The sequence below is a fragment of the Loxodonta africana genome, chromosome 3 (assembly GCF_030014295.1).
Source record: "Loxodonta africana isolate mLoxAfr1 chromosome 3, mLoxAfr1.hap2, whole genome shotgun sequence".
NCBI classification, from domain to species: Eukaryota; Metazoa; Chordata; class Mammalia; order Proboscidea; family Elephantidae; genus Loxodonta; species Loxodonta africana.
Window position 1 is genome coordinate 100,678,347 of NC_087344.1, and position 72,089 is coordinate 100,750,435.

Genomic DNA, 72,089 nt, shown 5'->3' on the forward strand with positions numbered 1-72,089 from the left:
GCTTTTAATAGTAAGCACCTTATTAAAATTCTTCCAGCCTCTACCCATTACTCAATTCCAAAACTACTTCCATATTTAAGGCATTTGTTAGAGCAGCACCCCCACTTCTCAGTACCAAATTCTGTCTTAGTTACCTAGTACTGCTGTAACAGAAATACCACAAGTGGGTGGCTTTTACAAACAGAAATTTATTTTCTCACAGTTTAGGATGCTAGAAGTCTGAATTCAGGATGCCAGCTCTAGAGGAAGGCTTTCTCTCTCTGTGGGCTCTGGAAGAAAATCCTTGTCTCTTTAAGCTTCTGTTCCTAGGTGATCTTCATGTGGCTTGTCATCTCTTTTCCCCCATCTCTGCTTACTGCCTTGTTTGTTTAATCTCTTTTATATCTAAAAAAAGATTGACTCAAGACACACCCTACACTAATCCTGCCTCATTTACATAACAAAGACAACCCATTCCCAAATGGAGTTATAACCACAGGCATAGAGGCTAGGATTTACAACACGTGTTCTCTGGGACACAATTCAATTCATACCATGTAGGTTAGGCTAAGTTATAAAAAAAAAAAAAAAAAAATAGTGAGAGAAAAATCCCCAAATCGCGATTACTCAATATAAAAAAATAAGCTTTGCTTATGTCTCAGTCCATTGTCAATTGGAATCCTCCTTCATCTTCCAGTGACACCATCTGTGATAGAAGGCCTTCAAGGCCTTTGCAAAAGTGGAAGAAAGAGCCAGGAGCTTGTGCAGGATATTTTTAAAGGCCAGGCTCAGAAGTGGCTTAGATCACTTTTGCCGACATTCCATTGGCCAGAACTCAGTTTTATGGCCCAATCTAATTGCACAGGAGGCTGGGAAATGTAGTTGTCTTGTGTGCCCAGGAAGTGTTAGAGTGAGCATATAGTATTGCTCTGCTACATTGAACCTCCTGGCCTTAGATTGAACCATACAATGGAGATAATAATTGTCTCTCCATCTCAAAGTTACTGTGAATATTGAATGAGGTGATGTTGGTAAAATCAAAATGTCCTGGACTAAAATGGCTGCTGCAGCTCATACCACCTCACCACAACCAACAGGAAGAACAGACTCTTTAAGAGCACAAGGCAGAGGTTTGCACCTCTCATTCCTACTCGTATCTTCCTGGCCAGAACCTAGTTATATGGCTATACTTAGATGCAGAGGAGGCTAAAGTTAGTAATTATGTGCTCACTTAAAACTTTTCTTAACTTAAAAAAACAGGAGAACGAAATTTGGAGACAACTAGTAATTTTCGCTCATGTGGCTGGAGGGGAAATATTGGGTGTCCGCAAGGTATCCCCCATCTTGCAGTTGTTTCCTGGATTCGGGAAATGTAATAACAATCCTCACAGAGGGCTAAGCAAAGGCTCCAGAACTGTTCATATGCTCCCCAACCAAAATGAGTCTACCATCTTTGGACTCTGGCTTTTTTCACCAATGACTAATGCTTGACTGGGTTAGCAGTGTTTTGTTGTCATTGTTTGTCCTGTCCAGTGAAGAGCAGTGTGTGTGTTTGCAAACTCAGGTAGCTCCATAGACTAAAAATCCTTCAAAACTGAGAGCTGAGCCAATAAAGCTTCTCTCGAGGATGTGGTATTGGGACTAAAAAACTTACCCATTTAATAGTGGGAGAGGATGCTAAAGGGTCATTAAGTAGCAAAAGGTAAGGAGGACAGCTATGGGAAATTGAAAGCATATGTAAGCAGAAGTGCTGAGGCACCGAACACTATAAATAAGCAATGGAACCCAGTTAGTAGAGGGAGAAAATCCCAACTTGTAGAAAGTAACAAAGATGTCTTGATAAAGGACCTGTAGGCCTCAAGTTTCCTTCAGATCAGCTTGGATGGGTTTGTATTTCTTTTAAATACAGAAGCCTAACTAAGACACAATATTAACTGTGTAGGTTGCCAGAGATATACTATGCCTGTGTCATAGTTATTGACTTCAAGGAGTGACTTGTGTGTTCTGAAGCAGAGGGGTACAGAAAATGACAGGAATGGGGAGAGTATGAGAAACAGCTTATTATAAAACCATGGGATAATTATGATACCCTATGCTGCTTATGGAAACCCTGGCGGTGTAGTAGTCAAGTGCTACGGCTGTTAACCACAAGGTTGGCAGTTGGAATCTGCCAGGCGCTCCTTGGAAACTCTATGGGGCAGTTCTACTCTGTCCTATAGGGTCGCTATGAGTCAGTATCGACTCGACAGCAGTGGGTTTATGCTGCTTATGTTTAAACTGATATGTAACACAGAAATACATTATCTTGTTTATGACAGTGTTATTTTGGCTTTTGTTTCAACAACAAGTACGATAAGTATTATGACATAGACTACAAAGGACTAAGATGTACAGAAACAAGTAGGAGTTAACCAAGTTGAGAGAGAGACAGAGCGTGTGTGCGTGTGTGTGTGTGTGTGTGTGTGGTGCTTAAGGGAAGCATTCCAGGGAACAGGAATAGCATATATATAGGTCCTTGGCATAATATACCACTCACTCCACTTACTCATTTAGCAAGTGTATGTTGTGTGCCTACTATTCTGCCAGTTTTGATGGAAGATTCCCAAATGGAGAGTGCAAACTCAGCTCCTGCTGTCTACTGCTGCTACCTTGAAAAGCATATTTTGGTCCAGAAGGAACAAGACCTCACAAACACTCTCACGTATTTGCTGCAATTTTCAGTGTGAAAGACAGCCTTTATGCCACTGAGCGATTTTCATCCATCCGTTTATTAAGCAAGCTATTGAGCCCACACCCAGGAGATCAGTGCTATCCTCTTAACTCAAAGGCAGAGCTCTACCTTACTGGAGAAGAGGTCTTGAAAATTTAAATACCTGCCATACTCACAGCCCCATTTTGAGGAAATCATTCTAAGCAGATTACTTTTCATGACATTTTTGTGACAGCCATGGTGCTAAACTGTATCCTCCCCACACTGGTCAGATCAGGGATCAGAGCATGAGCTCACAGCCTCCAAGTTAAGATGGCATAAAACTGCCCAATTGTTTTCTATTTACAGTTTTGATAACTTTAATAGTAATATGCTACAGTATTAGTTTCTATCAAAATTACCCAATCATAGTATGATAAAAGATAGATCCTTATTTCTTTTAGAAAAGGGTCAAAGGCTTTTACTACTAGCCAAAAAAAAAAAGTTCATACACAGCAAGGCACAGCAAGGCCTCCATGCTGTTCTAGATGGATACGAATTTATAAAACAAAATATTTTTTAAAAGCTAACTTGTCCTGCACGTAAAGTAATAGTAAATGTGAAGTCATTGTCAAATTAAACATGTCTATTTTTTTTTTTTTTTATAAGCCAGACCTTAACACAAACGTGGCAAGTGAGGCATTCTCTGTGGAAAGGGAAGCTGACAGTTTTTGAGGCATCTAATATTCCAATTTCCAGTTGAGGTTGGTTTCTCTTCTGTGCTGAGCTATAATCCCTGTAGTTATCTCTAAACTTTTAGTAAAAGTCTGTTTCTTATGGCTGCCTTTTCTCAGTGATACTTTGGGGAATGAAGGAGAAAAGTCCTTTTGGTAAATGGGACAGAACGGGGAGAGGGAGGAGGGCAGCCACAAGAGGCAAAAGAGTGAGCTGGTTGATCAAGAAGCCAGCATTTATAGCAAGTGGCTATGAGAGGTGATAAGGAGCTATGTCAGGAATCCTCCGAAACCTTTGGGAGGGAGGGGGCTGGGCTGTCCTCTATAGACCTGGTCATTAAATTAAAAAATAGCCTGTAGAAGGCCAAAGCACATGGACTCATTGGGTCAACTTCCCAGGCTTCCAGTCAGATCCTGCTGACATCAAACCAACATGTTTTCATACAGTGGTGAAGAGGAGATACTGGTGACTTGGCTTAGTAATAACACTTGACTTCTTTAAGAAACCAAATAAGCAAAAAGAAATACGTTACCTCTACTCTCCTTCTCATCGTTTTGTCCCCAAATGTACACGTTGTTGGTTGGTTGTAGGCTGTTGCTTAACTTTGTTTTCTGTAAAAAAAAAAAAGAAAAATTTCATCTTGAAAAGCAGCCGTAAAGCTTTTTTGTAATTACCAGCAAACTTATCAGTTTTATAGACAACCCAACCCATAGCTGATAACATATCATCCAGCACTGTTTCGTGACTTTTTTCTGTAAGAAACTAGCACAATTTGGAGTGATATTTTAATTTATTATTATGAAAGGGACAGTAACTGGTTTTTAATGGTTACAGAATGGTGACTTGCAACTCTGTCCCAGCTGCTGTCACCACCATGGCGTGAGCAGATTTACAGCGTCTTTTCTCGGGCACACATCAGTGCTCCTGCCTGCTGCCTGCCTCTCTCCCAGTGGACAGGCCACCACCTGCTGCTGGCACAGGGCCGGCCCTTCGGGGAACAAATGTTCTCTTGCTGTTGGGTGATACGATAGGACAGAAGCAGGATTTCAAGGGAATCAGGGAAAGGCACCCTCGGGCCAGCTGCCCCTACATCTCCACCCATCTGCCTTTTCTGCTGAGCAGAGATCTCCCTAATCAGGGTTGTAGGAGAATGGGCATCTTGGTCAGACAGTGGTCTAGATTGTTCTGCCTTCTTTTCCCTGTCAGTCTGTCTTAAGGCTATAATGGTCATTTATTTATTCAAGCCGCATGCATTTATTGAGTGTCTGTTATGTGCCAGGCAATTTGCTAAGTGCTAGGAATATAGACTTGAATACTTCAATGACTGTCCTTGAGAAAGTCACAGGATAGTGGGGTAGACAAGACACACAAGCCAATAAATTATGATACAATGTCAAGAATGTTATAATAGAGCTGAAACAAAATGCACAGAGAAGGAGCATTAAAGTAACACTTAGGCATGAAACATGTGGGCTTTGGAGACTGTTAGCCTCACTGAAATCACGGCTTTGCCTCTTGCAACCTGTTTGACTTTGAGCAAATTATTTAAGTTATCTAAGTCTCAGTTATTCAGGAGTAAAGTCTTATGTGAGATAATGCAGTGAAGCCTTTTAATACGGTATACAGTAAGCACTCAATAAGTTTTGGCCATTATTACCCAGTGCAAATTGTGTCCAAATGCGTCTCCCAGGGATGTAGGGTTCTAGCAGATGTACTCAGATGGGGGTTTTGGATGCTCAGAAAGGATAAGAGGATGGGGTCAACTAACAGATATCAAAACTTACAAACAAGACTGCAAACAGTGGCATCCAAGGACAAAGCGGAAGTATAGGACCAAGTTAAAAAATCCACCTGGACTATTACCCAGGAAAAGCTGAGCAGAGAGGAAGGCACAAAATCCAGGGCAATGCAACAGAAACCGGAGGTATCAGACAAACCCATTCAGGAAGGAGTATATAATGCAGAGGTGACAATCTGGACCACTCGAGACTTGAGAACATTGGAAAACTCTTCTAGGAGAAAGTGGCACTTGATCTAGTCTTGAAAAATGGATAGAAGTTTTCCAGAAAGAAGTTAGAGAAGGACATTCCTTAAAGGGGAAATAGCATAGGCAATAGTATGGACATAGTGTCATGCAAGGTGAAGAGCAAGAAGAAAGTTGTAGTGACAGAGACACCGAGTGTATGGACTGAAGTGGAAGGAGATGAGGCTAGAAACAGGGCAGCAGTCGAGGCACAGAGGGCCTTTCATTCCAGACTGAGGAACTGGTCTTTGTCCTGTAGCCTGACGATGGCTGTATACCAGACTCACACCCACTGAGCTCTTACGAGACACCAATGCTCAGGCCACGCCATCAGAGATTCTGAGTTTATTGGTCTTGGGTAAGGTCCGGCTGTGGGTATTTTTTCAAATCTCCCCCAGGTGATTCTAATGTGCAGCCAGGGTTGAGAACCACTGAGGTAGGCAATTAGAAGTCAATGGATATTCTCCCTGTGTGCCCAGAATGCTGTGAAGCTAAGAAAAGATATTCGTTTCATTGCAACTAACATTATGAACATTGAGTCTGTGCCAGGCCCTGTACTAGGCCCTATAAATATTGATGAATCAGACAGGGCCCACTGCTCCCTGTTTACCTCTTTAGAGTTTATCAATCACACTCACCTTCACTGTCTTATCCTGCCTGGGACCTGGGAGGGCACGTGGCTGCAGTCTTTCAGGGGAAGTGGCACGCATAATCAACTCAGTCATTTCAGGGCCTACTCTGAGGTCTGGTACTGGCTGCAGTGGAGAAAATGAATTGAACAATCTCTTATAGCACAAAATCAATAGCATCAGATCGGGCAGCCACACCAGCAGCTGAGGCTGGCAGGGGGAGGGGAGAGGTAAGGGAGAGGGGGCTTGTGGGAGAAAACAAGGACACTGAAACATAGAGGAGAGAAGAAATAGAGGTATCATGGAGGGAGAACAGAAAGGAGGGCTAAGGTGACTCGGTTAGGGGAATGAAGTAGGTCCCTGGGAGAGTTTGAACAAAACCACTGTATCCCTCTCTTTTCAAGCTCCTTTCACTGCTCAGAGCCCTGAGTGTTGAAGTAAGTAAGGTGAGTAGATGTGAGGGAGAAACTAATACTTAGCAAGTTCTTGTCACTGTGCTAGGTGTTTCGCATATGTTAATATAATTGAATCCTCACTAATAACTAATTTTACAGATGGGAAAATAGAAATCTAAAAGGTCACTAGGCTACCCAGCTCATGTGTGATGAAGTCATCGATCCGCTTTAGGCCTAGAAGAAAATGTATGGGAGAGTTGTTTTGTAAAAGGTGAAGCTTTTCTATTACTTGAGAAATAATTATTTTTCCATCCTTGGCCCATGTGTAATACTTGGACAAGGCTCAGAGTAGAGAGGGACATCACAGATCACCTGCTATGGATATTAATGAGTCCTGAATCAGGGACCTTGCTTCCAGACAAGACCTTCAATCCACATGGAAACACATCATCCAGGTTATATGAGGCTGATGAAAGAGAAAAGGAAAAGTCTACCATGCAACCAGAAAAAAGACTTTTAGCAGGTACAATATCCTCCCAAGTGAGTCCCATGGGAGGGACTGTGGTCTTCTCACTAGGGCTGGGAAATGAACTCTCTACAACCTACCAGAGTGAGGAACAACCAGGGGCCCCTGCAAGAAAGCCTTTCTGGAAACCAGTGGAGTCCAGCTCTTGTTCACCCCGCACTGTTGAACTGCAGGATTAGTTCTCTTTTGATTGCTTTAGACATAAACCCAACTCGGCCTGCCTCAGGCAAAGGGGGAATTTATTGGAAGAGCACTGGGTTTGTTGTTGTTAGGTGTCATGCAGTCAGTTCCAACTCATAATGACCCTATGTACAATAGAACAAAACACTACCCGGTTCTGTGCCATTCTCACAATCATTGCTATGCTTGAGCCCAGTGTTGCAGCCACTGTGTCAATCCATCTCATAGAGGGTCTTCCTCTTTTTCAATGACCCTCTACTTTACCGAGCATGATGTCCTTCTCCAGGGACTGATTCCTCCTGATAACATGTCCAAAGTATGTGAGACGTAGTCTTGCCATTCTTGCTCCTAAGGAGCATTCTAGCTGTACTTCTCCCAAGACAGATTTGTTCTTTCTTTTGGCAGTCCATGTTGTATTCAATATTCTTCACCAACACCATAATTCAAAGACATAAATTCTTCTTCAGTCTTCATTATATATTGTCCAACTTTCCTATGCATATCAGGTGATTGAAAACACCAGGGCTCACCTACCTTAATCCTCAAGGTGACATCTTTGCTTTTTAATACATTAAAGAGGCCTTTTGCTGCAGATTTGCTCAATGCAATGCGTCCTTTGATTTCTCGATTGCTGCTTCCATGGCTGTTGATTGTGGACCCAAGTAATATAAAAGCCTTGACAACTTCAATCTTTTCTCCATTAATCATGATGTTGCTTATTGGTCCAGTTGTGAGGATTTTTGTTTTCTTTATGTTGAGGTGTAATCCATACTGAAGGCTGTGGTCTTTGATCGTCATCAGCAAGTGCTTCAAGCCCTCTTCACTTTCAGTAAGCAAGGTTGTGTCATCTGCATAATGCAGGTTGTTAATGAATCTTCCTCCAATCCTGATGCCTGGTCTTTCTTCACATAGTCCAGCTTCTTGAATTATTTGCTCAGAATACAGATTGAATAAATATGGTGAAAGGATACAACCCTGACACAAAACTTTCCTGACTTTAAACCACACAGCATCCCCTTGTTCTGTTCAAACAACTGCCTCTTGATTTATGTACAGGTTCCTCATGAGCACAATTAAGTGTTCTGGAATTCCCATTCTTCACAATGTTTTCCATAATTTGTTATGACCCACATAGTCAAATGACTTTTCATAGTCAACAAAACACAGGTAAACATCTTTCTGTTATTCTCTACTTTCAGCCAGGATCCATCTAACATCGGCAATGATATCCCTGGCTCCACATCCTCTTCTGAATCTGGCTTGAATTTCTGGCAGTTCCCTGTCAATATACTGCTACAGCCACTTTTGAATGATCTTCAGCAAAATTTTACTTGTGTGTGATATTAATGATATTGTTTGATAATTTCCACATTCGGTTGGATCACCTTTCTTTGGAATAGGAATAAATATGGATCTCTTCCAGAAGGCTGGCCAAGTAGATGTCTCCCAAATTTCTTGGCATAGGTGAGTAAGCACTTCCAGCGCTGCATCCATTTGTGGTAAACATTTCAATTGGTATTCTATCAGTTCCTGGAGACTTGTTTTTCACTAATGCCTTCAATGCAGCTTGGACCACTTCCTTCAGTACCATTGGTTCTTGACCATATGCTACCTCCTGAAATGGTTGAATATCAACCAATTCTTTTTGGTAAAGTGGCTCTGTGTATTCCTTCCATCTTCTTTTGTTGCTTCCTGTGTCACTTAATATCTTCCCCATAGAATCCTTTAGAATTGCAACTTGAGGCTTGAATTTTTTCTTCAGTTCTTTCAGCTTGAGAAATGCCAAGCATGTTCTTTCCTATTGGCTTTCTATCTCCAGCTCTTTGCACATGTCATTATAATACTTTACTTTGTTTTCTCGCACCACTCTTTGAAATCTTCCATTCAGCTCTTTTACTTCATCAATTTTTCCATTTGCTTCAGCTACTCAACTTTCAAGATCAAGTTTTAGGGCTCTCTTCTGACATCCACTTTGGCCTTTTCTTTCTTTCCTGTCTTTTTAATTACCTCTTGCTTTCTCCATGTATGATGTCTTTGATGTCATTCCACAACTCTTCTGGTCTTCGATTATTAGTGTTCAATGCATCAAATTTATTTGATAGTCTATTTTGCAGTCAGCCCCTGGTCTTGTTCTGACTGGTGGTATTTAGCTTTTCATTGTCTCTTTCCCATGTATTCCATCTGGCAAGGTCCACGTGTATAACATGTATAGTCACTGTTTATGTTGTTGAAAAAAAATACATTTGCAATGAAAAAGTTATTGGTCTTGCAAAATTCTATCATGGGATATCTACAATCATTTCTATTACCAAGGCAACAATTTCTGACTACCAACTCTTCTTTGTTTCCAACTTCCACATTTCAATCACCATTAATTATCAATGAATCCTGATTGTATGTTCGATCAATTTCAGACTACAGAAGTTAGTAAAAATCTTCAATTTCTTCATCTTTGACCTTAGTGTTTGGTGTGTAAATTTGAACGACAGTCATATTAACTAGTCTTTCCTGTAGGCATGTGTATATTATCCTATCACTGACAGCATCGTACTTCAGGATAGATGTTGAAATGTTATTTTTTTTACAATGAATGCAACACCATACTGGGCTATCTCACATAATAAAAGAAGTGTTGTACAACCAAACTGCAGAAACAGGGGGTTGTAGCTGGGCTATGGAGTAATTTGGATCCTGGGAGGCAAACTATAAGGACTTGTCCCATCTTTTCTTTTAACTTCTCATTGCAGGTTGCTTTCTCTATCACTGCAGACTGTCTTCCATTGCAAGGTGGAAAACACGGCCAGCAGAAGTTTCTGAAACTTACAGTGCAGAGATTCCATCCATCCCTAGAGGACTAAGTCTATTTGCTCAATTACAGCTTGAAAAATCTTAGAGAAGGATTCTATGAAGAACTCTATTTGATTTAGCTTGGGGTGGCACCTACCCCTAGACTAATCAGTTGTGCCTAGAGGAGCAGGATTATGTTTTTTTTTTTAAAAAAATGGCAGCCCCAATTTTATTCACATGAATAGGGGGAGCTGGTAGATACTACCAAAGGAAGGGAGGGGAATTACATTCTTAGACATCCATCTCATCAACACAAAGAAGATCCTTCAACAATGGCAGAGAGGTTCAGATGGTGGGAAGGCTCTCAATGCTATTATCCACATACCAAAAACAATTTGTTGAACACATTTTGGTCGAAGGTGCTATGGAAGAATATTGATCAAAAGGAGGAAAATATGGAACAGAATTTCAAATTCTTATGGAATCCAGGCTTTCTGCAGCCATTGCGGCTGGATGAATCCCCAAAATTATTGCCCTGAGGTAATCTTTAAACCTTAAGCGGAAAATATCTCCAAAAGTATTCTTTAAACCAAACAATAGTGTATCTCAGCTAGTAAAGAACATCTGCCCTGAACATTATACTCTTTTAAGGAACTGTCTGTATTTGATCAAATTGACAACAGCAACTCAAATGGTTACATGAGAAACTTAGAAAGCAGTGAGTTCATGTTAATGGGGGAGGAAAATTCATAAAAGAGGAAGAGAATGGTTGCACAACTTGAAGAATGAAATTAATATAACTGAATTGTACATGTAGAAATTATTGAATTGGTGTGTATTCTGCCTTATGTATTTTCAACAACAAAAAATAAATTATTTTAAAAAACACAGAAAGATAAGCTGAATTATATATAGAAGAACAGGACATCAGGATTGGAGGAAGATGCATTAACAACCTGCGTTATGCAGATGACAGAACCTTGCTTGCTGAAAATGAAAAGGATTTGAAGCACTTACTGATGGAGATCAAAGATTACAGCCTTCATTATGGATTACACCCCAACGTAAAGAAAACAAAAATCCTCATAACTGGACCAATAAGCAACATCATGATAAATAGGGAAAAGATTGAAGCTGTCAAGGATTTCATTTTACTTGGATCCACAACCAACACCTATGGAAGTAGAAGTCAAGAAATCAAAAGACGTATTACATTGGGCAAATCGACACAAGAGATCTCTTTAAAAGTGTTAAAAAGCAAAGATGTCACCTTGAGGACTAAGGTGCACCTGACCCAAACCATGGTGTTTTTAATTGCCCCATATGCATGCAAAAGCTGGACAATGAATAAGGAAGACAGAAGAATTGACACCTTTGAATTGCAGTGTTGGTGAAGAATATTGAGTATACCATGGACTGCCAAAAGAACGAACGAATCTGTCTTGGGAGAAGTGCAACCAGAGTGCTCCTTAGAAGCAATGATGGCAAGACTATGTCTCACATATTTTGGACATGTTATCAGAAGGGTCAGTGAAAAACAGCGAGACACTCAACGAGATGGATTGGCACAGTGGCTGTAAGAATGGGCTCAAGTATACCGATGATTGTGAGGATGGCACAGGACTCTGGGCAGTGTTTTGTTCTGTTGTACATAGGGTCGCAATGAGTCAGAACAGACTCGACAACACCTAACAATAACAACAGTCCTCAACGTGCTCACAATACCAATGCAGCAGGTCATTAAACCTATTTCCTTACTGGGAACACAGGGAATATTTCCCATCCCTTTTGTGGTAAACGATGGTCATGCTACTGACTTCTGGCCAAATGGAATGTGGGTGTGAGTTATTTCCTGACCTGCTCCCATAAAAGTGGTCCTCATGCAATCCTCCATGTGCTTCTCCCCTTCCAGTTGAATGCAATCGAGATGACCCCCAAGTAACCTGGGAGGCCATGTGTTTAACATTGCAGAACCACAGGCGGAGGAAGCCTGGTTTCCCAGATCACTGCTTAGAAGAGACCCACATGCACCAGCACTGGACTCTCATGTTAGCAAGAAAAATTCTAGTGTTAAGCATTGTGATTTAGAGGTTTATCTATTACAGCTGCTAGGTTTGCCTTTACTAATGTACATAGCAAATGTTGCATTAACAACTTTGAGCCCTAGCTCTGTGGAAAATTGCTGGATGACTTGGAGAAAATCACTTTACCTCTCTGAGTCTCCATTCCCCATCAAGTATATCTACTTGGCAGAATTTTTTGATAATGAATAGAGATAATGTATGTGGACAAACTTGAATGCTAAATTGCTCTACAATTTAAGGATTAGACATTAGAAAATTATCTCTGTATTGCCATTTCTCAAATATGCCAAAATGTTATAATTTTAGTGGCTTGAAAGCTTTCAAGTTTCTCACTGAAAATCTTCTACTTAATAAAGGAAGCAATATAGGTTATAAGAATATAATTTTTCACATAGATCTCAGCATTTTCAATTCCATTTTTTAAAATAAGTAGCACTTTAACATTTTTATTTTCTGAATTAGTCAGCATTAAAAAAACAAACAAAAAAAAAGCTGGTTCACCACTGATATCAAGCTTCATTTACATCCTGAAGAAATCAAGGCTGAATTGGGAGTGAGGGATGCTTGCACTTAGTAACTGGCAGATCTGAGTCTTGGACCTGGAACCTCTGACTTCATGTCCCATGTTCTCCCAGGTAGCATGTCTCCCCATCCTCTTTGTCAATTCACCTCTAATTGGGTGTTCGTAACTGCTACTGCCGCTATGTATGCTCACATGAAGCTATGGCTAAGGCTCGAACTCAAATGATCCTTCCCTCCATCTTCACCAGAATATTTTGAATAAAAATCCTGTATCCTGTTAGATCACATATTTTCAGATTATTCTCCTCCAAGTCCCTCAGGAGCCATCTGGATTGATTTGAGGGGGTGGGGGTTGGGGATGAGACGGGACGGCAAACCCCTCTACTGTCGTTTTAACCAGAGCCGCATATCTCTATCTGTTTTACATACTGACCTGAATAAGGTGTCTTTTGAACAGAATTTCCTAATATTTTAGAAAAGAAAAAGGTTGAAACCACTGAACCATAAAACTGAATTTTGGGGTCATATTATGGTGCCACAGAAAGGAAGCAAGAAATGTGTTTTCTAACACCAGATCTGATTCCTAACTTTAATGAGTTTAGGGAAATCATTTCCCTTTTAGGTCTCCGTCTTCTCATCTGTGAAATGGAAAGTCTAACAATATGACAACTTAGACTCCTCTCTATTTCACTTTAGAAGGTCCATAGGGACTGCTAAGAGAAAGAGATTCCAGGTAAGGCAGCTCAGGGAGTGTATTCAGCATTGGAGGTGGAGGCAGGAGAGGAGGGAGAGAATTGACTGTGAGGGGAGGAGTACTAAAAAGACTCATTCAGCTCCTACTACACCAAGCACTGTGCAAGCAGTGAGACGATACATTGGACAAAACAGACATGGTTCCGGATCCCAGAACTTGGTCCGAGATCTTACAATGATGATGTTAATCACAAATCAATGCCAAAAGCTGTCAAAGTGAAAAGTCAGAGCACCAGCCAGGAGAAGCACAAAAGATTTTTGCTTGTTCCTCCCCATTCCCCCTACCCCACCAAATTCAATCATTGTCTTCTTCACAGAGTCCTAACACCCTGTCTCACTCAGCCAATTCTCCTGAATCAGTGGCAGGAACTAGGAAGAACCTAGTCCTCCCTTTAATCATTCATTCACTCATTCATTTGTAACAAGCACTTACTGAGAACCTCCTGCTCACAACATATTATACCAGGCACTGAGGATCCAGAGATGAATTAAATTTGATACCAACCTTCAGGATGCGCATGGTTTTAGTGTAGAGTCTTAGAAAATACTTTCACTGCATTTGCAAGAGCTGTTAACAGAAGGCAAGGGCAGAGAAGTAATGGGTGGTCCTCCACTCCTCTGGAGGTTCCAGATTCTTCTTCCCCCACCTCACCTGTGCCTTTTGGATGCACCACCTTGTACTAAATCAACAAGATCAAGCACAGACATCAGCAGCAAGAAAATAATGAGGGCACCAGAAGGTCACTGCAAATAGCAGGCAGTTACGTTGCTTTGTGATTTAAAGTACTAAATGGTACGTTTATTTCCATTAACTGCAACGGGATGGTGTTCATGTGGGTGATAACGGTGGGGTTTTCACGACATCACTTTGGTCTATCTGATTATAAAACCTACTAGGTTTCCTGAGGATTGAACGTTGCTGAAATATTGAGGAATAAAGGATTTTTTTTACTTATCTTTCCTATTCCTTCCACCTGATCTTTTTACTTATAGAGAAGGTTCTTATTCTTTAGTCATTCAGTTAAGAAATGTTTATTGAGTCCTACTATGTGTTGCACTCTGTATTTGCAAGACATATAATTGAAAAAGAAATCGTCCCTGATCTCAAAGACCTCGCAGTCTTATTGGAGAAACAATCAAGATGATTCAACTCAACATGATTAGTGCTGCACTAGATGTGAGGCCTGTGTACAGGGGAAGCACAAGGCAGGAACACACCACCCAGACCTCAGGAGGCTCAATAAAGGCTTTCTAGAGGAGAAACCCAACCTGAGTCTGGAGTGAAGCATCATGGCTAGTCAAGTAGAGGGTGCTTAGACAGAGGGGGAGTCTGTCCTCCTGAAAATACTGCCCAATAAATGGCCAAAAGCTGATATGCTAATAATGCCCAGGAACTTGGAATGATACATGGCCTTTAGACTCAGATTTTGCTCTCATTCATGATTGGTAACTTCACCTAGTTTGAAACATTGTTGCAAACTTGAAGTCAGAAAATAAAGTAGGCAATGCACTTCATACACAATCTGGCACCAGTAAGTTCTCATAAATAGTTGTGGTCAGTGGGATGAGTATGCGTATGTGAATGTGTGGATAAGAGAGGAGTTTTGCAGGGATGAACATTTAATTTATCTAACATAATGAGCTAGAAATACTAGATCTACTTCCGGCCTCATGCCACTTGCGCTGTAGGAGCCTGACCTGTTTGGACTCTATCAGAGTGGTCCCTCCTTAATGTTCAGTGGGCCAAACAATGGAAAGCACTGTAGAAGATCAGAGAGGAGGAAGAGTTAGCTCAAGTTTCCTGCTTTTCAGTGTCATCTTAGGCTGGCAGCATCCTTAGCAGATCATGAATCCTGCCAGGTGACCCTCTTCACACTGTTTTCCATGCCTCTAGATTCTGTTAGTTCTTGGGCGGCACAAACAATTAAACACTCAACTACTAGTCAAAAGGTTGGCAGTTTGAAGCCAACTTGAGGCGTCTCAGAAAACAGACTTGGTGGTATGCTTCTGAAAGGTCACAGTCTTGAAAACCCTGTGAAGCAGTTCTATTCTGCACACATGATGTCACCATGAGCCAGAGTTAACTCAACAGCAACTAACAACAATAGCAGATTCTGTTAAGGTCCCTGGGTGGCCGAAATGGTTTGCACTTGGCCACTAATCTAAAGATTGGTGGTTCTAACCCATGCAGTAGTGTGATCTGCTTCCTTAAAGATTACAGCCAAGAAAAGTCTATGGAGAAGTTCTACTCTGTGACACATGGGGTCGCCATTAGTCGGCATTGGCTCAATGGCAATGGGTAGGTTCTGTTAACTGTTCCCTTCCTGTACCCCTCAGACACAGGGTAAAAAATAACCAGCTGTTACTAGCCTCAGAGCACTGCTCTATCCTTTTTGTTTCCTTACAACCTACCCACACCTTTATTCATGGATCCTTTATCCAATTTTTCTCTAATTGCCCAGTTTGAGTGAGCCATCTATTTCCTTTGGGATTCTGACAGATACAAATTCTATAAGTCCTGCAAACAGACTCCAAATAAATGTGTAGAAAATGAATTTAATAAAGGAGGAAAAAGTGAGTGAATATATTTGCCCTGGTCTAGCATTACACACTGTTAGAGATAGACTGAGAAGCTAAACCAGCTGAGCGCTACACAGGCAAGATGGGGGACTCTCCTTCCTGTCTCTCTTCCCACTAAACAGGGCAGTTAAACTGTCCAAATTTCATTCATATTTTTGTCTATATTCCCAACATCTAGTTCAGAAACTCTGATACAGAATACATGCCATGCCCAATATATGTGTGTTGAACGGGTTTACACACCATGAATGGAAAAGTTGAGGGAGATTTAAAAAAAAAAAAAAAAGCTTAAATGATATATCTATGTTCGTCACCCTGTCTGTACTCACACACACACACGCCACAATCATGACCTTTTTTTTCTTTGTAACATTTCAAGAAACCTTCAGTCCCCACTTCGATCTTGATCAAAATAACATACTTCTGGAGGTCTACAAGAAAAAATTCTTCTTCAATTTGTAGGATCAGGGCCCAAAACTGTAATACTGAAGATTGGATGGAAACTCTTCCCTGGAATCAAGGATCTCAAAGCCAGAAGGAAGCTTGGGTGTCATCTGGCTCAGCCCTGCATGGTGCTGTCTCCTCTGCTTGAACACTTCCGAGGATGGGGATATCCCCACCTCCTTAGGGCTGCCTGCCCATACATGGCTGTTCAGCTCTTAATGATAGCCAATTCAAAATCTGTCTCCCTATAACTTTATCTCTCTGTGAGAGGAAACAAACATTCTCCTAACAGATACTGTAGGTTCTTCCGGGGTCCCAAGATAATTACTTCTTACAGTTTTTCTGATTTTAAATGTGGGTAGAGTAGGATCCCACAACTTCTCTGTCAATTTGTCACGCTGAGGTGCCCGTGTCACTACGATGCTGGAAGTTAAGCCAAGAGTATTTCAAATACTAGCAGGGTCAGCCATGAGGGACAGGCTTTAGTGGAGCTTCCAGACTAAGACTAACTAAGAAGAAAGCCTGGCAATCTACTTCCAAAAATTAGTCAATGAAACCCTTTGGATCAAAGAATATTGTCCAAGACTTTGACTTGCTTACTTTGGATGCATCATCAGGAGGAACTGATCACCAGAGAAGGACATGATGTTTGGTAAAGTGGGGGACCAACTAAGATGAAGGAAGCTGTCAATGTGATGGATTGACACAATGGCCACAACAATGATCTCAAACATACCAACGATCATGAAGATGGTACAAAATTGGACAATATTTCATTCTGTTACACATGGGGTCATCGTGAGTCACAGCCAACTCGATACCAACTAACAAAAAGAGTAGGATGTTACTTAGGAGGTGTGATTTACAGAGGACCAGGAGGGTCATGTTTCTGAAAGGACTTTCTCTATGCCCCAGTCTCATCTCCTGCCACCTAAAATATCCCCATTTGGAATCACAATTATGGGTGGAAACTTGTATTCAAAGGGATCTCTCTGAAACAGAAATCATTGATTATAATTTTTTAAAGGTGTGTGTCTTTTATACCCTTCTTAAAAATATTACAATCAATGATATCTGTTTCAGAGGGACAGAGCCCTGATGGCATAGTGGTTAAGAGCTCAGTTGCTAACCAAAAGGTCAGCAGTAAGAATTCACCAGCGTCTTCTTGGAAACTCTATGGGATGGTTCTACTCTGTCCTGTAGTGTCACTATGAGTTGGAATCAACTCGACAGCAACTGGTTTTTGTTTTTGTTTTTGGCATCTTTTATATTGTGACTAGGCATTGAAGGTGCAGACTGGGAGATAAAAGGGTGTCAGATGAGGCAAAATATCACAGGATAAGGTCTACGTCAGGGAGCCATGAAAGTGAAGGTATCCCAGCACAGAGAATAGCATATGCAAAAGCATAGAGGAAGGGAAAGATTCCAGCCCACACAGGTGACACAATAGTTGATGACATTGCAGAGTGCCTGTGGAGAGAGGTAAGACATGAGCTAAAGGGGAAGCTGAGCCCAAATCTGCCGTCTTCTAGCTATGACCTTGGGCAAGTCACTTTCTCTCTCTGTGAAATGAGGAAATAGGGCTGCTAGGTCATTTCTAAAGGCCTTCCTATTCAATAAATCAATGATTCTAAAAATGCCTCCCATTTCTATAGCTCTTCACAGTTCATAAAGTACATTACCTCATTTCATTCTGCAGCACTGAAGACAAAACTTGGCAGAATTTAGAGTTGACCTTACACTCTCCTGATGACTTTTCAACTGGAATGCAAATCTCAGGGCATCCCCAGGTTCTTGCCTCTGATCCATTCTTTCAAGTAGCCTATCACCCCTTTGCTCACCACACATGCACACACATACACATACAGAGTTTCTCAAAAGACAAAATAATCAGTTCTTAATAGAGTTTCCACATTAAATTTCAAAAAGGAACCTGATCCTTCCTCTTCAACTTCAATTAAATTGTCAAAGAGAAAAAGTCACTTCCAGTGTCTAAAGGGTAGGCAAGTCAAACTACCGGCCTAGAAGGCCCTAGTAGTGTAGGAATTCAATATAAGAATATCAGGAACACGATTTTTAACGGGGTAGACTAGGAGAATGGGGTGGGGATCACTTAGCTTCCTCACTATAAAATTAAAAATTGCATAATTGAACCAAAAGGGCCTAGATAACTGAGGCTGTGTAGTTATAGGAGATGATGGAAAGCTGCTTCTGGTCTAGATTCTAACACTGCCAAACTAGGTGGTCTGGAACAAGTAAAAGAATTTATCTGGGAATCTATTATCTCATCTAAAAAATTAGAGGTTGGAATAAATGATCAATAAAATGCCTTTCAGTTTATTATTTCATGGTTCATTCAGTATACATTGATTGAGCATCTACTTTGTGTGAGACATTCTGCTAGGCACTGGAATAGAATATATATATATATATATATATATATATATATATATATATATATATATATATATCTCAACAGGGAATTGCCAGAAATTCAAGCTGGATTCAGAAGAGGATGTGGGATGAGGGATATCATTGTAGATGTCAGATGGATCTTGGGTGAAAGCAGGGAATACCAGAAATATGTTTAAAAAAAAAAAACTTACCTGTGTTTTATTGACTATGCAAATGCATTCAAGTATATAGATAATAATAAACTATGGATAACATTGCAAAGAATGAAATTCTAAAACACTTAATTGTGCTTACGCAAAATCTGTACATAAACCGAGAGGCAGATGTTTGAATACAACAAGGGGATACTACATGTTTTAAAATCAGGAAAGGTGTGTATCAGGATTGTATCCTTTCATAATACTTATGCAATCTATATGGTGAGCAAATAATCCTAGAAGCTAAACTATATTAAAAAAATGCGGCATCAGGATTGGGGGAAGACTCATTAACAACTTGCAATATGCAGATGACAAAATCTTGCTTGCTGAAAATGAAGAAAACTTGAAGCATTTCTGAGGAAGATCAAAAACTATAGACCAGTATAGATTACACCTCAACATAAAGAGAATAAAAATCCTCACAGCTGGAACAACAAGCAACGCCATGATAAACAGAGAAAATATTGAAGTTTTTCAAGGATTTCATATTAGTTGGATCCACAATCAATGCCCATGGAATCAGCAGTCAAGAAATCAAGCGATGCATTGCATTGGCAAATCTGTTGCAAAAGACCTCTTTAAAGGGTTAAAAAGCAAAGATGTCACTTTGAGGACTGAGGCATGCCTGACCAAACCATGATATTTTCAATTGCCTCATATGCATGCATGAGAAAGCTGGACAATGAATAAGGACCAAAGAAGAATTGATGCCTTTGAATTATGGCGCCGGCAAAGAACATAGCCTGCCAGAAAAACAAACAAATCAGTCTAGGAAAAAGTAGCCAGAGTGCTCCATGGAAGCGAGGATGGCAAGACTTCAACTCATTTACTTTGCACAGGTTATCAGGAAGGATCAGTCCATGGAGAAGGCCATCATGCTTGGTAAAGTAGAGGGTTAGTGAAAAAGAGGCAGATCTTCAATAAGATGCATTGATACAGTGGCTGCAACAATGGGCTGAAACATAGCAGTGATCATGAGGACAGTGCCGGACCAGGCAGTGTTTCAATCTGTCGTACATAGGGTCACCATGAGTCGGAACTGACTCCATGGTATCTAACAAAAACCTAACACAGATAAAAAAAAAAAAAAAAAAAAAAATTTGTTTTTGTTTTTGTTTTTTTTTTTAGATATATAGTATATATTATGTATGTAGTATACTGTATAATATATTCTACCTTGTGTCTATTAGTGATTTGTACCTTGGTGGCTTGTGTGTTGCTGTGATGCTAGAAGTTAAGCCACTGGTATTTCAAACACCAGCAGGGTCACTCATGGTGGACAGGTTTCAGCTGTGCTTCCAGGCCAAGACTAAGAAAAAGGACCTGGCAGTCTACTTCTGAAGAAACTGGCCAGGGAAAACCTTATGAATAACAGCAGGGCATCGTCTTATATAGTGCCAGAAGATGAACCCTAGGGTTGGAAGGCACTCAAAATATGACTGGGAAAGATCCACTTCCTCAAAGTAGAATTAACATTAATGACGAGGATGAGGTCAAGCTTTCAGGAACTCCAATTGCTGATGTGGCATGACTTAAAATGAGAAGAAATAGCTGCAAACATCCATTAATAATTAGAACATGGAATATAGGAAGTATGAATCTAGAAAAATTAAAAGTCATCAAAATGAAATGGAATATATAAAGATCGATATCCTAGGTGTTGGTGAGTTGAAATGGACTGGTATTGGCCATTTTCATTTGGACAATCATTCCAGGAATGACATATTGAAGAGAAATGGTGTCATATTCACATCAAAAAGAGTATTTCAAGATCTATCCTGAAGCACAAGGCTGTCAGTTACAGGATAATATCCATACACCTACAAGGAAGACCAGTTAATATGACTATTATTCAAATTTACACACCAACCACTAAGGACAAAGCAGAAGAAATTGAAGATTTTTAACAAATTCTGCAGAATCAAATTGATCAAACATACAATCAGTATGCATTGATAATTACTGGTGACTGGAATGTGAAAGTTAGAAACAGAGAAGAAAGATCAGTATTTGGAAAATATGGCCTTGGTGATAGAAACAATGCCAGAAGCCACATGATAGACCAATGACTTATTCATCACAAATATCTTTTTCAACAACATAAATGGCAACTATACATGTGAACCTCACCAGATGGAATACACAGAAATCAAATTGAGTACATCTGTGGAAAGAGATGATGGAAAAGATCAATATTATCAATCAGAACAAGGTCAAGGATGACTGCCAAACAGACCATCAATTGCTCATATATGAGTTCAAGTTGAAGTTGAAGAAAAGTAGAACAAGTCCATGAAAGCCAAAATACAACTTTGAGTATATTCCGTCTGAATTTAGAGACCATCTCAACAATTTTTTTTTTCCCAACAATAGATTTGATGCACCGAACACTCATAACTGAAGACCAAATGAGTTGTGGAATGACATGAAGGATATCATACATGAAGAAAGCAAGAGATTATTAAAAAGACAGGAAAGAAAGAAAAGACTAAAATGGATGTCAGAAGAGACTCTGAAACTTGAAAAAAAGAAGATGGAAGGAATACACAGAGTCACTACACCAAAAAGAATTGGTCGACATTTGATCATTTCAGAAGGTAGCATATGATCAAGAACCAGTGATACTGAAGGGAGAAGTCCAAGCTTCACTGAAGGCACTGGCAACAAACAAGGCTGCAGGAATTGATAGAATACCAATTGAGATGTTTCAACAAACAGATACAGCACTGGCGGTGCTTACTCACCTATGACAAGAAATTTGGAAGAGAGCTACCTGGCCAACAGACTGAAAGGGATCCATATTTGTGTTCATTCCAAGAAAAGTGATCCAACAGAATGTAGAAATTATAGAACAATATCATTAATATCACATACAAGTAAAATTTTTCTGAAGATCATTCAAAAGTGGTTGCAGCAATACATCGACAGAGAACTTCCAGAAGTTCAAGGCAGATTCAGAAGAGAATGTGCAACAAGGGATATCATTGCTGATGTCAGATGGATCTCGGCTGAAAGTAGAGAATACCAGAAAAATGTTTACTTGTGTTTTATTGACTATGCAAAGGCATTCAACTATGTGGATCATAACAAATCATGGATAACACTGCTAAGAATGGGAATTCCAGAACACTGATTTGTGCTGATTAGGAACCTGTACATAGACCAAGAGGCAGTACTTCCAACAGACCAAGGGGGATACTGAATGGTTTAAAGTTAGGAAAAGTGTACGTAATGGTTGTATCCTTTCACTGTGCTTATTCAATCTATATGCTGAGCAAATAATCCGAGAAGCTGGACTAAATGAAGAACAGGGCATCCGGATTGAAGGGAGACTCATTAACAATCTGTGATATGCACATAACACAACCTTGCTAGCTGAAAGTGAAGAGAACTTGAAGCACTTACTGATGAAGATGAAAGACCACAACCTTCGGTACTGATTATACCTGAACATAAAGAAAACAAAAATCCTCACACAATAAGCAACATCATGATAAAGAGAGAAAAGATTGAGATTGTCAAGGATTTCATTTTACTTGGATCCATAATCAGTGCCCTTAGAAGCAGCAGTCAAGAAATCAAACAACACATTGCATTGGGCAAATCTGCTCAGAAGACTTCTTTGAAGCTTTAAAAAACAAAGATGTCATTTTAAAGACTAAGGTGTGCCTGACCCAAGTCATGGTATTTTCAACCACCTCAGACACATGTGAAAGCTGGACAATGAATACAGAAGGCCAAAGAAGAACTGATGTCCTTTAATTATGGCATAGGTGAACAATATTGAATATAACATGGACTTCCAGAAGAATAAACAAATCTGTCTCTGAAGAAGTACAGCCAGAATGTTCCTTAGACATGTTACCAGGAGGGGCCTGTCCCTGGAGAAGGACATCGTGCTTGGAAAACTAGAGAGTCAGAAAAAATGAGTAAGATGCTCAATGAGATGAGTTCTTATACTTCTAATTTAATGCTGTCTCCAGTACAGCTGGAATGTAATTCACCTTTCCACTTAAAGTCTCCTCTACTTTAAGCTCATTAACATGATGCCATATGTTTTAGTAAGTATATTGCTGCATAAAAAACAGCTCAAAACTCAGTGGCTTAAAACAAGGAACATGCATTGTTGCTCACAAGTCTACAGGTCAAGTGTGAAGCTGTGCTGATTTTGACTGGGCAAGACTGCGTCTTACATACTTTGGACATGTTGTTGGGAGGGATCAGTCCCTGGAGAAGGACATCATGCTTGGTAAAGTAGAGGGTCAATGAAAAAGAGGAAGACCCTCAACAAGATGGATTGACACAGTGGCTGCAACACTGGGCTCAAGCATTGCACCAACTGTGAGGATGGTGCAGGACCAGACAGTGTTTCGTTCTATTGTACGTAGGGTTGCTATGAGTTGGAACTGACTCAAAGGTACCTGACAAATCATATAAATTACATACCCATATATATTTTTTCATAAACATGCACACATAAGAGAGAGCACAGTCTAAGCCCTCAGAAGCTCACATTCTAGTCTGGAATATAGATGTGCAAATAAATGCAACGACTATACATGGGGAGTACAAGAGAAGGAAATCTTCCTGGTTGAAGTCAGGGAATCTTCAGAGACAGTGATGTTTAAGTTGGATCTGAAGATAAATAAAGCAGAGAAGGGCATTCTACCCACAGGGAGCAGAGCAAATGAAGATACGCTTAATGAACCAGAATTAGTTTGTAAAGCTTGGATCAGGGAGGGAGTAAAGAGAAGGCAGAGCAGTAGGTGCAGATGCAGACAGGATTCAGACCATGTAGAGCCAGGTTAGCCTCACCACGACAATGAGGAGTGATAGGAAGTTGTAAACAAGAGAGCGACACGATCAGGTCCGTGTTCAGTAAAAGTCATTCTGGTTGCTATAGGGAGTACATGCTAAAGGGAGACAAGACTGGAGTAGGAATTCACTGAAAAAATAAGGAGCATTACTACAGAAGAGAGATAGAGTTTGATCTAAGGCAATATCCATGGAGATGGAAAGGAATGATTTAAAAGCCTTTCAGGGAATGCTATGTGTGATTTATTTGCTTAACCAACACTTATATAACATTTACTATGCGCCAGGTACCAGTCTAAGCACTTAGAAATATTAACTCTTTTAATCAACACACCAAACCTATGAGATTGGGACTACTATAGTCTCCATTTTATAAAAAAAAAAAAAAAAATAGGCAAGATAAATGAGACACAGAGAGGGTAAGTTATTTACTCACAGTCCCATAGAGTGTCTATTGGATGGATGGCCAGGCCATTTACATCTTGCTAGGGAAAAGAACAGATGAAGAAGGAAAGAAGCAAGCTTGTTTGAGAGCATATTGACCAAGGAACATTTGGCTTCATGGTGGAAAAGCATATCAAGAAGCTAGGCAAGTGGGGGTGTAACAGCAAAGAGAGTTCTAGGTTGGATATCTAAATCTGGAAGCCATTTGTATACAGATGGTAATGGTCACCAAGGGGGTGGCCAAGGCTGCCTCCACATGGTGAGGCCCATGTGGAATGGCAGGATGGTGTTCCTCATGTTCCACATCTGGTTTTGATTGCATGCCAATAGCTGTTCCTCAGCTCCTATGGAATATTTGTTATTCTGCTAGTTGTGAATTAGCTCTTGTCAAAGAATATGTCCATCTTCACCCAAAGGCCATGTCTGAAGTATTCTAATGCACACAAAAATAATAAGCTAGTGTATAGCTGCAGGAAACAGGACTTTAGTAGAGGACCTATAAAAATAAATTGAGGCAGATGAAACCCTTAGCAAGCCTTGATTTCAGAGTCCTTCCTAGTAACCTTGTTCTTTAATATTTTAGAGTCTAAACATAATTATTGTTATAAAACGTTGGACCTATGATTTGGCCATGCCTAGTTCTCTACTTACATGTCTTTCATTAAAAATTTAGTGGAAAATGAAAAATTAAAGAAAGAGCAGTGCTTAAAGAATTTTGCAACTACAAGTTAAAGGTTGAAAACTGATCTACTGAATAATGATTACGTGCTTTTACAAATTAGGGTGTTTTTATTTTGTTTCGATTTTTGTAGAGCTCAGAGAATTCTAACAGGATTTTATAGAAAGACAAGGTTTTCTGACTGCAGGCATCACTTCATTCACATGTGCCTAGTTTATTCCTTCATCATAATATCAACATATTCAGTTTTTACTATGTGCCAGGCACTGGGCTACATGCCTTCTATCTATTGCGTCACTAAGGTTTTCCAACTTCCACGCAGGGGCAAAAGTATTGTCCTATTTTAGACATGATGAAACTGAAGTTAAGAGAGGAGAATTCACTTGCCCAAGGTCATTCAATGAGTAAATTGGAAAACCAAGGGCTCAACCAACCAACCAAGTTCACACTTGGGACAGTAATCAAGGCCTCTCAAACTCCATAGCCCAGCCATTTCCTCAATGACAGTACTGTTTCTCTTGCTCTTTGGAAGGACCACCAAGTGTTCTTCAAATTCTCAATCTTAACCACCCCTCCAGACATCATCTCAATCTCCCACTTCCTCCATCAACTCCATCCCATACCAACTTTTCTCTTTGCCCTTCCCTAGTTGACTGCACCACCCCCATTGCCATTTGGGGCTGTGGGTTTCCCGTCAGGTCAGTCCTGTCTTTCCTACTACACTGAAAACCTCTTTTCAGCCTAGGCCTACCAGCCCCTTGTAATGTGGACCTCACTTGAGTGGCTTAATAAATAATTGCTGAATTGAACTCAGAAGTGCTTATCGGGGGACTTTGATGGAGCCCACAATAAATGTACCCATCTTCTCCACATGAGCACTGAACAAATTGAGAAATAAGGAAACTAGTGGCAGATGAAGATCAAAAGATAAACTTTATTGCTTGTACTGATAGTCTAGAGGATGTAGGCTAGTGTGAAAACCAAAACAGCTTTCCTAACACTGAAACCAAGAAGCCAGAACCCAGCAACTTAGATTCAGTCATGGCAGGTTTAGCCAGAGGAGGACGGGTCAGATGGCACTCTTAGCATGGTAAGGGCTGCTCCTTCTTAAAAGGAAAATGGGTAGAGCATCCCCAGTTATTGTTACCTAAGTCGCCTCTCCTGGGCAGAGCAATTCCACAGCAAAGAGAGATGAAGAATGTACACAGGGCCAGGTATAGGAAAGAAGCTCCCTTCTAAAACACTGAAACTCTCACGAAGTTTCCATCAGATTCCACCTTTATTGGGTATATAAGAATTAGAGCTTCCTCTACAAGACTCCTGAGAGTATCTGAAATAAGTTACAGGTTTAATAAGAAGAATAACAACAGTGCTCTCTCTCTCTCTCTATATATATACAACATATTGTATGCCGTTGAGTCAATTTCGACTCATAAGACCCTATATGGCAAAGCAGAACTTCCACATAGGGTTTTCTAGGCTGTAATCTTTATGGGAGCAGATCGCCATGTCTTTTCTCCCATGAAGTAACTGGTGTGTTCAAACTTTCGACCTTTCAGTTAGCAGCCAAAAGCTACCATTGTGCCACTAGATCTCCATATATGTGTGTATGTGTTTATATCATAAATCAGTCTGCTCCACAGGAGAAAGATGTGGCAGTCTGTTTTCATAAAGATTACAGCCTTGGAAACCCTATGCGGCACTTCTACTTTGTCCTATAGGGTCATTATGACTCAGAATTGACTCAAAGGCAATGGTACACACACACACATACACATATATATTGGGATTGACTAGAAGGCAATGGCATATATATAAAATATATATATATAGGTACATTTATATATATGTACATTTATGTATGTACTTTATATACATGCATTATATGTATATACATACACACACATATAGATATATACACTCTATGCTTTTTTTTTATGCCAAGAATTACGTTAAGATTTTCAGCTCATTATAATCACCATATAAGTTTGACACTATTATTACTCTCATTATACAGATGAGGCTTGTCAAGATTAAATAAAATTTCCTAGGTCACACATCAATTAAATGGCAGTCAAGACTCAAATCTAATTTTTCTAACTCTATAGGCTCATAATGACGACACCATATAGAAGCCATTCCTGATTTTGTCTACAACATAAATAATTCAAATTCATGTAACATTTACTTACAATTCTCAGGCATAGTACATTGACTCTCACAAAATATGGGCTCCTACAGGCAGCTAACTTTTTATTCTTAACTTCTACTAAAGTGATTATCAATGTCAACAGCAAATATATGGATGCTAAATAGAGGCAGCTATGGTACCATGTGGTATGAGGTACTTAGAGTCCAAAGATCGAGGCTTGGAAGCCATTTTGGACATTTACTTTACCATGGTAGTTCTTTTATAGGCCAAGAATTTGGTAAAGAAAAGAAGACAAGAGGAGGAAGGAAGCAAAAGCCACAATGAGTAAGGTGTAAATGCAGCCTATTTATACAAGTGTTGAGAGCATTGTAAGAGCAGGATGCATGTTTTATTGACTATCTCTAGTGACTAGTGGAGTGTGTACTCAGAGCCGGAACTCAGTGAATGCATGTGAAATGAGACCAATCTTGTTTCAAGGTCATCCCGGGCCTGTCATATTTATCAAAGGACTTTTCTGCTCCTGAGACTCTTCTTGACTCTCTCTCTTTGACTTTTAGGAATCTCCTCCTCGTGTTAAGCAAGATCAGTTTCTCTATGAAGTTTTTTGTCCTTTGGTCTCAGATAAGAATGACATTGAAAAGATTTAACCAGCAGGGCTGACCTAATGCATGCCATTGCCTATCAGCCCAGGTCCTGGTCAAGCATCAAACCTATACAGAACAGGTGTAATTGCTTATTTGTGTGTGGGGGAGAGGGGTCCTTTTGCAAGATGCTGGCAGGAAGTGGGGCAAGTGAAAGAAGGCACCAATCCAAGGCACTTCAAGATTGGCTGGGATCCCCAAGACATTCCCATTCCATGAGCAGCCCTGGTTCTGAGTTGCTTTTTAGATCCCATCAATGAAATCTGAAAGAATGCATTTTGATCCTCACTGATGTTGACATAATGTTGGCTCCTGGCATGGTAGAGAGGAAAGAACATGATCACATATTCATTCAGTCATGCATTCATCTATGCAAATCTATTTACTGATTGCTTAATATGTGTCAGACCCTGAGCTAGGTGGGAGATATACGGGTGATGTTCTTTGTGCACTTGGTTTTGAAGCTCCAAGTTCATAACTTTGAATTGATCCCTCTAAATTCAGCAATGAAAATGTGTGGTAGAAAGGGAAAAAAAAAAAAAAAAAACCATGGACTTTGGAGATGAAAAGTCTTATGTTCATAACTTGGCTTTACAAATTCTGGCCCTGGGCAAGTAAGTTAGCTCCCTGAGCTTCGATCCCCTCATCTGGAAAGTATTATTGTTGTTAGCTGCCATTGAGTCATTCCAGCCCATGACAATCCCATGTGTTGTCAGAGTAGAACTGTGCTCCATAGGATTTCCAAAGCTGTGACCTTTCAGAAGTAGGTTGCCAGGTCTTTTTCTCTGAGCTGCCTCTGAGGGGGGCTTGAATGGCCAAACTTGTGGCTAGTAGTTGAGCACTTAGCCATTTGTGCCACCCAGGGACTCCTATGTGAAGCAGAAGAATACAGCTCTGTCTGGCTTGTTATGACCATTAAGATAATACATGTGCTGTGGCTTACAGAAAGTGCTCAGTATATATTAAATCCCCTCAGTGCATTTCTCCGTTATCCTAGTGTATGGATAATTTTGGGGGACACTGATACTATCGCTCAATTAATTAGTTATTCTTTCCAGCCTTATGTCTTTCAAAACAAAACAAAAAAAGTGTTGGCATTTTACCTATGTCTTCCTCTCAGTCTCTAGTGCCCAACCAGATGTGCATATTGGAATCACCTGGGGAGCATCTTAAATATGCAGGTGCCCAGGGCCTGAGCCAGATTCCTGGAATAAAAATCTTCAGGGGTTGAGTCTGGAGAAGTATAAGATTAAAAATGTCCCCTATTGATTCTGGTATGCACCCTGATTAAAGAGGCATTGATCTAAGTAATTGGTTTACTATGTATCAAAAACCAAAAAATGTACAGACCTTTTGAGCCATAAACATTCTCTCATAGAAATAACCATAGATGAGTGCAATGATTTTTTTTTACCAGAATAGTTAATATGTATCTCTTCATAACCAGAAGAAGAAGAGGAAGAGGAAAAGGAGGAAGAGGGTGGGGGGAAGAAGAAAGAGGAGAAAGAAATTGATTGCCCAGCTACAACATATTGAGATACTGAACGCACAAAAAAAATTAAAATAAAATGTGCTACTCCTTACTTCACAATACCATGCAGCCCTAAAATAGGTTACTACATTTTTGTAACGGCTAAAAAGAGTATGTAAGGTGTGGTCACATTCATTTGGTTTAAAATACGTCTAAGAGAGATAAACAGCAAAATGTTAGCAAAACTTTTAACTCCATGTTAGGATTATAAATTATTTTAACTTTTTTATGTTTATGTTTTTAAATTTTTCTACAAAGAGTATAATATAGGACTTTTATAATCAGTCAAGCTTTTTAAACAAATATTCTATTTTTACAGAATGATCCACATTCTATGACAACTAGATTCATGACATGCTATAGATCAAAACTTAACAGTATACTGCTAGAGACATTTTCTAGGGTAATATTACTCCATTAATCAGCATTCTTTGACTACCATTATTTAGTTCTGCTTATGCAGGGCAGGCTTTGTATAAGTATTGTGCTAGGTTATTTTACATATATTACTTCAGATAATCTTCAAAACAATCTTATGTGATGCCTACTATTATTACCCTCATTTTAGAGATGAGGAAAATGACACTTAGCTAGATCAAGTAACTTGCCCAAGGTCAAAAAGCAAGTAATGGGGAAAACTGGGTGAGAGGTGCATAAGATCTCTCTGTATTATTTCTTAAAATTGCTTGTGAAATTATCTCAAAATAATTTAATTTAAAAAATTTTTTAATTTAATTTTTAAAAATTAATTAAAAAAAAAGTAATTGGCAGAGGAGGGATTCGTGCATAACCCTGTATGACTCCAACACCTGTACTTTTTTCAGTACCACCAACATTAAATTGGCCCCATTTTGCTGTCCTCTGGCCTCTATTTTTCTATCTTGCCCACAAAGTTACCGTGAATGACTTTGTTTCAACTTTGCTAAAGCCCCGCTCGTTGTCCTCTACACTGTGACTCTGCTTAAACCACTGGTGAAGGCCATTTGCCAGGTCTGCTAGTAGCAATAGAGGGGCAGCCTGCTGGTTTTGGTGCCAAGAAGGAGCAGGGTACGGGAAGTAAGAGTCAATGGGCATTTTGCCTGACTAAGGACTCTGGGATTGGACCCTCAATAGATATGCAAATTGAATTCTGTGTAATTTGTGCTTTTCAGTAACCTCAGCATGTGTTGGATGTGTACAAAAAGAACTATAAAATAAAATTGCAGACAAATGGGGGAGTCAGAACATAGAAAGGGGAAGAATTGGTTTATTCCACAAGCCAAACAATGGGTCATAATAAATTCACCAGCCATTAGCTCTTTGGTTGCGTGAAACAAAGAAATTAAACTAAAATGGGGAAAAAAAGAATCCTAGTTAACTGTTGGGTGGTTGGCCTGCTTCCATGTGGCCAACCAAACAGATCAGGGGATGGGCCAGCGAGCTGTCTGGGGCATCTGCTGCCTCCAAAGTGTAGCCCCCACTGGTGTGCAGCCCAGGTGTGGGTCATCCATACATTCATATGCCACTGGGACAATTTTTCCTTAGGAAAAAAGCATAATAAAAAGATTCAATTGTGTTTTTAATTGGCTATCAGTTAATCCACAGTTACATAAACCTAAGACAGAGAGGGGTAACAGGAGAAATGAAAAGATGTAACGTAAAAATATTAGCGATGCAGAGAGAGTCTGAAAGGGAATACAAGAGAAAGAAAAAGAGAAATTGATATAGAAATATGATAATAAAAACCAGAGCTACCATTGTCAGCACTGCCACTACCACCAACGGCACCACCGTGGTTTTTGAGTATTAACTATGGCCTCAAACCCAAGACCAGGCCTCTCCCGGAAGAAAGCCCTGGCAGCTTCCCACACACCTACCAGGAGCCCTGGCTAGATCTCTGTGAAACCGTCTTCTGACACAAACGTGTATCAATCATTAAACTTCTCATATTATTTTTCGGTTATTTTTTAAATTTTTTCTCTCCCGATAGACTTTAGCATTCTTGATAGCAGTGTCCAGAGTTCAACTATGCATGTAAAATCCCAGGCATTGGGCCTGACCCATTTTAGGTACCACCCAACATTTATGAAATGAATGAATAAGTTTTGAATGAATGAATGAATACGAGGGACTCTAGCCATCACAATACCCCAGTGAGTTATCTGTCATTAATTTCATTTTACAAACGAGCAAAATAATGCTTAGCAAAGCTCAACTCTATCTGACTTTTTACCGTGGGAAAAAGTACCCCTCAAAGAGAAATGGTCATATAGCCCAAGAAACAGGGGGGAACAAAGTTTGGGAGAGGCTGAGGAGCAAATGGACAGGGAAAAAAGAAGTGGACAGGGGAAGAAGGAGGGAGGAGAAATTGGGGCAGAGCTAAAAGGGGGTTCTGTTTGGTGCCCTCATAGTAGCGGAAAAGGCTTTTACTTTGTTTGAAATGCAAGTAATAAAGTGTGGGGTGAGCATAAGCCAGAAACGGATGACATCATATTAGCATAGATTCAAGAGTTTAAGCTAGACTTCTAAATCCTATTTGGCTCTGACAGCAGGTGGACTGGGGCTGGGGATTTGCAAACTGGCAAGGTCATTCCTGATCGTCCTAATGCAAAGTGAAGGTCAACAGAGATTTGATAAATAAATAGAAGTGCTCAGAGATTCTGGTGTCTGCATTCAAAGAGGAAAGTAGTGAAGCAGTTTGGCTTGGCTGAGGCTGGAACAATCTCCCTCTTAAAGACATAAGCCCCATGGACCCCACTTGCCATAATTTTTGGAGTAATATGATTTTTGACAAATTCATTAAGCAATAAGACATGACAGACTGTAAATTGCTCCACTGTTAATTTATGTCCACTATATTGTTAGGCATCCAGCCAAAGCTTGGTTCTATCTGAGAGCTGAGATATAAATTGCTGTTGTGTAACCACAGTCTGGAATGCTTCGTGAAGATCAGACCATGATTAAACCCTAGAATATTCAACTCGAAGAGGGAGAATTTAATCCCTTACTCATGCATTAACTTCCACTGAGGGCTTACTTTGGAATAGCCACTGCCTTTGAGGAGAGTGCATCAGGGAGTCAGGAATACACATAGCTTTTTTTTGTAAAATGCTAAATCCTACAACAAAGGTAAGAAATAATTACTTATGGAACACAGAAAAAGGAGTTATCAGTTCTAGAGCAATAGAGATATGAGTAGGGGATAAGGGAAGGCTCCAGGAAGAAGATGATTTTTGAATCGAGTCTTAAAGTAAAAACTGGCATTCCTCAAGTGGAGAGGGATAGAAGTTCATTTTAGGAAAAAACTCATAGAGACATGAAGGTATGGTGTGTCATGGAGGAGAATCCAAGGGAGATTATACAGCAAGATAGTAAGAGTTGGTCAAACAGTGAGAAGCTTGAACTCCATGCTAAACATTTAGTAGTTTATTCAATAACTTCCTTCTCTGCATCTCCACTGTCATTGCCTAGCCCAGGCTATCAACACAACACTGAGAAGTTGAAGTAACCAAGATCGGCTGTCTGAGTAAATTACGACTTATTAAGAAGGATATAAACCCTAAGGCTAGTACACTATTCTGATAATCCAGGCACGAAGCAATAATAAAAGCAAACAATGGTTAATACATGTTGATCTGCATAGTCAGACTCACTTCCAGAGAGTTATTCTGCTGAGGCTGGAGCACTAGATTAGAATACAACTTCTTAGGGCTACTTTTAGCTGGGTGGGCGAATGCTAAGTCTTGGGCGGATTCCAAGTCTGTTGCCTGATAATACCAACAAGTAAGTTCAGGTCTCCTCCTTTCTCTCTAAGCATCTAGGAAAAGAGGAGAGGAAGACTTGGATTTTGGCTCTCTGTTGGCCTTAGCACCATCTTCTTAGAAACGTCTGAATCATGAGAACCAAGTGGAGGAAGAAGTGGATGTGCAGGCTGAAGCACAAAAGAAGAAAGATGAAGCAGGAGTCCAAATAAACCACCAGAAAGTGCGTGCAGGTTGTTGACTGCATACTACTGTCTAGAGCTTCTCTCTCAATGGGTTTAGAACTTCCATCACCACCTGATTGCCATGAATACTTCTCAGAGACCCACTTTGCTCATACCAAATCAGTCCTTTTTGATCCTTTGCCCTGGACTGATGGCATTCTGGACTAAGTCTGTTCTCTGTTGTTGTAGCTGAGTGTAACATGAGTACAATAAATCATCTCTTCTCCTGTCTACTGAAGAAAAAAAAAAAAAGGGTTTTGAGCAAAACAAATTTTTATGCCACCAGCTCTATCTCCTATTTATTCAACAGTGCACCTTCCACACACACCTAGACTGAATCAGAAGATCCAGCTTCGTAGACTTGCTTCCATATATACCTAGACTGAATCAGCAGATTCAACTCCATGGACTTGATTTCTCTTTAAGGCTTCTAATAGGCATATCTAAATAAAAGAAAATAAAAAGGACAGAATTATGGGAACTGCTTCCAAAACTGTTGGAGTAGAATCAAGGAACTTGTACTCTAAAAGGAACCAGGAGATCCGGGTTTTACTCTTCAGTCTCTCACTCACCAGTCCACATCTTCAGGCTGCTATGGGAGTGAAGTGCATATGAAACCATCTGGCACTTAGTAAGCCCTCCAAAGATGTCTACTGAATCTGAAGTTAAAGTCAGCTAGTATTGATCCTGAGAAAAAAGCAAAGTTCATATGGAAAATGTTCAATATGTCAGAAAAGGCTCCAAATCCAATGATTAAGCTCAATGAAATCATCAGCATGATGTGGTCTTGTTTTTCAGTAGTTTATCCAATTATTTTCAGCCCCCAGAGACCTTTTATCAGTTCCCAGTCTATACTGATATTGTTTATGAAGGTGGCATGCTTTATTAGTCTTCTTCAACCTACACACAGGGAGACAGGTCCCAGGAGGTGAAGGGAAATTTTTGTTTCATGTGAATGTAGCTAAGTGTGAAATGCAAGGAGTCCTTGGGGATTCCTGACATGATTTAGACGTCCTTTGCTTGCCCACCGCAGGAGGCTTTCCAGAAAAGGCACCCTGTCATCTTGCTAACTAATAGCAAGCAGATGAAGTACAGTAGAAAGAACACAGCTCTTGGTCTCAGGAGGCCTGGCTTCAGAAGCTCAGCTCTGTCAACTGAGAGACCTTGAGCAAATTAACTTTTCCAGCCTCAGTTTGCTAATCTAAAATGTGAATAATACCACTTACTACTACTGTGCTCGACTCAAATGATATAACTTGTGTGAATGTACTTTATAAATTGTAAAGTACTCACAGTTGCAAGTGAGTGTTACAACTCTGATCATTATTATTTATGGTGATGGAGTGCATAGGCGTTGCTGTCAGTTAAATCGTTCAGTTCTCATGTCTGTGTTACCCCTTGGCTTCTGTTTCTATCATTCAGGGTCACAGCAGAGAAGTAATTCAAGTCCAGATGGTTCAATGAAGAGACTTTAATGAAGCCCTACTTAGAGAAGTTTGTGGAGAGCTACAGGGAATAGTGAGGTAACAAGAGACTAGCAACAGCTGGAAGCAGTTACTACCCCCTATTGCTGACAGGAAAAGGAGACAAAATGGTTTATTAGAGCGCCAAATAAAAAAAATTTTTAAACTCGTTGCTGTTGAGTCGATTCTAACCGATGGTGACCCCATGTGTTAAAGGGTAGAGCTGCTCCAGAGGGTTTTCTTGGCTACAATATTTATGGAAGCAGATTGCCAGGTTTTTCTACATGGTACCAGTGGGTGCATTCACCGTGCCAACCATTAAGTTAGCAGTCGAGTGCAAACTGTTTGCGCCAGTACCAGAGCACGGTGAAGACTAAAACTCTGAAAGAGGAGGGGCTGCCCAGAGGAAAGCAGCTAGTGCTGTATGTGGAGCACGAAAACAAGACAGATGTCTCTCCTCCTGCCCACTAGTCTCCCATTGGCCAAACCCAATCAGAAAGCAACCAGCAATGAATCCCAAGTGATGCATTTCACAAAGTCAAACTCACAGATTCAAATCCTTGTGGGCATCTGCTTTTTCCTGTATTACGCTCTTCGTAGTGTTTTGTGCGTGATATCTAGGCAGCAGCTAAGTAGTGACTGTGAGCAGGACTCTGAGCCATTATAAGTATGTGTTCAAATCCTGGTTTTGGCACTTACTAGCTATGTTACCTTGGGTAAATTGATTTTGCTTCTCAGAGCCTCAGTTTTCACATCTGTAAAAGAGAGCTTATAAAAGTGCCTCTTTTTTCATGGGATAATGTGAGTAATAAATGCAGTAATACCAGCAAAGCACTTTCCAAAGTACTTGCTAAGCAGTCAATAAATATTATTGACGTTGCTGTTTTACTTTCCATAGACCCATCTTCTCACAGCTCCCCTCCCTCCCAAACCTCTGTACCAGAAACCCGTTTCCATGATAAACTCACACTCCTACATCTTTAACCTGTCTGATGAATTCCACCTTCTTCTCCCAACTAAAACCAGGGTATCCCTGTAGATTTTCTGAGTGTATTTCTTTTTACTTGGCTCCTTGGCAGCATTTATACTGTTGACCATTCCCTCCTTCAAGGGAAGCCTTCTTCCCTCAGCATCTGTATTATTGTTACCTCCTGACTTTCATTGTGCTTGGATAGACCACCAAAACTGAATTTATTTTCTTTCCTGCAAAACATACTCTTTTCTTCTTCTTAATTAATTAGTGACACACATCTCCAATTCCTTAAACCTGGATGTCTTACCTCCTTTTTACCCCTTATATCCAATAAACAATGAGATTCTATACATTAAACCTCTAAAGTATATCTAGAATGTATCTGCTTTTCTCTGTCTGTATTACCACTCTTTATGTAGCCATCACGATCTCTTGCCAACTTACTACAAAAACTTCCTAGGAAAGAAGAATATCCTTTGTGGATAGACAAAGACAATAAAGGTCTCCCTGCCTCTTGTCCTTCCCTCTTTACCCATACTTCACACTACAGTCAGAATGGTCATTCTAAAGAAAACATTTTCTCATGTCACTACCTTTATTAAAAACCTCCAGGAGTCTCCATTGCCATTATCAGAGAGTCCATTCTTGTAATTATGAATGATACCTTCTATGGTCTAAGAAAGAGTCTTGATGGTGCCATGGTTAAGCACTTGGCATGCTAACACTGCCATGGTTAAGCACTTGGCTTGTTCCACAGAAGAAAGGCCTGGCAATTTGCTAATGTACAAATTATAGCCTAGAAAACCCTATGTGGCAGTTCTATTCTGTCACATAGAGTCATTATGAGTCGGAATTGACTCAACGGCACACAACAACAACAAAGACAATGCAGCCTAAGAAGCCCTGGTAGCGTGATGGTTAAGCACTCAGATGCTAACGGAAAAGTCAGCTGTTCAAATCCACTAGCAGCTCCGAGGGGAAAAGACCTGGTGATTACAGCCATAAAGATTACAGCCTAGGAAATTTTATGAGGCAGTTTTACTGTATCCTATAGGGTCGCTATAAGTTGGAACCAACTTGACAGCACACAAAAACAACATGGCCTAATCCCTGCTAATGACTCAGTACTCATGTAGAAACACTTGTTTCTCTCACTGAGGGACATATTATCCCATAATCAAGGTAAGCACGTGCTTAGGGCATCAATAAAGCAGGGGCACCAGCTATCCAAAGCAAAGACCCATAGATGCCAAGCAGACAGGACACAAGGAAAAGCGAGCACACAACAATGATTCGAGAAAGACTCAATTCATTATCCTTATTATCTATGGAAGTAAATATTGTTCAGCAGCTTAACTGTGACAAAATCACTGAAAAATTTGTAAGAGCAAAGAATAGAAAGAAATGTTTTTAATTATAACATGTTAGAGATGAAAGATCTATCTAAAAACAAAATCTAGTAATTTACTGTAATACTTATTTTCTGATCATCACATTTTTATGACATCTTTTCATTTGTTTATTTATAATTATAGCAGTTATTTTCAAACATGCATCAAAGTTGAAGTATGAACCATTTAAAGTGAAATTGGTGAAAGTCAATATTTCCTTGTGGGAGAGCAATGAAATTTAACATTAATTGCTGAAACAACTAAGTTCACTGATTGATTTACTTCATTGTGGAATATTCTTTTTGCAGAAAATGTGGTGTATAATAAAAATCATAGTACCCCACACCCACTAAAAAATTTATAATCCAGTTCATCTCATCCCACTAAAACGGTATACACCACTTCTGCATTCGATTGCTGATATTACGTTGTTGTTGTGTGCCGTCACGTTGATTCCAACTCATAGTGACCTTACAGGACAGAGTAGAACTGCCCCATTGGGTTTCCAAGGAGCAGCTGGTGAGATTGAACTGCTGGCCTTTTGGTTAGCAGCCTGAGCTCCATTTAAAAAGAATTTACATCATGGATATCTAAGACTCTCTCTCTCTCACACATACACATACATATATATATATTTACATACACACACACACATATGTCATATATCCTGTTTGAAAAAGTGAGTACGCAGAAAAGGAGGCATCACAGATTATCAGTGTTTAGTGCCCTCACATGCCTTAATCCAGCCCTGCTCTCACTATTCCACAATCACAAAAATGAGTTGAAAATCCCCTATTCCAACTTTCGCACTCCTCTGGGTAGTATACGTGCTGGCCAGGACTCTCCTCTGCCCCCAGTTTTCACTAGGCTAACTCTCACTCAACTTCTGGATTTCAGCTTAGATGTCATTTCAACCAGTAACCTTTCCCTGGCCCCGAAAATCTAATTTACACAGCCCTCCTAAGTGTGCCCCTATTATCCCGAAGTGCTGATTCTGTGAAGTCAGGAATCACATTTATCTATGTACATATTTTTAACTCTCATGCCTAATACCCAGCACTTTTGAGTTAGTGAAAATTAAGTACTGCAAGATAGTCTCTGTCTGATCTCCATAATTATAAAATCACTGCTGTGACTCTGTAATTGTCCCCTAACCAGAGATCAAATGTTGGCGGATCAAGTATGGTCTTGATCTCAAGCCAGTTAAGTTCCAGGCACATCTCTATGTTACAGGCACCCTATAAAACATGTCAATTCACAAAGAACCTCAGAAATCCGGTTCAAGTTCACCAATCAGTGTGAGATGAAATGACACATATTTTCAACAAGGATTATTAATATAATAAGGCAAATGCAAAGTTGACCTGAGATAAGCAGCATAAACACAAGCTTTCATGAATGTTCTAGAGCAGTTTCTCATCTTAGGAAAACATATCAGACTACTCACTGGTAGGTCCACTGTCTTTAAATGCACCAGTTTTTGCCAGTGGACCAAGTCATACATGTCCACATTTCATTCTGTACGACAGACCTGTATTGGACGTTTAGCTGTGAATACTATAAAAAGGTAACTCATGGCCCTTTCTTTCTTTAGTTTTCACCCTCTATTTCTAGCTGGGCTTCCTTATTTCATGAGAGATAATTCTACTAAATTAATTCTGTTCATACAGTAAAAACATACCTTTTTTAACACTGAAAAGTCTTGAGTTTCAGAGCTAAGTTTTCACAAGTACATTTTTCAAACCAGTGACTATGAAATGGATGCATGCTAGGCTCCAGATCACTATTCTACAGAGAAAAGACAGCCTATCTCTAAAGCACCACACAGCATCACACAGAGACATTGTGTCCTAGTATAATCTAAAGGACGTGTAGCTACATTCTAGGCATCGCCAGTGATACGTGGTTTAAAGAAGCTCCGCTTTCCACTTTCAAATCTCAATACGATACACTGTTTCCCTTAAGATAATGAAAAAGAAATAAGCATTGTGGTTCCTATACTCACTGAGTTAACAACTGAACATGCTTGCGATTGTCAAACAACATCAGATAGCACGTACCGCATTTTTTTCACAAATAATGCATGACTTCTATATTTGTTTGCCAATTGGGCCCTCCCATCACAAGGTATTTTCATAAGTGCAGTATGCTAATTGTTTTACAGAAACATGTGGAAAAGGTGACCTAATGGCACTTTTGAAAATACCTCATGGGGAAGAGGGTGCAGTTTGCAAACAAAAGTAGAAGGTGAGTGTTATTTGAGTAAAAATACAGTAATCGATTGTTTAAGGGATTAGAGGCATAAGCAAGCATAGAATATTCATAGGAAACGACAGAAATACATGTATGGAGAAGCAGTGGGAGATAAAGTTGGACACGTAGAGATGGCCCATATTTTGAAAAGAAAATGTAATATTAAAATTCACATCAAATTCAATGCAGTCTAGCAGTCTGTTTTAAATTGAATTTATTATCTTTTTGTGTAAAAATATACTTGCTGGCTGCAGACACTCTTAATAATTATCAGAACTAGAAACTAAGTAAATACATTTATTGCCCACTTCCTATAAGTACACACCGTAGTAAATTCTATGCATACATTATCACACTTAATCTGCACAATAACCTGATGTAGTAGGTGCAAACATGCTTCTCTTTTTACAGTGAAGAAACTCAGGCCAAAAAGATTGATACGTTCTCAAATCATAGAGTAATTAGGCCAGGACTCATTGCAGGTCTTCCTGATTCTAGAACCTGAACATTTAACTTCCATAGCATTCTATCTATAGATGATGGCATTTGGCAGTTTAAGGGTAGGATTTCATTTCTTAAATTTTAGCTCTGATTTCCTCCTCCCTTTCAGGATTTCTAACTAAAGAAGCTGGGCATACAAAGAAAAATCACAGAAAATAAATCAAGTAAGAGAGTACCCAATTCAAGCTTTTTCTAATAAGCTTGGGTGAAGCAGATGGGTGAGGCCAGTGGGTATAAAATGGGCTTCTACTTCTTCCTTCTGGATCTAAGATGAACAACCTTACATATTCACCAAGATGCTAAGGGAGAAGATGGCCAGCCCATCCATTTGGGCAAGGCCCTGCAAGGGTGTGAGGACTACACAACAACAGAAAATGCAAGGCATCCAGTAGAGACTGAGTCCTTTGCCTTTGTCCGAAAACCAAACCAGTTGCCATGGAGTCAATTCCAACTCATAGTGACCCTATAGGACAGCGTAGAACTGCCCCATATCATTTCCAAGGTTGTGATCTTTACAGAAGCAGACTGTCACATCTTTCTTCTGTGGAGCAGCTGGTAGATTCCAACCACCAACCTTTGGGTCAGCAGCCAAGCACTTACCCACTGTGCCACCAGGGCTCCCATTTCCCTTTAGGAAATCACAGTTCTGTGCACCACAATTATGGGCATATTGGGTCGAAAATTTTCGTCCCATGTAGACAAAGAGAGATCTTGAAAGAAGGGGAAAGATAATCTGAGATATTATTTCTACTACAGGCAAGAGCAGAAACATAGGAGAGAAGGCAAGGAACTACCTCCTCTCCTCATATACACATACACCCGGTAAGGATAAAACCTTACACTCAAATAGCTTTTGCATTTCCCTAAGCATTAACATTCATTATTTCACTTGAGACTCGCAACATTACTTTGAGGCACAAAGAGGTTAAGTGACTTTCCCAAAATCGTACAGCTTTTAAATTATACATTCAGCCTCCCTAATTCTAACCTTCATCCTTCAGAAGTCACATGGACGATTCTTTTCTCACCACTGAATGTGGGGAGTGAAAAGGTCAGACAGGGAGGAGTAGCCATTATTACAGGTTGGTTAGACTACTTAGACACATCCCACAGCCACTATTTCCTCTGAGGCTTATTTGAAATTTTAGAAGATTTAAAAAGAAAGATACATTAACACATTTCCCAGTCCTGTCCAAATGATATCCTTTTTAAAATAATACCAATTTTGAAGTATTCTAATGGTTTTAATCATTGAAGTCAACTCTTAAGCATAAACATTTATTCATAAGAAGAAAAGATTATTTCTTCATGGTTTCTGAGACTGTCCTGCTCATAGCCACTTCTTTATACAGTCTATGTGAGTGGTGCCCCGTGAAGTTGTTCAGTGCACAATCTGCATGGCTAGAATAGCAACATTTTTCTGCATATCCACACTATACTACTGTAACCACCACACACAAGTATTGAATTAATTAATCAAAGAGAGATATATTATCCATTCATTCATTTTTCACAAATGTCAAGCACCTGCTATGCATAAGCCCAGTGCTAGGTTCTAGGGATGCAACAATGAACGTGACATGGTTCTTGCCATCAGAAGCTCACAGTTTAGCAGGGTGGATAGACAACTAAGCATACATTTACAATTCAATGTGATGACTGTTTTGATATAGAAAAACATGGTAAGCATTTTTTACCACTTCTGATACTAGCACTTAATTCATATGGTTGTTGTGAAGATTAAATGATTAATGCATAAAAAAATCAAACCCAACCCATTATTGTGCAGTCAAGTCTGACTCATAGAGACTCGACAGGACAGAGCAGAACTGCCCCATAGAGTTTAAGGAACACTTAGAACAATGCCAAGCACATGTGAAATATATGTACTTGGTACTTGTCTTAGTCATCTGGTGCTGCTATAACAGAAATACCACAAGTGGATGGCTTTAACAAAGAGAAATTTATTTCCTCACAGTCTAGTAGATTACAAGTCCACATTCAGGACGTCAGCTCCAGGGTAAGGCTTTCTCTCTCTGTCCGCTCTGGAGGAAGATCCTTGTCATCAATCTTCTCCTGGACTAGGAGCTTCTCCACGCAGGAACTCCAGGCCCAAAGGACCTGCTCTGCTCCTGGCACTGTTTTCTTGATGGTATGAGGCCCCCAACTCTTGGCTTGCTTCTCTTTCCTTTTATCTCTTATAAGATAAAAAGTGGTAGAGGCCCCACCTCAAGGAAACTCCCTTTCCATTGCATCAGGGATGTGACCTGAGCAAGGATGTTACATCTCACCCTAATCCTCTTTAACCACAAGCACAGCTTATGATTTATAATGCATAGGAAAATCACAAAATGGAGGAAAACCAGTGGGAATCATGGTCTAACCAAGTTGACACATATTTTGGAGGGACACAATTCAATCCATAACAGTACCATTCTAAGTGTTTCTGATACATTAATGTCTTTAATCCTCATTTAAGATGAAGAAAGAGTCCTGGTGTTCCAGTGATTAAGCACTCAGCTGCTAAAGATCAGTGGTTCTAAATCATCAGCCACTTCGAGGGAGAGAGAGGTGGCAGTCTGCCTCCGTAAAGATTTACAGCCTTGGAAACTCTTTGGAGCAGTTCTATTCTGTCGTGTAGGGTCGCTATGAGTTGGAATCGACTCAACGGCAACAAATTTGTTTTCTTTGGATCGATACAGAAACTAAGGTACAGAGTGAATAAGCAATCTAACACAGGTTCAGAGTATCTTAGGGGTGAAACTTAGCTCTGAACTAGGCAGCAGAATTCCAGAGTACGTGGGATTTAATCACCACCCAACACTATGGAAGCAGTGCAGGGGAGCTCTAACACAGCCCGGGCCTCAGAGAATGGCATGCCTATCCTCCCTAGGCTACATAATTCAGTCTATATTCACACTAATACTCAAGTGGGTTCAACCTTCAGTACCTCTTCCCCAAAGCAGAGCTGTGCATCAAACAAAAACAACCAATTTTCCACCAGCCTGTCATATTATTAGTCAGTAAGGCCTTGGAAACTGACAAAGAAGCAGATGTTAGGAATATCATATGTAGTATAAATATCATAATGATGTGCAGTTGTCAAAAGCATTTACTTTCTTAATTAAAAAGAAGAGCATTTCATGTGGGAAATTTCTTACAAAGCCAAGGTTTCAGTCAAGGGGAAGAGGTGAGAGTAAACATGAGAAACCCAGGAAAGGTACATGGAAGCAGAGGATGAATGTTTAGTCTGTGTCTGTCTGCAAAGAATATATGCAATCTGGGAAGATTCTTGGGGGAACTGCCAACCCTAGGCAAGCTCTTTATAGATGGTATGTACTCATTGCGTACTTAGAAAGTGTCAGACTGCATTCTCCTGAGGCAGGTTGCCCTTTGGTTTGACCAAGCGGAATGGCATACAAAAGGTGCAAAACGAACCCATCTTCTATTAAGCACCTACATATGTGTCAGGTGCTGTCTAAGGCCCTTTATATATATTATTTCATTTAGTCCTCACAATATGAGGGAGATATTCTTATCTTCTTTTTTAAATTGAGCTAAATTAGTCTCAATCATACGCCTAAAGTTTTAAGTCATAGAGTCAGAATTTGAACCCATGACTGCCACCAAAACTCTTTCCACTGTGGCTTGCTTCTCCTCTGACAATTTTTAGGACTCCTTCATCAGACATCATTAACCTTTAGGTTGGTGCTCACAACCCCCAGGAGGATAGGGACTATCCCAGTCTTGTACACCCTTTAATCCCAACTACCTTTCACAGTTTGCCACCTATCTGTCAGTTCATCGTACTGTGATGGCTTGCATGTTGCTATGATGCTGGAAGCTATGCTGCTGGTATTTCAAATACTGGCAGTGTCACCCATGGTGGACAGCTTTCAGTGGAACTTCCAGACAAAGACAGACTGGGAAGAAAGTTCTGGTGATCTACTTCGGAAAAAGCCAGTGAAAACTCCATGGATCACAACAGAATATTGTCTGATATAGAGATGGAAGATGAAGCCCCCTAGGTTGGAAGCCACTCAAAATACACAGTGGCCTCAACAGTAGACTTGAGCACAGCAACAACTGTGAAGATGGCACAGGATCATGGAACATTTTGTTCTGTTGTATATGAGGTTGTCATGAGTTGGAGCTGACTCGATGGCAGCTAACAACGACACCTTTCATAGGACTTATGATGAATGCTCAATAAATATTTTTGAATAAACAAATTTTGAAATAATCACTTAAGATCAAATAAAGCTCTGAATGATTAAGAAAGTAGAGTTATGAAATATGTTATTTACATTATCGCTTTTAAAAGAGTGGCGGTAAAGGGAGATTCCCCACTATCAAGCACTAACCTACCGCTTTCATGTTACTGCTCATCACACCACTGGATAAACTGCCCTGTCCACTCAAGCTAGACAAACTGCTGAGTGTGTGTGTGTGTGTGTGTGTCTGTGTGTGTGTCTGTGTGTGTCTGTGTGTGTCTGTGTGTGTCTGTGTCTGTGTGCATGTGTAAGAGGTAGCAATGATAGGGACGTATTTGGAATCTTAGTCTAAGAAGATTCCTTCTATCGCTACAGTTTAGGCTTCTCTAGCCACTGTGTTCTTTTCCCCAAGTTTGGGATACAAATCTAATCACATCTCTTGTATTATTATAATTAACTGCTGTGGGGCTCACTGTCATTATTAGAAGAAAAGCAGTAGCTCCACACTGATGTATCATCACTTCTAGATATTAAAACATATTGTAAAGCTATAATAATTTAAACTGGCACACATGTAAATAGAATAATGACAAATTATAGAATAAAACCAAATACAGTGAGGAATTTAGAATATAATAAGTGACATTTCAAATCAATCAGGGACAAAATGGATTAGTGAATAAATGGAATTAGGAAGACCAGGTAGCTATTTAGAAAAAAAAAAAAAAAGTTTGATCTCTATAAGCTATACCAAAAGGAATTTTTGAAGCATCAAATGTTTAAATATCAATTTTAAAGGAATTATAAAATTGCTATGGTATTTTCAATTGCCTCATATGCATGCAAAAGCTGTACCATGACTAAGGAAGACCAAAGAAGAATCGATGCATTTGGATTATGGTGCTGGCAAAGAATATTGACTGCACCATGGACTGCCTGATGAACAAATCTGTCTTGGAAGAAGTACAGCCAGAATGGTCCTTAGGAGAAGTCTTGGCGATGACAAGACTTCATCTCCAGTACTTTGGGTATGTTATCAGGAGAGACTAGTCCCCAGGGAAAGACATCATGCTTGGTAAAATAGAGTCAGCAAAAAAGAGGAAGACCCTTAACAAAATGGATTGACACAGTGGTTGCAACAATGGGCTCAAACACAGCAATGATTGTGAGGATAGCACAGGACCAGGCAGTGTTTTGTTCTGTTGCATATAGGGTTGCTATGAGTCAGAACCGACTTGACAGCACCTAGCAACAACTATAAAATGACTGGAAAATATGGGAAGTTTTATTTTTAAATAATCTAGTAATAGGGAAGGCCTTTCAAAAAATCACACAAAACCCTGAAGCTTTAAACAAATTGATAGCTTTGACCACACAAAAATAAAACATTGTGAATTTATTTTTGAAAAAATGCAAAGTAAGAAGAAAAATGACATATTTGGAAAAAATACAATGTAACATATCACATCAAAGGACCAATTTTCTTCATATATAAAGCATACTCAGAGATCAATAAGAAAAATTTCACTAAACCAATTGAAGTAGTCAAATTACATGTACATAGCTTACAGAAAATAAACAAATGGGCCTTTAAAATATGACACAATTTTCATTTTCACTCATAATGAGAAAAGTATCAGTTCAAATACACTGAGATACCATTTCGCTCATAAAAATTGGCAATGATCCAATGTTTGAAAACACAGTGATGGTGAACGTATGAAGAAATAAGTACTCTCAGGCATTGTTGATCGGTTTCTACATTGTTGCAGGTGCAATAGGAGGAAAGATTGGAAATACCTATCAAAACTACATAGCACATACCCTTCGACTTAGCCAATTCTCTTCTATGTATTTAATCACCAGATATACCTTCACGTTTGCTTGTGCTTGTTTTACTGCATCTCCCACCTACATACATCAGGAGGGAGTGATTAAACAAAGGATGATGCATTCTTACAATGAAATACCATGCAGTCATAAAAGACAATGAGAAAGTTCTTTAGGTTCTTTATTGTTATATGATACAATCACAAAGATAGGTTTTTAAATGAAAAACTACATACTTTCGGGTGAAAAAAGTCAGAAACAAAATAGTACATCCTGTATGATTCCATTTGGGTGGCACTCAAGGCCACGGGAAACTATCATGGTGATAAAAGGGAGAATAGCAATTACCTCTTGGGGGAAAGGGGGCCAGGAAGAGGTACAAAGGAAACATTGGGGTGATGAAAATATATATCTTGATCTGGGTGGTGATTACATTGGCATATATTTACATAAAAATTTATGACACTAGATATCTTCATTTCATTCTATATTTTCTTAAAAAAAAAACATACAAGCAAGATGCAGAACAACATGTATAATATCCTAGAATTTGTGCAAAAGAAGAGGGAAAAATAATATATGTCTTTCTGTATATTTGCTTCTAGATGCATGGAATATCTCCAGAGGGTTACACAAGAGACTGATAACACTGGCTCTACTCCATGAGAGGTTCTGGGTGACCAGGGGCAGGGGTGAAAGGGAGACCTCTCACTATAGCCCTTTTGACTCTTTTGAATTTTTAACCATGCAAATATGTTAGGTTGTCAAAACACACATTGAATTAAAATTTTAAAGGCATACCACCTAGAAATGTTCAAAACCCCTGGGACCTAGTTCTGCTTCCAAACGCCAGACTAATAGAAAACTCACAAAAAAAAAAAAAAAAAAACCCAGTGCAATAGAAAACTAGAGGGTCTAAAGTAATTGTCTCCCATGCCACATGGTGTCGCTGTTGAAGGCTGAGCCTGTGAAATCTGACAGACACTGGTCCACCACCAGCCTCTCATTCCTGGGGCATGAGTCCTCACAATCACTTAGACCCTTAGGTTGATCAAGGTCACATGCCCAGATGCTCTGTTGTATTCATCCATTTAAAAATATTTACGCATGCCTATTAGATGTCTAATTAGATGTCTGGAAACCCTGGTGGCATAGTGGTTAAGTGCTATGGCTGCTAACCAAGAGGTTGGCAGTTTGAATCTGCCAGGCGCTCCTTGGAAACTCTATCGGGCAATTCTACTCTGTCCTATAGGGTCGCTATGAGTAGGAAGCGACTTGACGGCAGTGGTTTTTTTTTTTTTTTTTTTTTGGTATTAGAGGTCTAGGTCCCTGGTTGGCACAAAAGGTTTGTGCTCAACTACTAATCCAAAGGTTGGCAATTCGAACTCACTCAACAGTGCCATGAAAGAAAGGCCTGGCAATCTGCTCCATAAGATTATAGCCACAAAAATCTTACGGAGCAGTTCTACTCTGTAACACATGGGATTGCCATGAGTCAGAATCAACTCAACAGCAATGGGTTATCAGGTGTTCACTGTGTAGTCTAGGCACAGGGTGAAGCAAAGTTCCTGCTTTCATGCAGTTTCTATTCCTAGTTGTGGATGACAGACAACAAACAAATGAACAAAAAATAGAGAATATGTTAGGTGGTGACTGTGCAATGAAGAAAAACAAGGCAAGGTACAGACGTAAGGAATCAAAGGAGGTTGAGAGGGAGTCCTAGCTATTCTAAGTGGGTGGCTTAGGGAAAGCCTCACTGTGGAGGTGGCACCTGAGATCTGAATGAAGCAAAGGGGCCAGCAATGTGAATATCTGGGAATAGAGCTTTTGAGGAGAGGGAACAGCAAATACAAAGGCCCTGAAGTCAGAGCATGCCTGATACAGCTGAGAAACATCAAGGAGGCCAATGTGGCTGGAGCAGAGAGAACCAAGTGGAGAAGAGGGAAAGGATGGGATGGGACGGGACAGGATGGGATAGGATAGGATAGGACAGGACAGAAGAGAGGATGAGAGGTGAGCAGGGACCAGATCACAAAGGGCCTTGCAAGCCGTGTGAAGGCCTAGGTTTTCACTCTGCGCCATAGCGGTAATCAGTGGATGATCCTGAGCAGTGGAAATCACAAGGTTATTTTTTGGACCAGACCTGCTATACGGACATGTGGTGCCCTGGCAGCACAGTTGTTAAGTGTTCAGCTGCTAACCAAAAAGTAGGCAGTTCAAATCCACCAGCTGCTCCTTGGAGACCTTATGGGGCAGTTCTGCTCTGTCCTATAGGTTTGCTATGAAAAAAAAGAAAGAGTTGGAATCAATTTGACAGTGATGGGTTATAAGGACATGTCAGGTAGTGAGCTGAATAGACAAGTCTGGACTTTAGCAAAGGGATAGGGACTAGAGGTATAAATCTGGGTGTCATCAGAGTTTATCTTTCTTCTAGATGAGTTACTCTTTGGGGTCACTGCATTCTCTGTGATTCTTTCCTGCCAAGACATCTTGGTCAAGGCCACCCAGTCTACTCAGTCAGCTTTCTCTAATTTCACACCTTGAGAAGCAGGTGGTTGGGTCTCTGCTTCTCTATCTCAGAAAACAAACCGGTCTATTCCTGCCTGAGCACTCCTTATGTCAAAGGATCTAAGGACAGTTTTTTGCTATGTTTTTGCTATATGCTTAACAAGCCTACGAGTCCGGTCATGCTCTTCTTCTAGGACTGTGGATTCAGACTCACCTTCCATTTCCTTAACCAGGGGGTCCATTTGACTAAACCTTCTCTGAACTAGAAAGGGCTACATCGTTCACCCACACAGACCTATGCAGATAGCTTAATATCACCCAAAATATTTAATTATGCTTTACTAATATTTCCTGGATATTTCTAAGAGCTTTCACCATCTTTTGTAGATTTCTTAAACATTTTTCCATCTATGTCTACTCCTCTCCCCCCAACATCTGGATTATCCTTCTCCTCCTCTTTAAAAATATATGCCATCCAACTTTAAGGCCTTGAAATCAAGACAGGGCCTTCTCATATACCAGTTGAATGATCATGAGCAAGTCACTTTACTTCCCTGAGGCTCAGATTCCTTACTTAATAATTAATTACTATCTCTAAGAATCATTATTTATGTTTTTGTTTATATTTTTCAACTTAAATTGATGCTGATGAAGATGATAGTTACCTGGTGATGCCCTGGTAAACTAGGAACTTTTCATGCTCTTTTCAGGGTAATAAGGAAAAAGTTGGTAAGTGTTATAAATTGAATTGTGTCCCCAAAAAAACTTGTTGAAATCCTAACCCCTGGTCGCTATGAGTTGGAATCGACTCGAGGGCACTGGGTTGGATGGTTTTATACCTATGATTGTGACCCAGCTGGACATAAAGGTTTCCATAAGGTCGTATTGAAATAGGGTGGGTCTGAAATCTAACTCCTTCTCAATGGTGTTTTATAAGAAGGGAGAACAGACAGAGACACCATAGACAGGGGGAAGAGACCACATGAGGCGCCATCTACAAGCCAAGGAATGCCAAGGAATGCCCAGGGCTACTGACAATGAGAGACCCGCCCCTACAGCCAGTGCCCTGATCTGGATTTCTAGCCTCCATAACTGTGAGACAATACATTTCTATTCTTTAAAGTCACCCGCTTGAGGTAGTTTTTATGGAAGCTCTAAAGAGCTAAAACTCAAGTGAAGGTGGGAAGTATGAAAGAAATTCCTAGTACGCAAGTACTAGAAAGAATGTATGTATGCATGTATGTATGTACGTATGTATTATTACTATTACTAATCTGAATTTGCCATTTATTAACTACCTGTGACCTCGGGAAAATGTATTTAACTTCTCCAAGCCTTTACTAACCCATGAAATGTAGGTAATATAATTCTATTCATGGAGTTGTTATATGGAGTATTTAAATGTTATGAAGATAGACACTTAGCACAGTGTCTAATACCTTAACACTGACACAAAACACTTCATAAACTTAGATTATAATTATCCTCATCAACATCAGGGAGGAAGGTCTGCTAGAGCAGGAAAGATGGAGGATCCAGGGAGACACTGGGCACCAGGCAAGGGAAACACCAGGAATTCAGGTACAGAGGCCAAGGGAGATCCCAGTTTTCAGAAGTGAGGCAGAAAAAGGTAGATGCAATGGAGATTCAGACTCAAATTGCAGTATTTCCTCCAAGTCAAACTAGAAACAATCATGTACTGAGTTTGCTTGTAACAGGGATGTGGTAGAGCATAGTAATCAAGTTGGGTTTTATAGAATGATAAGTTTGGGTTTTACAGAATGATAGGTTTGAGTTTTGATCCCGACTCTGGGACATATTGGCTATGTAACCTTGTGCAACCTCCCCCAATCTCAATTCCTCACCCAGAAAGGAAAAAATAAAAATGGTAACATTTGGCCACTAAAGCCCCATCCCACACCTCCAGTGAATATCATCCTCACTAGAGTGTTATTAGGAGCCCTGGTGGTGCAATGGTAAAGAGCTCAGCTGCTAATCAAAAGGTTGGCAGTTCGAATTCACCAGCTTCTCCTTGGAAACCCTATGGGGGAGTTCTTCTCTGTCCTGTAGGGTCACTATGAGTCAGAATAGACTCAACCACAATGGGTTTGGGTTTTTTTTAGGGTATCATGAAGGAGCTCTGGTGGCACAGTGGTTAAATTCTTAGCTTCTAACTGGAAGGTCAGCAGTTCAAAGCTACCAGTTGTGTCATGGGAGAAAGATGTGGCAGTCTGCTTCTGTAAAGATTATAGCCTTGGAAATCCTATGGGACAGTTCTATAGGGTCACTATGAGTCAGAATCAACTGGACAGCAATGATTTTTTTTTTTTTTAAGAGCTTCATGAGAGGTATCGTCAGAGGCAGAGTACCATGGAGAAGTACCCAGTCTCTGCAGACAGATCCTGCTAGAATTCTAGCTCAGACCTTTATTATATACTTCGGACGAGTTTCTTAATCTTTCTGAGCCCAGGTTTCCTTGGCTATAAATTGGGGATAATTATAATTTCTAACTGAGCTAAGGTATAGAAAACACTTAGTACAATGACTTGCATATAATGTGTGCTCCAAGACTGGCAGCCACTATTCTGGATAGTTGCTCCATTTCCAGGCACTGTGTTAGATGTCAAGGATACAATAGTGAACAAGAACACATTTAATGCCTTCCAAAATGACACCTTTCTGATATTTTAAGACAGGTGCTATGCTCCTCTATCTCCATATCTACTCCAGCCTTCTCCAGTTCTTCAGCTATTCCCCACATGACAAGATTTCCCAACATAACCCTCTCCTTCCCAGCCTTCATTAGATGAGCTCAGTTATGTCAATGTCCCTCCAAAGTATGGCACCCAGAATGGAGACCATATCCAGCCATGATGTCATCAACCTGGAATATCATGGCATAAGAACTTGACTTTGGACTTAACATTGTACTTCAGCTAACCAGCTGATACTTTAGTTTGTTTCCTTACCCCTGCAACAACCACAAAAGAAACTACAATGGTGCTGCTGAACTCATTGGTACAATGCATAGACTGAGAAAGTATTCAGTTTTTTAAAACAAGCTTAATATCAAAGAAGCAAAGAATTTATATGAGGATCCAAAGTAGAATCAAGGAACAAACAAAATTCACTGCCGTTTGGTCAGTTCTGACTCATAGCAATCCTATAGGACAGAGTAGAACTGCCCCCTAGGGTTTCCAAGGCTGCAATCTTTAAGGAAGCAGACTCCCACCTCTTTCTCCCTTGGAGTGGCTGGTGGTTCGAACTGCCAACCATTTGGTTAGCAGCAGAGCGTTTAACCACTGTGCCACCAGGGGTCCTGAAACACCCTCTTTAACTTTCAAATAGTCAGAATTGCTCCAATTTAGCACCACAGAGAAGATGGATGTTTCAGTCTGGGGGAAAAAAAAAATTAAAATGATTAAGAACACAAATAAGTTTCTTTTGTATTTTAAAAAGACTCATCAACGAGGAGGGAAGATGTTTATTATGAATGTTAAATATCTTTATTTTAAAGCTTATAAATCCTACTAGAAGAACAGAGTGGAGTTCAAGGATTTTTATACCATCCTACTGACTGGAGGTGCAGCGGTTAAGTGCTGGGCTGCTAACTGAAAGGTCAGAGGTTCAAATCCACCAGTTGCTCCCTAGGAGAAAAGACGTGGCAGTCTGCTTCTATAAATATTAAAACCTTGGAACCATATGGGGCAGTTCTACTCTGTCCTATAGGGTCGCTATGACTTAGAATTGACTTAATGGCATCAAGTTTACTAAGCCCGAGACTGCCACAGATGCCTCCAGATAATCCAATCAGTCATCAGAGCAGCAGCTTTAAGAAAGTCAACCTCAGATCTTAGACAACCCCTGTTAAAGTAGAAAAAAAAAGAGACCTAAAATATAGATTAAAGAAAAAAAAATTTTTTTTTTTTTTCAATTTACATTCTCTGGATATCTTTGATTTATGTGCCTAGGCCTGAGCGTCAGAGACCTGAGAAATCACAGCTGGATGAAAGAGATGAGAGTTGCTTGAAAGTCGCATTTCGTTTTATGAAAGAAGCTCAAGCATCAGGATTTGAATGGCCCTGCCCCTCTTTAATCAAACCAGAGCTGCTCAGTCCAGGGCTTTGTAAGTGAGCTAATTAGGAATGTGCCAGAGACTTACCTGGTTAATCAAATGATTAATCACTCAGTAGGCTTCATTCTTCTTGTTTCCTGGCTGTCTTTGGCTCCTATGTTTGGGTTTTTTTTTTTTTTAATTAGCATTTTAATAGGTGGCAGTCACCATTCAGGGTAAAAAAAAAAAAAAAAAAAAATGACATTGTCCCATTTTAACCATTTTTTTACACAAATAAAAATGAGACAAAGGATTCTTTCCTAGGACTGACTATGGCTTGACCAAGAAATGTTAAGCCATTTGTGAGGAAATAAGGTATTTGGGTAGAACAAGATTTGAAGCTCTATAGAAGCTTTGAGCCTTCTTTTACATTTATCTTTGTGTACAATCCCAGTTGGGTAAAATATTTCTGAAAATCACATGATTGGAAATCAACTAACTAGATTTCCAAATTTCTTCCTTTTATTTATTTATTTTTAATATTTAAGGAACTTTTAAAGGGACAAGAGTCTTGGCTATTTTGGCAAACTGTAATATTGGGAATAAAAAATGCATATTTTATAATTTTGTCAAGTGTTTGATTAAGTAAATTTTCCAGATAAATGATATTCTTTAAATTTAGATATCCTAACTTTTAAGGAAGGCGCCCTGGTGGCACAGTGGTTGAGTACTTGCGTGCTAACCGAAAGGTCAGCAGTTCAAACCTACCAGTTGCTCCATAAGAAAAAGAAGTGGCAGTCTGTTTCCTTAAGATTTACAGCCTTGGAAACTAAAGTGTCCCTATGAGTCAGAATTTGCTAGACCGTGATAGGTTTGCTGTGTTCATTTGTTTGTTTTAACTTTTAAGGGGCTCAGTTATTTTTTTAAAGATAATGATACAATGGCCCAATTTTGATTCAACACCTTAAAGCAGTTGTCATTAATAAAAACATGTAAATAGCTAAGAACTATAATACATTTATCAATTACCATCAAGTCCCCATTATGTCACTTTAATCACCTGTGACAACCTGCCCTCCCACCCTGTCCATATGATTCACCCACCCATCCTTCATAGCCCTGGGGGTCATTCATCAAGTGCCATAGGAAATCATCCTATGATGATTCCAATGGCACTTCAAATAACAAATTATAAATTTGTTTACAATAACTTTTTTTTTCTGTTTGGACTCCCATGTAAATTTTCTTCCATCACCATCCATATGAAGTTCCTATATCTACTACAGAGAAGGTGATCACATAAATATTTTGCTTCTTTTTAAAGGCCAGTGTAGCTGGCTCCTGAAGGTAGGTATGAGTGGAGAGAATGATCAACAAACTTCTATCCTGTAAGGCTGGTGATCCTCAGCTCTTCAAGAAATATCGACATTTCTAGGTGGAATTTTTCAAACTATTCATCTCTTCACACAGCCTGATTTTTGCCATAGTGAGCCACTGTTTCTAGTGGGAGAGGGTCAAGCCCCTCAAGGAGGGAGTGCGAGAAGTGCGTGTGTGGTTGAAAGGAAATGCTGAAGTGGAAAACATTACTTAAAAAAAAAAAGTTGCTGTGGAGTCCATTCCAATTCATATACTGAAAACCAAGCAGAATTTGTAAGCAAAGGAGTATTCTTATTACTTTAATGCAAAATGGAGAAAATATGGGAGGCGTGATCCAACTAATAGGATCATATTTCATTCACTGTTTATTATTTACTGACCCAGAACGGTTAGATCTTTGAGAAATCTATAATATACACACATATTAGTTCTTGAGGTAAAAGCTTTGATTATCAAGAAGATTCATAAAATGAAGAGTTCTTTAACAATTGCTTCTAAGTTGAAGGACTCTTTGATAACCAGAAAACAGAGTAATCAAAAGTGAAGGTAAGGAACTGGAGCCAAGATGGCGGAATAGAAATACGCTTCCAGGAAGCCCTCCTTACAACAAAGGCCCAAAAAACAAGTGAAATGAATATATTTATGGCAAGCTTGGAGCCCTGAGCATCAAAGGCAAGCTTTAAAAATGAACTGAGGAGCAGGGAGAGAAAGCGACTGTTCAGAAGCGGACAGGAGTTACCAGACCTGAATCGCAGGGAGCCTTCAGGCACCATTCCTGGAGCGGCAGCAGCGGGCTGCTACTAGCGTTCGGCCACAGTTTCCTCACGGAGAAGCAGCCAGTCACACAGCCTACTTACACCTCCAGATCCAGAAAAGAATAGAGTTCTCGGCAAAAGCTAAGTACTTGCATATATTTTACCACACCCTTCCACCCCCAAGCCGGCTTCAGTGTCTGAATTCCCTGGGCCTGACCGAGATAGGCCCTGTTGAGCACCTAGAGCCATCCTCCCAGCCTTGGAGAAGGAAAAAATTTAAAATTGGGGGAAAAGGTAATTTGCCAGCTCCACTAATCGAGGGAGCTCAGGACAGAAGCGGCTCCTCTCCAGGCATAAATGGTCCAGACTTTGAGCAACTTTCCCTTCTGCATGGACCTGTTTTTTGGGCCTATTTCAGGAAAATAGGCCCTTGTTGGCAGACTACAACCATTTCAGCTGTGTGGTGGAGAGGTGGGCGTTTGATGTTTGACATTGCTTTGCCTATTAAACAAGGTCCTCACCTACCTACATCAGGGACGTAAGGACTGGTAGCTCCACTCAGGTCACCCAGCCACCCACGACAGGAGTCCAAGTATAGCTGGTACCTCCCAGTCCGTACAACCAAAAACATTGGGTGCCCATGGTCTGTCTGCAGAATCAACCCATCTGCACGCTCTAGGGAACAGGGATGCACTTTCCTCAGAGACACTTAGGGGTTGGTTCTCAGTCCCCTGCCTTGTTCAGAGCATGACCCCCTGCTGCAATCAGATACCAGTATATACGCCAATCATCCCTGCCCCTCTAAGAATGTAGGACAGAGCCTGTACCACACACTTGATGATCAGCTACCTGGACACCTGAGCTAAATTCCTACAAGAAAACTGAATGGACTCCTAGACTGATATACCTGATAACAACTCTAGCCAGCTGGGGACAGGATGTCAAGGCTCCAAAGGTGAAAATAGTCAAGCTAGCTCACTCAAGCAACCCATTTGGGTATATCAAAATGAAACAAAGCAAGCAGCTACAACAGAGTAAGCAAGCATAAACTAACACAATAACTTACAGGTGGCTCTGGGACAACAGTCAATATCAAGTCACATGATCACCTCAACAAGCTCTCAAAACAAAGAATCCAGGGATCTTCTAGATGAAAGTGCATTCCTGGAATTACCAGAGGCAGAATACAAAAGATTAATATACAGAAACCTTCAAGACATCAGGAAGGAAATGAGGCAATACACAGAACAAGCCAAGAAACACACAGATAAAGCAATTGGAGAAATTAGAAAGATTATTCAGGAACAATGAAAAATTAATAAGCTGGAAAAATCCATAGACAGGCAACAATGAAATTCAGAAGATTAACAATAAAATTACAGAAGTACACAACTCAATAGAAAGTCAGAGGAGCAGAACTGAGCAAGTAGAAGCCAGAATTTATAAACTTGAAGATAAATCACTTGGCACTAATATGTTTGAAGAAAATCAGACAAAATAATTTTAAAAAATGAAGAAACCTTAAGAATCATGTGGGACTCTATCAAGAGAAATAACTTATGAGTGATTGGAGTACCAGAACAGGGAGGGATAACAGAAAATACACAGAGAATTGTTGAAGATTTGCTGGCAGAAAATTTCCCTGATATCATGAAAGATGAGAAGATATCTATCCAAGATGCTTATCGAACTCCACATAAGGTAGATCTTAAAAAAAAAAAAAGAAAGTCACCAAGACATATTATAATCAAACTTGCCAAAACCAAAGATAAAGAGAGAATTTTAAGAGAAGCTAGGGATAAACAAAAAGTCACCTACAAAGGACAGCCATTAAGAATAAGCTCAGACTACTTGGCAGAAACCATGCAGACAAGAAGGCAACGGGATGACTTATTTAAAAAACTGAAGGAAAAAAATTGCCTGGCAAGAATCATATATCCATCAGAACTGTCTCTTAAATATGAAGGTGAAATAAGGACATTTCCAGATAAAAAGAAGTTTAGGGAATTTATAAAAACCAAACCAAAACTACAAGAAATACTAAAGGGAGTTCTTTGGTTAGAAAATTAATAATATCAGGTATCAATCCAAGACTAGAACACTGGGCAGAGTAATCAGAAGTCAACCCAAACAGAGAAATCAAAAAAACAAAGCAAGATTAAAAAAAAAAAACTCAAAACAGGGTAACAGTGATGTTATTCTATAAAAGAAGACAACATTAAAACAATAAAGAGGGACTAAGAAATGTAATCATACACCTTCCATATGGAGAGGAAGATAGGGCAATACAAAGAAATAAAAGTCAGGTTTAAATTTAGAAAAATAGGGGTAAATAATAAGGTAACCACAAAGGAGACAAACTATCCTGCTCATCAAAATAAAATACAAGAAAAAAATAGAGACTCAGCACAAACAAAATCAACAACAACGAATATGAGGAAAGGACAATATGTAAAGATAATCTACTCAGCACATAAAATTGAGTGGGAAAAAGAAACTGTCAACAACACACAAAAAAAATCACAATGATAGCATTAAATTCATACCTATCCATAATTATGCTGAATGTAAACGGACTAAATGCACCAATAAAGAGACAGAGTGGCAGAATGGATTAAAAAACACGATCTGTCTATGTGCTGCTTACGAGAGACACGCCTTAGACTTAGAGACACAAACTAAAACTCAAAGGATGGAAAAAAATATACCAGCAAATAACAATCAAAAAAGAGCAGCAGTGGCAATATTAATTTCTGAAAAAATACACTTTAAAGTTAAATCCATCAGAAAGGATAAGGAAGGACACTATATAATGATTAAAAGGACAATATACTAAGGAGCTATAACCATATTAAATATTTATGCACCCAATGACAGGACTGTAAGATATATAAAACAAACTCTATTAGCATTGAAAAGTGAGATAGACAGCTGCACAATAATAGCAGGAGATTTCAACACACCACTTTCAGTGAAGGACAAGACATCCAGAACGAAGCTCAATAAAGACTCGGAAGATCTAAATGCCACAATCAACCAACTTGACTTCATAGACATATACAGAACACTCCACCCAACAGCAACCAAGTATACTTTCTTTTCTAGTGCACATGGAACATTCTCAGAATAGACCACATATTGGGTCATAGAGCAAGTCTTAACAGAATCCAAAACACTGAAATATTACAAAGCATCTTCTCTGACCATAAGGCCATAAAAGTGGAAATCAATAACAGAAAAACCAGGGAAAAGAAATCAAACACTTGGAAACTGAACAATACCCTGCTCAAAAAAGACTGGATTATAGAGGACATTAAGGATGGAATAAAGAAATTCATAGAATCCAATGAGAATGAAAACACTTCCTATCAGAACCTTTGGGACACAGCAAAAGCAGTGCTCAGAGGCCAATTCATATCAATAAATGCACATACCCAAAAAGAAGAAAGGGCCAAAATCAAAGAATTATCCCTACGACCTAAACAAATAGAAAGAGAGCAACAAAAGAAACCCTCAGGCATCAGAAGAAAACAAATAATAAAAATTAGAGCAGAACTAAATGAAATAGAAAACAGAAAAACAATTGGAAGAATTAACAAGACCAAAAGCTGATTCTTTGAAAAAATCAACAAAATTGATAAACCACTGGCCAAATTGAAAAAAGAAAAACAGGAGAGGAAGCAAATAACCTGACTAAGAAATAAAAGGGGCGATATTACAACAGACCCAACTGAAATTAAAAGAATCATATCAGATTATTACGAAAAATTGTACTCTAACAAATCCGAAAACCTAGAAGAAATGTATGATTTCCTAGATACACACTACCAACCTAAAGTAGCAAAAATAGAGGTAGAACAACTAAATAGACCCATAACAAAAGAAGAGATTGAAAAAGTAATCAAAAAACTCCTAACAAAAAAAAGCCCTGGCCCAGACAGTTTCACTCCAGAGTTCAACCAAACTTTCAGAGAAGAGTTAATAGCACTACTACTAAAGGTATTTCAGAGCATAGAAAAGGACGGAATACTACCAAACTCATTCTCTGAAGCCACCATATCCCTGATACCAAAACCAGGTAAAGATACCACAAAAAAAAAAAAAAATTTACAGGTCTATATCCCTCATGAACGTAGATGCAAAAATCCTCAACAAAATTCAAGCCAATAGAATTCAACAATGTATCAAAAAATAATTCACCGTGACCAAGTGGGATTCATACCAGGCATGCAGGGATGGTTCAACATTAGAAAAACAATTAATTTAATCCATCACATAAATAAAACGAAAGACAAGAATCACATGATTTTATCAATTGATGCAGAAAAGGCATTTGACAAAGTTCAACACCCATTCATGATAAAAAAAAAAAAACTCTCAGTAAAATAAGAATAGAAGGAATATTCCTAAACATAAAAAAGGGCGTTTATCCAAAGCCAACAGCCAACATCACCCTAAATGGAGAGAGTCTGAAAACATTCCTCTTGAGATTGGGAACAAGACAAGGATGCCCTTTATTGCCACTCTTGTTCAACATTGTGCTGGAGGTCCTAGCCAGAGCAATTAGGCTAGATAAAGAAATAAAGGGCATGAATGCTTCAAAGGTCAGCGGAGCAGGGGCGGGGGTCTGGGGAACATGGTTTGAGGGGACTTCTAAGTCAATTGGCAAAATAATTCTATTATGAAAACTTTCTGCATCCCACTTTGAAATGTGGCATCTGGGGTCTTAAATGCTAACAAGCGGCCATCTAAGATACATCAATTGGTCTCAACCCACCTGGAGCAAAGGAAAATGAAGAACACCAAGATCACACGACAACTAAGAGCCCAAGAGACAGAAAGGGCCACATGAACCAGAGACCTACATCATCCTGAGACCAGAAGAACTAGTTGGTGCCCGGCCACAATCGATGACTGCCCTGACAGGGAGCACAGCAGAGAACTCCTGAGGGAACAGGAGATCAGTGGGATGCAGACCCCAAATTCTCATAAAAAGACCATACTTAATGGTCTGACTGAGACTGGAGGAATCCTGGCGGCTATGCTCCCCAGGCCTTCTGTCGGCACAGGACAGGAACCATCCCCGAAGACAACTCATCAGAAATGAAAGGGACTGGTCAGTGGGTGGGAGAGAGATGCTGATGAAGAGTGAGCTAATTATATCAGGTGGACACTTGAGAGTGTGTTGGCAACTCTTGTCTGGAGGGGGGATGGGAGGATAGAGAGAGAGGGAAGCTGGCAAAATTGTCACGAAAGGAGAGACTGAAAGGGCTGACTCAATAGGGGATGAGCAAGTGGGAGTACAGAGAAAGAGGTATGTAAACTTATATGTGACAGACTGATTGGATTTGTAAATGTTCACTTGAAGCTTAATAAAAGTTAATAAAAAAAAAAAAAAAAGCCCTATGAGGCAGTTCTACTCTGTCATTTAGGGTCACTATGCAAAAAAAAAAAAAAAGAAATAAAGGGCATCCAGATTGGCAAGGAAGAAGTAAAGTGACATGATCTTATACACAGAAAATCCTAAGGAATCCTCCAGAAAACTACTGAAATTCATAGAAGAGTTCAGCAGAGTATTGGGATACGAGATAAACATACAAAAATCAGTTGGATTCCTCTACACTAACAAAAAGAACACCGAACAGGAAATCTCCAAATCAATACCATTTACAGTACCAAACCCACTGCCATCAAGTCGATTCCGACTCATAGCAACCCTATAAGACAGAATAGAGCTGCCCAGTAGAGTTTCCAAGGAGTGCCTGGTGGATTCGAACTGCTGACCTTTTGGTTAGCAGCTGTAGCACTTAACCACTACAATATACTTCTGCAAGAAACCAAAAGAGACCTGCATAACTGGAAAAACATCCCTCACTCATGGATAGGAAGACTTAACATTATACAAATGGCTCTTCTACCAAAAGCGATCTATACATTTAATGCAATTCCGATCCAAGTTTCAACGACATTCTTTAATGAGATGGAGAAACAAATCACCAACTTCATATGGAAGGGAAAGAGGCCCCGGATAAGTAAAACATTACTGAAAAAGAAGAACAAAGTGGGAGGCCTTACTCCACCTGATTTCAGAACCTATTATACCGCCACAGTAGTCAAAACAGCCTGGTACTGGTACTGCAACAGATACACAGACCAATGGAACAGAATTGAGAATCCAGACATACATCCATCCACATATGAGCAGTTGATATTTGACAAGCCCCCAAAACACTTAAATGGGGAAAAAAAGACAGTCTTTTTAACAAATAGTGCTGGCATTACTGGATATCCATCTGCAAAAAAATAAAACAAGACCCATACCTCACTCCATGTACAAAAACTAACTCAAAATGGATCAAAGACCTAAATTTAAAATCTAAAATGATAAAGATCATGGAAGAAAAAATAGGGACAACATTAGGAGCCCTAATTCATGGCATAAACAGTATACAAAACATTGCTAACAATGCACAAGAAAAACTAGATAACTGGGAGCTCCTAAAAATCAAACACCTATGCTCTTCCAAAGAGTTCACCAAAAGAGTAAAAAGATTACCTACAGACTGGGAAAAAGTTTTTAGCTATGACGTTTCCCATCCCATGTAGATCTCTAAAATCTACATGATACTCAACTGCAAAAAGACAAATAACCAAATTAAAAAATGGGCAAAAGATATGAACAGACACTTCACTAAAGAAGACATTCAGGTAGCTAACAGACACATGAGGAAATGCTCATGATCATTAGCCATTAGAGAAATGCAAATCAAAACTACAATGAGATTTCATCTCACTCCAACAAGCTTGGCATTAATCCAAAAAACACAAAACAATAAATGTTAGAGAGGCTGTGGAGAGACGAACACTTGGACATTGCCAGTGGGACTGTAAAATGGTACAACCACTTTGGAAATCAATTTGGCGCTTCCTTAAAAAGCTAGAAATAGAACTACCATACCATCCAGCAATCCCACTCCTTGGAATATATTCTAGAGAAATAAGAGCCTTTACATGAACAGATACATGCACACCCATGTTCACTGCAGGGGACATCTAAGTCAATTGACATAATAAAATCTATTAAGAAAACACTCTGCATCCCACCTTGGAGAGAGGTGTCTGGGGTCTTAAATGCTAGCAAGCGGCCATCTAAGATGTATCAATTGGTCTTAACCCACCTGGATCAAAGGAGAATGAAGAACACCAAGAACACAAGGTAATTATGAGCCCAGGAGACAGAAAGGGCCACATAAACCAGAGACTACATCAGCCTGAGACCAGAAGAGCTAGATGGTGCCCGGCTACAATGATGACTGCCTTGACAGGAACCACAACAGAGAACTCCTGAGGGAGCAGGAGAGCAGTGGGATGCAGACCCCAAATTCTCATAAGAAGACCAGGCTTAATGGTCTGACTGAGACTAGAGGAATCCCGGCGGTCACGGTCCCCAAACCTTCTGTTGGCCCAGGACAGGAACCATTCCTGAAGCCAACTCTTCAGACAGGGATTGGACTGGACAATGGGTTAGAGAGAGATGCTGGTAAGGAGTTAGCTTCTTGGATCAGGTGGACACTTGAGACTATGTTGGCATCTCTTCCATGGAGGGGAGATGAGAGGGTAGAGGGGGTTAGAAGCTGGCGAAATGGACACGAGAAGAGAGAGTGGAGGGAGGAAGCAGGCTGTCTCATTAGGAGGAGAGCAACTGGGAGAATGTAGCAGGGTATGTGTAAGTTTTTGTATGAGAGACTGAATTGATTTGTAAACTTTCACTTAAAGCACAATAAAAAAATTTTTTTAAAAAAAAAAGAAGGTAAGATAAAGACTGAGTTTTCACCTTCTTCCCTGGAGAGTTAGCCTATCCAAGTAGAGGTCCTATGGGAGGAAATGGTGCCACATCCCAGACCAGGCATACCCCGTGGTAAGCAGCAGCCCTAGAAACATTAAAAGCTGGGTAAGCTTATCAAGTTCCCCTCTTTCGATTTTACCTATCTCCAATCTATTATCTACCAGCCTCCAGAATAATCTTTCTAAGACACAAATCTGATCTCATTCTTCACGATAAATTCAGATTCCTTTGGTTTGGCTCTAAGGTTGTTAATCTTTCCCTACTGGCCTCCTCAGTCTTATCTCCATCATTCTTCTACCCATGCTTTCTGCTTCTGGATCATATTAACCTTAATAACTAAAACTTGTGTGGTATTCCCAGCCCCCCCCCACACACACCACCAGACTATCACAGAAGCTTCAGCCACCATCAAGACTTCTCCTCCAAGTTATTTACAGAGCACCACAGGGGGAATCACACTCCTGGACAAGTCCACTCTTGCAGGTTTCTATACGTGGACACTATGTACCACAGCGTTTGCTGCTATTTTACATCACTCAGTCAAGCCCCGGACCAAGATTCCATGGCTATTTTTTCTCTGTTCTGCCAAGACTCACTTTCAATACCCTGGAGATTTTAATGTGCCAAAACTTCAAAGCAATTTTATGACTAAATGAAAAATACCTCTAGTCCTTTCATATTACCTTCGAGGAATGGTGGTATCGAAACGTATACCTCTTACCTCAAAGTTTGCATGGATTTAATTAAACAAAACACCCATTTACATTCGTATGGATAGCTCCCCTGTACTCCCTAAGACTCAACCTTCAAAGAACCTAAGGCAGACTAGGAGACAAATCCAAATGGTAGACACCTATATTCAGAGTAATCTCTCCCTCTCAACTTTTCAAGGTAAAGCTTGTTACTTTATCAGGGTATTTAAGTGGATTCCTTCTCACGAGAGGATAAGTTTGGGAATCTGTTATTCCCCTCTCTAAAACCTGAGGCCACACAACTAACTCCCCAGACATGTACAAATGTGTCTGTCTGGATCCCACAAGTGGAAACATCATGATTTCTTTCACAGGAGGATCCTCAATATCTCCAAAAATAGACTTCCATCAGGCCCAAACTTGCAGTTTTCCAGACACTCAGACATGCCTGGACTCAGAGGCAGACTTGGTCTATGCGCAAGCTAACACTCGATTACACCTGAATTTATGGGTTGGGTAGGAGAAAAAAGTACCCATGGAAAAGGAAGTATTTGAGCCACTTTCAAAGGAATAGTAGGGTTTATGCAAACATTATAGCAAATGATTCATGCAGAGGACTCATGAGTGAGAAAACGCAACCACTATAAGTGCTAAATATCAAATGAACACATTTTAACCAAATTTTAAGGTGTCCAGAGACAGACATACTGACATTGGTTGAAGTGATACTCCACTTTTCTAACACCTAATAACAAGTCAATAAATACTGTTGAATGAATGAATAGGTCAATGGTTTCACTTTCTTTAAGTAAATTAACTTTGACTGAATCACTACGTACTAGGAGCAGGAAGTATTCAATCTCAGTCATTTTCTATGGTGATTTCCTTCCCTTCGTAGGACGTGGTGTCCAAAAAATGAGGGATTGCTGCATGGTGTTCACCATCCTTACAGGTGTCCATTCTGAAGTGATGCTACTGGCCAAACTGGTCCTCCACCATCTAGCAGGTAACGATGCTCCAGGAGGGCTTAGAGAGAACTCTCACACCAGTCCTCTTCACTCAGTACAGGCTCAGTCACAGGGCCAACTCCTGCTCCAAAATCCTCAGTGTCAGCTCCAGGTCTCCACAGTCTTCTCACAGACATCTCCCCACATTTGGTGCTCCCTACAGATAGGTGATGGATCTCTGCCACTTACGGAAACACCAAAATTTCTAATCCCACCCCAGTCACCAAAAAGGGAAGCCCATCTTTTCACTTCTAGGTGGGCTCCTCTATTTCCTTGAACCCTCCAACACCAGCTTCTCTTCATGAATTTATAAGTCAAAGAGAACCATGCATTTTTTTTTCTCCAGATACTTCACAATTTCTGTTTTTAACCCTGACACATAAAAAGTGTTAAGAATTCCTTAGAAAAGGAGCCCAAACTCAGAATAGAGATTTGGTTCTTTTCACAGTTTAAAACAAACAGAAAAACCATTTCCATCGAGTCACTGATTCCTACTTATGGTACCCCTATATGTTACAAAGTTTTCTTGGCTGTAATCTTCATCAGATTATCAGGTCTTTCTTCCACAGTACCACTGAGTGGGCTCAAACTGCCAACTTTAAGTTAGTAGTCAAGCACAAACCATTTGAGCCACCCAGGGACCTTCGGGAGGGCAAAATACTTCTTGTTCTTTCAAATCTCTTCAAGTAGCAAGAACAAAACCCGAAATAATGTTGCAACATATTATTTTGTCCAACCATCACACTAATTCCCATGATACTGTACAGAATAATATCTAAGAAACAGCTCTGAATTGAGAGTTAGAAGACCCCACCATCCAGGACCCACTTCATTTCACAGGGTTCCATTTTCTCTTATGTAAAACTCATTCCATTGACCGCTGGAAATCATCATGGAGAGCAGATGAGAAAAGGCATTTTATAACACCATCGGCTGGGCAAAGAGTGATTGTAAGTGTGGACCATGTCAAAAGTCAGAAGAAACCTAGATTAGCTGTGCCTGCTCTCCTGTGACTCTGAGAAAAGTTCTCAGAGTTCAGGTGACCCCTTCGGCCTAGAACTGATGTCCCATCTCCTTATGTGCTGCTGTCACTATCATTCCCCATAATCCTGGAGGGAGAACGGGCCCTAGTGGTGACACACAAAAAAATGCCAATATAGAATGTGACCCTGGGGCCATTGCAGGGCAGAAAAGCAGGTCTATCACCTGCGCAGTGCTTGCTGTGGGTCCTGAGGCCTGAAAGGAAGCTTTGTTCAGCCACCAGGTGAGCTGCAAGAGGAAGGTGCTTTTCCAACCCCTGCCACCAAGACCTGCACAAAGCGCCCATTCAGAGACCCCGTCCTGGCCGTGCCCTCTGATGCTGCATCTGACTTATTGAGTTGCCTGTGCAGAGATCATTTCCCTGCCTGCACCTCCCCCGCAAGCGCTGACCCTGCTACTGCACAATGTCACTCTGAGGGCACGGGTAGAATATTACATTCCAGAGAGAAAAGGCAATGTTCAGGCTAAAAAGACCAGGCTGCAGTTGAGAACACTCCCTTTCCCCACAGAGCTCCCTGTGTCCTCGCAGACAATAGGCCTCTGTGCAGCCCCATCTCCTAATGCAAGGACTGCTTACATGTTTTTATCTTTGGAAACTTCAAACTGCTCAGTCCTCAGGAACGGCTGTACAAGGAAGTGTCTGTCTTGGAGGGAAGAGGAGAAGAGGAGGTGAGATTTGCCCCTTCAAAATAACCTCCCAGTCAGGTTTATTTATTCCCATGGGCGATGCCAGGTTTTTGTCGGTTTATTCTTTCATTCATTCAAACAGTCAATATGTATAGATCACCTACTGTGTTCTAGACATCTGCTAGGATGCACAGAAAGAGATGCCTAGCCCGAGCGAGAAAAATTCAGTGACTGCCCTGCCTTTAATCATGCGGTGCTCAAATGTCTGAAAAAGCATATTGTTAGCTGATTTTGTGTTGGGTATCCTTTTCCCAAGGAGCCCTGGTGGTGCAGTGGTTAAGCATTCAGCTGCTAATCAAAAGGTTAATGGTTCGAACCCACCAGCCGCTGCAAGGGAAAAAGATGTGACAGTCTGCTTCCTTAAAGATTTACTGCCTTGGAAGCCCTATGTGGCAGTTCTGCTCTATCTTATAAGGTCACTATGAGTTGGAATTTAACTCAATGGCAAAGGGTTTTCATTCTTTTTCCCACTCTACACAGCACCTGACCTTCGATTTTCATTCTTTCCTGGCTCCTGAATCCCTTCTGATTTATCATCTGGTTTATCATAAAAGTCAAAATGTTGGGTTTCCCAGGTACACTCGTACTAATGGGAATGAAAAGTGGCATAACCCCTGTGGAGAAGAATTTGGCAAATCAAACAAAACTACATATATGCATTTACCCTTAAACCCAGCAATCTCATTTCTAGGAATTTACCCTAAATATATACCTCAAATAATATGAAACTACACATACACAAGGGTTTTCATTGCAGCATTATTTTTAGTTGCAAAATATTGGAAACTACCTAAATGTCCACACATAGGAAATTGGTTGAATAAAGTGTATGTCTACAACACACATACAAAATTGTCTACTATGCTGCTATATAAAAAAAAAAAAAGAACGATGATCTCTATAAACTGATTGAAGTTATTGCCAGGAGATATTGTTAAATGACAAAAGCAAAATGCAAAATAACATATATACTGTGCTAACTTCTCTGTAAAACAAAAGTGGAAATAAGAAAACATACACATCTGTGCTTATCTTAACCAAAACAAAAAGGATAAATTGAAAATAACAGACAGGGGAACAGGTACGAAGTTATATGGGAGGAAGTGATATGTCTATGAGTATAGTTTTGCAACTACTAAGGACGGAAAGGGGGAAAAAAATAAACGTGAAGGCAAGCCAAAACAAAGGAACCCAATTGTATTTCAAATTAGTAACCTCACTGAAGGTAGAAAAAAAGAATAAAGGAATAACCCAAGTCATGTATGAATATTGCATTTAATTATATACCCTCAGTTTTAAGCATGGTAGAGACAGAAAGAACTACAAATTCTGAACTCTTTTTAGAAATTTCCTTTTTGTAGTGGTTTAGGTGAAGCAATTCTGAAACTATTTTAGGCACGTTATTTTTGTTGTTAGGTGCCATTGAGTCAGTTCTGACTCAAAGCAACACTACGTACAACAGAACAAAACACTGGCCGATCCTGCGCCATTCTCACAATCGTTGCTATCTTTGAACCTATTGTTACAGTGTGTCAATCCATCTCTTTGAGGGTCTTCCTCTTTTTCACTGACCCTGTACTTTACTAAGCATGATGTCCTTCTCCAGGAATTGGTCCCTTTGATAACACATTCGTACTCACTTCTAAGGAGCATTCTGGTTGTACTTCTTCCAATACATTTGTTCATTCTTCTGGCAGCCCATGGTATATTCGATATCCTTTGCCAACACTATAATTCAAATGCATCAAAACTTCGTTCTTCCTTATTCATTGTCCAGCTTTCACATGCATGTGAGGCAATTGAAAATATCATGGTTGGGTCAGGCACACCTTGGTCCTTAAAGTGACATCTTTGCTTTCCAACACTTTAAAGAGGTCTATTGCGGCAGATTTACCCAATGCAACGCGTTGTCTAATTTCTCGACTGTTGCTTCCATGGGTATTGATTGTGGATCCAAGTAAAATGAAATTCTTGACAACTTCAATCTTTTCTCTGTTTATCATGATGTTGTTTATTGGTCCAGTTGTAAATATTTTTGTTTTCTTTATGTTGAGGTGTAATCCATACTGAAGGCTGTGGTCTTTGATCTTCATAAGTAAATGCTTCAAGTCTTCTTCACTTTCAGCAAGCAAGGTTGTCATCTGCATTATTAAAAAAAATAGGAGTGAGCAAATAAATGTGTGATGTTGATGCAAGTCAGAGTTCTTACTGCAAAAGATGGGATGTTTAAATATGGAATATGGGAAGGAAAGAAAGAAACCTGCTGAGGTGGATTGGAATTAGAGGCCATTGTTATGGCTCATAATTTCTAATATATATTTGTATGTATACGCATATCTTTCCTAGCTCTGCCTTCTGAAAAGATTTAGAAACAAAGACATTCCAGTACCAATGAACATATTTAGCTTCTAAATTATGGTCTCTAATGCCATCGTCCACTGAAAGAAACTAGGGGTCCTCAAAGAAATGGCTGATTAAGGGGCTGTGGCAAGATTTTGTATAATATATACCTGGGAAATCTTGTGCCCTGAAATAAGGAAGTGCTCAAGAAAATAGTGGTGAACATGGTACAAGGACACAGGAGCCAGCTTTAATCTGAACCTTTTTGAGCACTCTCCTAGTTAAAGGCAGTGATGAATCATAGGTCATTAAAAATAGGAACTCATGAGTTTATTTTGATGATAGATGATGGATGGATGGATGGATGGATGGATGGATGGATGGATGGATGGATGGATGGATGGATGGATGATAGACAGATAGATAGATGAGATATAGATAGATAGATAGATAGATAGACAGACAGACAGGTAGGTAGATAGATAGATCCATCCATCGATCGATCGATAGATGATAGATAGGTGATAAACAGAATGGAGGAGAAGAGAAAGCTGCTTTTCCTACTAGTAAAATGCTGAGTACTGAGTGGTAAGAATGGAGGAAATATTGGTGTTAGAAAAATCATCGATTTGTAACCATCATAATAAAGATTGGTTCAAATAATGAATCATCAATGGATGTTAATCTATGGGGAAATTTTGAAAAGAAGCAGTGTAACTGCATGGTCTTAAGACGTCTCCTCATATTTTGCTTGTTAGGAAGAGAAAAATAGAAAATAGCAACTGTACAGTGGAGAAACTGTACATTACCTTGACTGTGTGATCAAAATTAACATCACCAATGAGTGACAAGTGGACATCATGTGCTTCCAAATGTGATGTACTGAGAAGAACACTACTTCACTTATGGAGGTGCAGTGTGATGAATTACTTAGTATAGCCTTTCTCGCCATGGTCTTGTAACTCCCACCCTGGTGACTGGACAGGGCTGTGCAAATAATTGTGGCCTACGAAGGGAATTGGTCAGTTTTGTCTTAAAAGAGAGCAAACTCCAGAGCAGAAAGAAGAGCCCACCACCACTGAGGAAGGTGAGACCAGCAGGAAAGATCCAGCAGCATGAGATGGTGAGGTGGGCTTCCAGGCCCATACACAGAAAGAGCTGCGTGCCTTTGGGCAGAGACTGAGGGTCAGGGATAGATGTGACTTCGAGTATGTCTGGGAAGAGTCTATCCAGATGGAAGAACTGTATTCTGAGTGTTCCTGAGCCTGAATTATGACTGCTACTTCTCTAATAAACCCCATAATTATGAGTATGGTCTGTGAATTCTGTGTGGCCGTTGCAATGAATTATCGAACCCAGTACAGAGTGCTGTGGGCGGGACAGTTGGTGTGAAATTTGGTAAAGATGGTAGAGAGAGGAGGTATGTTTGACCCCTGCCTCGTAGGAATCAGCCTTGGGCTGTTGATCTTGATTCTCCTTCCCCCTTGTGGGGTTGGAGGAGGTCTGACACTGCCCCCATGCCTTTTTTCCAGGATTCTGGCCTGGAATGCATAACTTGAATCTAACTATAAGAAAATATTGGCCACATCCCAAATTTTCCAGTTCACCTTAAGTTAATTCCTACTGTACATCCTATTTTAAAAGCGGAGTTGTATTCTTTCAAAATATTAATATCATAAAAGACAAAGAAAGCTTATGCAAACATTCTAGATTGAAAGAGCTAGAAGAAACATGGCAACTAACTGCAATACCTAACCCTAGACTGAATCCTGCAATGAAGAAAAAAAGGTTACTATTGGGGACCATACTGTTGTTGTTGTTGTTGTTAGGTGCTGTTGAGTTGGTTCCGACTCATAGCGACCCTATGCACAACAGAACAAAACACCACCTGGTCCTGTGCCATCCTCACAATCGTTATGCTTGAGGCCATCGTTGCAGCCACTGTGTCAATCCACCTCATTGAGGGTCCTTCTCTTTTCCGCTGACTCTGTACTCTGCCAAGCATGATGTCCTTCTCCAGGGACAGATCCCTCCTGACAACATGTCCAAAGTATGTAAGACACAGTCTCGCCACCCTTGCTTCTAAGGAGCATTCTGGTTGTACCTCTTCTAAGACAGATTTGTTCGTTCTTTTGGCAGTCCATGGTATATTCAATATTCTTTGCCAACACCACAATTCAAAGGTGTCAACTCTGCTTTGGTCTTCCTTATTCATCGTCCAGCTTTCACATGCATATGATGCGATTGAAAATACCATGGCTTGGGTCAGGCACACCTTAGTCTTCAGGGTGACATCTTTGCTCTTCAACACTTTGAAGAGGTCCTTTGCAGCAGATTTGCCCAATGCAACGCATCTTTTGATTTCTTGACTGCTGCTTCCATGGCTGTTGATTGTGGATCCAAGTAAAATGAAATCCTTGACAATTTCAACCTTTTCTCCATTTATCATGATGTTGCTCATTGGTCCATTTGTGAGCATTTTTGTTTTCTTTATGTTGAGGTGTAATCCATACTGAAGGCTGTGGTCTTTGATCTTCATTAGTAAGTGCTTCAAGTCCTCTTCACTTTCAGCAAGCAAGGCTGTGTAATCTGCATATTATCATGGGGCATCTCAATCAATTGACATAATATAGTTCATGAAGTTTATATTCTACATCCTAGTTTGGTGAGTAGTGTCTAGGATGTTAAAAGCTTGCAAGTAGCCATCTAAGACACAACTAGTGATCTCTACTCATCCAGAGAAAAAGAGAAAGAAGGCCGCCAAAGGCTCAAAGAAGGAACTCAAGTACTAACAGTCTACACAAACAACAGCCTAATCTGTCCTGAGACCAGAAGAACTAGATGCTACTGGCTGTTCTGAACAGGGCCACATTAGAAGGCTCCTGAGAGACTGGGAGAAAAATGTGAAACAGAACCGCAAATTCTTTAAAAAAAAAAAAAAATCTTAATGGAATGGTTAAGATTGGAGGGCTCCCCAAGATTATTGCCCTAAGATAGTCTTTAAACCTTGAACTGAAACTAGCTCCTGAGTTCACCCTTTTGGTAACTAACAGATTGGCTGACAAAATAAAGAATGTCGTTGTTGTTAGGTGCCATCGAATCGATTCCAATTCATAACGACCCTATGCACAACAGAACAAAACACTGTCTGGTCCTGTGCCATCCTCACATTGTTGCTATGCTTGAGCCCATTGTTTCAGTCACTCTGTCAATCCATCTTGTTGAAGGTCTTTTTTGCTGATCTTCCACTTTACCAAGCATGATGTCCTTTTCCAGGGACTGATACCTCCTGATAACATGTCCGGTGTATGTAAGACATAGTCTCACCACCCTTGCTTCTAAGGAGCATTCTGGTTGTACTTCTTCCAAGACAGATTTGTTTGTTCTTTTCACAGTCCATGGTACATCCAATATTCTTTACCAACACCACAATTCAAAGACGTCAACCCTCTGTGGTCTTCCTTATTCATTGTCCAGCTTTCGCATGCATATGAAGCCATTGAAAACATGGCTTGGGTCAGATGCACCTTAGTCCTCAAGGTGACATCTTTGCTTTTCAACACTTTAAAGAGTCTTTTGCAGCAGATTTGCCCAATGCTATGTGTTTTCTGATTTCTTGACTGCTGCTTCCATAGGTGTTGATTGTGGATCCAAGTAAAATGAAATCCTTGACAACTTCAATCTTTTCTCCATTTATCATTATGTTGTTTATTGGCCCAGTTGTGAGGATTTTTGTTTTCTTGATGTTGAGGTGTAATCCATACTGAAGGCTGCGGTCTTTAATCTTCATTCAAGTCCTCTTCACTTTCACCAAGCAAGGTTGTGTCATCTGCATAACCTAGGTTGTTAATGCATCTTCTTCCAATCCTGATGCCCCATTCTTCTTCATATAGTCCAGCTTCTCGGATTGTTTGCTCAGCATACAGAATGAATAGGCATGGTGGAAGGATACAACCGTAATGCTCACCTTTCCTGACTTTAAGCCACGCA